This window comes from Eschrichtius robustus, chromosome 4 (assembly GCF_028021215.1).
Source record: "Eschrichtius robustus isolate mEscRob2 chromosome 4, mEscRob2.pri, whole genome shotgun sequence".
NCBI classification, from domain to species: Eukaryota; Metazoa; Chordata; class Mammalia; order Artiodactyla; family Eschrichtiidae; genus Eschrichtius; species Eschrichtius robustus.
Window position 1 is genome coordinate 143,739,742 of NC_090827.1, and position 72,089 is coordinate 143,811,830.

Here is a 72,089-nt window from a genome sequence, read left to right on the forward strand (position 1 = left end):
CCCACGGCTTTGAGATATATAGATATATATAGATATATATATAGATATATATTTGGTTATGAGACCCTTATCTTAACATCGCTGACAAGACGTCTGCTATGGTACTTTCATATTTTATGACTTATTGAACTATGATTTTAAATTTGTTCAGCACATCAACATGTTAAGTGAAGAGGCTGGAATTATTTTTCATTACATTTCACTGAGCAGTGCATCGTTTCAGAACGGCTTCATGTACGCAGGAATGAAAAGAGTTCTGGCTTTAAATCTGCACTCATCAGACCAGAAGAAAAAACAATTAAAATTAAATTATTCCCCCGGTGCCTTAAAACTAAGGAGGTGATTAAAAATAGCTGTTTGTGAGGCAAGCGAATATAGGGAAATCTGTTTACTGCACTAAGAGAACCTCAAAGGAATTCTTGCTTGCGGTGTGCCCGAGGTGATGTGTTTGAGGGACTCATTTTCATTCTCTTTCGTTTAGATTAGCAAACAAAAATTGTTATAAAAAGAGGTTCAACAAACACAGGTACTCAGGTGTATTTACAGTTAGCAAAGAGCTCAAAAAACTTAGTTGATTTTTTACCATTCATCCTGAATGTTTTTGTGGTTTACTTAATGTATAGCCCATAAAAATGGTGATTGCTAATGATGACAGTAGACAATCCACACTTGTTCTACTATTTGACCTACACTTACGCAGTTGCAGAACTTCATTGGTATGGATGTAACCTGTAAAACTCCTTTTGACTCAGTATCCAAAATATGATACCTGTATCCTTAAGGATACCATTCCTTGGGAAGAAACCATGAGAACGTCTAGTCTTATATTATTATTTTCAATCCAGAAAATACACATATTAGCTGTGCGATCTTTACTCAGTGTGTATATATTAGAATTATGTTATTTAGTATTACCTGAATTAACTGTTATAATTTCTCCAAAGGTCTTAATAGGGCTCTGGAAAGAAAAATGCATATCAAGTATAACAAAATACTGCAAACACAAACAAGTGCACAATAAAGAAAATAGTAGAACTGAATCCTCTACTCCTAGGGTCCTGATCTAAAATCTTATCATATAAGTCATAGTAAGACGTTACAGTTATGATCAGTGAATCATATCTGATAAGATATGTGAAGCAAAGTTATGTCTACTTCTCATATTCCCTGAGACCATTTTTACTACCATAGGCCACACAGTTTTATTTTATTCATAGCTTTATTTATGTGCATGTTTTACTATATAAAATGCTGTATCTCTCTTTTGAAACATTTTATGTTAAGTAGAACTTGCATAGATAAGAATCTATTGCAGGAAAACAATACCTACTAAACATGTTAACAAGAAAGAAATGTTTTTAAAGCCTAAATTTTTTATTTCTGTTAGTTTGAAGTAGAGAAGTAGGATCAAAGAATATGTCCACGGTATGTAGCCAGAAAGGCTCCGCTATTGAAGGAAAGGATACGTATATAAATTTATAAATGTTTAAAGTTTCATACTGTTACTCTTTTTGTAAGATCTGTTCAGATCTTACAACAGAATTACTGAATTCTGTCCTTTGTGTCACTTAGTAACCCCATTAAAAGATAGGTACCCTTTACTTTTCCAGAGAAATGATAGAAATTCTAAAAATAATTATATGGACAATATTTTCCTATCAGATTCCTTCCTTCTAGCTCAATCTTTCTTTTCTTCTTGCAACTCCATGCTCCCTAGCCCTGCACTACATTAAAAAATGAAGCTATTACTTGAATCCAAGACACGTGAAATGAATATCCTTTCTTGGCTTAGAAGGAAAGGAGGAAAGCACATCTCTTCCTGTGAATTTTTAGCTATAACAGTTTCTACTACTGCGGTTTCATCGGCTGCATAGCAGCTAACTGTGAAATAAGAATATTAATGAGAAGGGAGATGGCAACAAGTCCCACAGCATCTTTATGCTGTATTCCCTAGGCATTTAATTTAGCTACTAGAAACTTATTTCATTGCCAGTGGGCACTCTCTACTGGCAAGCCACAAATAGTATGTAGCTCCATTATTCACTGGTAATTAATGCCTTTATATTCTTTAGGATATTTAATATTGTATTCCAATCCTACCTGTTTTAGGATGTTCTAAAGATACTTGTTCAAAAATTTGATTAATATCCATTGGCCAAATAGAGATCAGACTGGCAGAGATGGAATTAGTTTAAGGCATTAGACACAGAGTCAGAATTATTCTGTTTAATAATTCTTTTAATGCTTTTAGAAAAAGTTTAGTAAGGAATTTGTGACCGTATTTGTATATTTTTTTCACAAGCCATTTGTATAATTCTCACATGATGTCTACTCTGATCACACTAGTTAAGGTTTCTTATCATTTTCTTATCCTATCCTTCTTTTCTTTTTAATAAGTACCACCATCAAAACTTCTCGATTAGATTATGTTATAAATTATTATGTGTCTTCATTTCTCAGCTTGAGTGCAAGCTCTGAGAGGACATTGATCTTTGTTCTGTCACTGATTTAAGCCAAGGGCCTAAAAGAGGGCCTTGCACTTATTATGAGGTACTCAATAAATACTTGTAGAATGCATCCAAGTTTGCTTGAGTTAGTTTTTCTAGATAAGAGTGCTTATATAGAGCTTACTGTACATGTCACTATGCTACACCTTTCAAAATATCAATGTATGAGGTACAATATAGCCTTTAACTTTTGACATTTAAATTATGATATATCTTGTATATCTGTTTGGGTTCGTTTTGTTTGGGACACTCTGTGCTTCCTGTACCTGGATATCTGTTTCCTTCCTCAGGTTTGGGAACTTTTCAGCCATAATTTCATCAGATACATTTTGGACTCCTTCCTCTCTCTCTTCCTCTGGGAATCCTATAAGGTGAATGTTGGTGCACTTTCTGTTGTCTCCAAGGTCCCCTAAACTATTCTCATTTTTAAAATTTGTTTTTCTCTTTGCAGTTCTGATTGGGTGACTTCCATCATAGCCAATATTTTATAACCTTAAATAAAGTATAATCTATAAAAATATTGAATCACTGTGTTATACACCTGAAACTAATATAATATGGTAACTCAACTATACCTCAATGAAAAATCAATTTGTGTAATTAAAATTTTTAAATGTTGGAGGTAGATACAGTTATTCACATTTTAGAATTACAAAAACCAAGGTATAGAGAGAGTTGTATGCTGCTAAATGTTTAACAACAAGTATGTTGAACAGAAAGGCCCTATTTGTAGTATCTACCAATTTTTATGGTACAAAATTCCTGCCACAGCTGCTTTCGAGCTACAACTGTGACATCAACTGGCTCACAAATTTCCAAATGTTTTACAGTCAACTCACCCAGTCTGATATTAGCCATTGCCAGCACCCTGCTATAAAAAAAGGTACACTTTAATGACCTAGGATTACCTAGCTAAAAGTGATAGGTCAAGGCTACAAAGTCAGGCAAACTGTCCATGCTTGATTGGTCCAGATTCTGGTGATGATTTTGAGTACCATTCTCAAATTGTAGCAATTAACAAAATTCATATTTAATTATTTATTGTGGATATTTCCCTTTAAGATACTTACTCCTTTGCAGCCAGTTGTCATCCCTGATTACTACACTTACTAAAGTAGTATTCTTATTTTAATTATTAATCTTTTATTGGATTGCATTTGTCCATAAATTATAACAATGTTTGATTAGCAAAGTCATTCAGTTATACATTTTCTTTTCCTTTGAAAGTACTGCTCTAATTAACACTAGTATTTAAGGGTTGGGAGAACTATCTTGAAGGACGTATTAGATTCATCCATTTCAAATCCCTTAGTACATATTGTAGCAGAATAAAGTAGGCATTTGAAAATTTGATTCAAAATATAAATAGCAGATAGTCAAACTAAATCTCAGGGGTGAGAAGATGGAGGACATTTGAATCATATTACCATATGTTCAGCCTCTACTGTGAATTCAAAAACAAAAACAAAAATTGTTAATTGGAAAAATTGAGGTCATCATACATTGTAAAAATACAAGTCAGAATTTCATCTCATAAGCAAATGCAGCTCTGAAATTTTAAAATGTATTAAACCTAAAACACTGTAAGAAAAAAATAGAAATAGCTTGATTTTCTCAACTTACAGAAGAATTTCACCTTATGAAATTGACTTTTTATTCTCTTTGATTTTATTTTTTTATTGTTTTAACATCTTTATTGGAGTATAATTGCTTTACAATGGTGTGTTAGTTTCTGCTTTATAACAAAGTGAATCAGCTATACATATACATATATCCCCATATCTCCTCCCTCTTGCATCTCTCTCCCACCCTCCCTATCCCACCCCTCTAGGTGGTCACAAAGCACCGAGCTGATCTCCCTGTGCTATGCGGCTGCTTCCCACTAGCTATCTATTTTACATTTGGTAGTGTATATATGTCCATGCCACTCTCTCACTTCGTCCCAGCTTAGGCAGGTTTCCATTACTTAGTATTTCAACTATAGCCACAATAACCAATCCAGGTATCAAAAATCTAATCATGCCATTTTATAATGCTGTGACCCCTACAATCCAATGCATTAACGGTTAGATGGAGAGAGGGCTCAATATCAAATCCTTCTTTTTGAATCAGTTTCAGATGGTTCTGTTTCTAAAACTGTTGAAGCAACGGCATTAATTATACAGTTCCATTATGACAAAGCTGAAAACAGCAGTCACTATGGCATGATTTCTTTAAGAAGCAATGCAACCTGTTCTCTGATCAGATTTTGTTTCCCACAGGGAGGCATCAGTCTTAAATTACATAGCAGGTAGTCAAAAAAAGGAAGCAAACAATAAGCACTTCCCATGGGGAGAGAGAATGAGGATCAAACTCAGGGTATCCTATTAAATAAATAAAATCCTATATTTCTGTCAGTTATTTCCATTCACACACACTTACATGTACACATATACAGAGATAATATATTCAGGATATTTATGTGTTTGATTTTATTCCCATTTATTATTTTACTTTAGACAATACATTTTTACTTGTCATTTCAGGCTCATAAAGTTTTCTTTTTATTTCCTCTGAAAAACAAAAGGTGGAGTAAGGTGACTATTACCTGACAAGGATAATTTTTTTTCTCATTAAGCAAACAGTTGTTTAATGAAAGTAAGTGAAACAACAGACTGTTTTGTCTTACCCCCAAATTTTCTGTATTTTGCTTCATTAATTAATAATTTAACATAGCAAAAAAATAGCTCTGTTAATTCATCAGACTAATGAAGAGAAAAGAACATGATAAACTCCTAGAAATAACATAGGAGAAAATTGAGATGACCTTGGGTATGGGGATGACGTTTTAGATACAACACCAAGCGCATGATTTGTGAAAGAAATAATTAATCAGCTGGACTTCATTAAAATTAAAAACTTCTGCTCTACAAAAGACACTGCTCAGAAAATGAAAAATCAAGCCACAGACTGGGAGAAAATGTTTGCAAAAGACATAAACAGCTCTTATCCAAAATACGCAAAGAACAGAATACAGATATATGAAACAAAAAAAACCCCACAAAAACTCTCAGCAAGACAGTAAACAACTTGGTCAAAAATGGACAAAAGACTTGAACAGACACCTCACCAAAGGAGCTATGTAGATAGCAAAGAAGCACATGAAAGGATGTTCCACATCATATGTCATAAGGGAAATGCAAATTCAAACGATAATGAGATACCACTACACACCTATTAGAGTGGCCAAAATGACAACACCAAATGTTGGTGAGGAGATGAAGCAACAGAAACTGCCATTACCGTATTATTCAGCAATCATGCTCCTTGGTATTTACCCAAATGAGTGGAAAACTTAGGTCTACCAAAACAGCCTGCACACAGATACTTATAGCAGCTTTATTCGTAATTGCCAAAACTTGGAAGCAGCAAAGATGTTCTTCAGTAGAAGAATGGCTAAATAACTGTGGTAAATCCAGACAATGGAATATTATTCAGCACTAAAAAGAAATTAACAACAAAAAAATAATAAGTTAAAAAAAGAAATGTATCAAGCCATGAAAGACATGGAGCACATTAAAAATATATTACTAAATGAAGGAAACCAATCAGAAATGGCTACATACTGTATGATGCCAACTCTATAACATTCTGGAAAAGGCAAAACTGGAGATGGTTAAAACATCAGTGGTTTACAGGTGTTAGGAAAGAAGGAAGGATGAATAGACAGGACACAGAGGATTTTTAGGATAGTGACTCTACTATGTGTGATACTATAAAGGTAGAAACATGTCATTATACATTTGTCCAAAAACCACAGAATGTATAACAGCAAGAGTGAACCCTAGTGTAAACTATGGACTTTGGGTGTTTATGATGTGTTGATGTAGGTTCATCAGTTATAACAAATGCACCACTCTGGGGATGTTGATAGAGAGGCTATATGTGTGTATGTGTATATGTGTGTGTGTTCACATGGGCATGCATGTACATGCATGCATGCTCACACACAAACAGAGGGTATATGGGAGTGCTGTGTACTTTATTCTCAATTTTGTTTTACTATTGTAAAAACCAAAATCTATTTAATAGAAGAAAAAAAAAGTGCAAGGTAGAATTTGCTCTAATAAGCCACCACAGCACTGCCGTGACTACTGAGAAGAAAGCTAATTGGAAGCCCTATTTGAAGCATCAGCAAATGAAAGCAGAAAAGGCATCTTAACACAATAAATTGATACAGATACAACAACTTAATTGATATGGATACTTTACCTATATAAAAAATATTAAGCCCTCTACCCTAGTCCATTTACTCTAATATTCAGTTGAAGATGTGGACTTCTGGCCTCTAAGCCCAAAGTAAATGCTAATGTACAACAAACTTTTCTTAAAACAAGAAAAGAAAGTCTTAAATTTTATCTGATATGGAATTCTGGATGTTTTCCTTCTGTAGGACATCTCCTTGTGCCACCTTTGTAAACATGGCGCTTTCAGCAGTAAAGCCTTCCTTGCTGGTGACTTTAGGTCTGGGAAGTTGAATAAATAATTCACTGGGAGCCTTAACCATTCATTGCACTCATCAACAAATGGTCAGAGAAGATATAAAACTATAAAATATGAACATAAGGATTCAAGTGGCAGGACATTTTAAGAGAGCATTTCAAAGCTGATTTGTGTGCTAGACCATGAGTCTCAATATAAACTTACTTCCACTTGGCACTGTCCAAACCTACAGACCAAGAGAAATAGCAAATCTCTACTGCCAGCATGAAATTATTTTAAAAATGAGGAAAAGGAGCACTCCCTATCCATGACAACATTGCACCACTGTACCATCAGGACCTGGTTGGTAGGTTATACTACAGAGCAAACCAAAGAAACACCCAAAATATCAGTGACTCCAAACCAAAAGAGATTATTTGTACCCACATTTCACGTCCCTGTGCAAAGCTATTGACAGAGAGGACTCTGATAATCCTAGTTATTCAAATATCCAGATTAGTTCTACAGGAACTGTTCTACAGGAAAAGGGAAGGTGTGTAAGGTTTGTACTCTCTTACCATTTCTGCTCAGTTGTGGGCATAGGCGCTTTGTGCCCACATTTCATTGCCTAAAGCAAATCACGTGGGCATGCACAACGTCCAAGGGGTGGGCAACTGCAAATCTGCCAAGTACCCAGAAGGCAAGGGACTGAAAGTATTTGATAAATAGCACTAATGGCTGCCACGGAGACCCTCAGTCTGAAGAAACTTTGGAAACTGAAGCTGGCTAAACTCAGTTTATCTGTTCTTTTATCAATACTGTGCTTTCTCTGCCCTGGGTTTATATTCCCTCTTACCTTATCTCTACAGTTCTCCCCAAGATTCCTCCCTGACACCCTGATTATATGACTAATATACTCTTCTACAGCCTCAGCTTATCAGCATTGTCATTAAAAGTTTCCTTCTCTTCTTTCTTTCTCACCTTCCCTCTTGTCCTTATCTGAAACCTTGCTCTACTATACAGACACAATTTTCTCTGCAGGCCACAGAACAGGTAGCTAAGGGAGATTTAGGAGGATTGCAGTAGTGGTCCTTGCAGTGGATTAGAGATGATCATAAAGGGCTGGCCACTTCCCACGTGAAGTGGGAAGTATAGTCAAATTTCCTTTCCTTTGAATATGGGCTGCCTTTGATACTTACTTTGGTCAATACAGTGTGACAGAAATGATGTTTTGGAATTTTCAAGGCCAGATGTTCAAACAAACTGGCAGTTTTTATTTCCTCTCCAGGGAAGGCAACCTTCATACTATAAAGTAGCTTGGGTCACACTTATAAAATGTTTAGGCATAATGTGGAAGTGGAGAGGCCATGTAGAGATTCCCAAAGGCCTGGCTATGTGAATGAAACCTTCTTGGACCAGTCTCTTCTGTCTACTGAATTCAGCTGATGGGGAGACCTCAGCCAATGACATGTGGAGCAGAACAGCCTGGAAGAGCTTCCTTGACTTCACAAGGAATTGGTGAGAAGCAAGAAATCATTGCTGTTTTTAAGTCAATAAAATTTGGAGGTTTTTTTTTTTTTTTCCTTTAAAGAGTAATATACTAGAGAAATAGTTCTCTACTCTGGCTGAACATGTGAATCAGTTGGATTGTTATAAAAGTTTTAGGTGACCGGGAGCCACAGCAGGAAAATGAACATTTCTAGGAGTGGACCCCAGCCTCTTTGGTGATTCTAAAACACCGTCAATATTGAGAACTATGGAGTTAGCTTTGCTTTTTCTATAGTTCTGCTTCTAACTCATTTCTCCTGTAACGGTGAAAAAAAAAAAAAAAACCTTCATAGTTTAGCCTTATCCATATAGCTCGACTGCTTTCTATTCTTGAGTCTGAAAGTCTTATTCTTCAGGAACACTTAGACCCAAAGTGTTCTGAAAATGACGTTTCTGTTCGAAGTAGAATGCAGTTAATGGATCATTGATTCAATGTATTGGTTTTTTGTTTGTTTGCCTGTTTGTTTTTTTTTTAAAACAATCCCTTTTGTGTGTCTGCATATGTCTCAATGAGAAGGGCCTCAAGATATTAATATTTAACTCCTTTCTGACATATGAGTCACTGACCGTATATGTGAATCCTCAGCGATCATCTTTCCCAACCTTTTCAGGTGCTTTAGGATCTTACGTTGCTAATGTGAGAAGTTGTCATGAAATCATTCAGTGTTCCTACAAGCAGCTACTTTCTTTATATGCCTGGGAGAGACAGAAATCTTACCCGGATTTTAATTAAAGATACAAACACAATCAGATTTAATTAGAAGTTGCATAAAATAGCTTATCCATTTAGTAGAGCTACAGTGAATATCTGCTATACATTTTTTTAAAAATAAATTTATTTATTTATTTACTTATTTATTTTTGGCTGTGTTGGGTCTTCGTTTCTGTGCGAGGGCCTTCTCTAGTTGCGGCAAGCAGGGGCCACTCATCGCGGTGCGCGGGCCTCTCACTATCGCAGCCTCTCTTGTTGCAGAGCACAGGCTCCAGACGCGCAGGCTCAGTAGTTGTGGCTCACGGGCCCAGTTGCTCCGCGGCATGTGGGATCCTCCCAGACCAGGGCTCAAACCCGCATCCCTTGCATCGGCAGGCAGACTCTCAACCACTGCGCCACCAGGGAAGCCCCTCTGCTATACATTAAATTTGCTAATATTTTGACTTTTTAATCAAAATATAGCTTCTTCGAAATTTTAACACATTTTTGAGAACTAATGCTATTGGGTTCCTAAAAATATTAAGAATGAAAACAAATCTTGCCAGGTGCCACTTAGAATTGATTACTGAGGTGCTTACATTCAAGTACATTGGAAATGGACAAATAATCATTTGAATACAGGTTCCACTGATCACTGCTTGTGTGAACCTACTGAATCTACTTAGACCCTCTAAGCTCAGTTCCTCCTTTATCGCTATAATAGTATTTATATCTCTGAGCTACTTTGAAGCTTAAAATAATAAGGTTTCAATGACAGTTCTCAGAAGAAAGTAGGCACTAAGTAAATATTATCAATTTAAATTATTTGTCAGTATCATAATAATGAGCTCACATCAGCTAAGGAACACCTCCTACACTCCATCCTTCTCATCCTGCACTGTACAGAGAATTAAAGAAGCAACAAATGTTTGAGAAGAGATTCAAAGATGGCAATCTAGATTGACAGCCCACCCCTTAAAATGAACAACAAAATACGTAAAGATAAAAAAAAAGTGTGTGAATATTTGTTGAATGCCTACTGTACATCATGTCCACCAAAAAACTAATGACACCCTCAGAAAGAGAGACTATTGTCAGATCTTGCCAATTATAGAGAGGCCAGGACATTCTTGGGGTAACCCAAAACTCCTGCTGAATGCTTTTGGCTAGGAGAGTCATTTTCTTTGTGATCACCTCATTTATACTCACTTAGTATCTGAGAACCTAATTTACTTTCTAACTCTTTAGGCACAGAACCATGTACAGAATCCAAGACTGCCAGGTCCCAGTGAGGTGCACTTTCCATTACATTTCGCAGGTGTAAGAATAAAAGAGAACAGTAAATGCTACTTGAATTTCATGATTTCAAATATCCAGTAAAGATGAATTCACTTGCTGCACCTGCTTGTTGTTTCATCATTCCATTTCCTATCTCCCTTGTGAATTGGCCCACAGACACAACACCTATTTAAAATGATTGGATCTTGAAAAAATGTAAATTGATATTTCATACCCCATAGGTTCTTCTGCAGTGGTAATATCTGTGGTATATGCACACTGCAAATTAAATCATTTTTTAAGCTAGCATAGGGTCTGTCTAATAAAAACCCTTATGAAATCCCACTCTGCTCAGTAGCATCTTTTCACTGTGAAGCATTTAAGCTTTTAAAAAGCAACAGAACAAACGTGATTGATTATCAGTTCACTTCCCAGATTCTACATTGAAATTAAAGAAAGTAAATGCTCTTTTATGAGAGTGATATAACCACCTGCAATATTAAACCAATAAAAATCTGTGTTCAGCTGTCTGTGAACTATCTTGACCCAGATGTATAAAGGAGCCTTCCAGAGTGTAGAAGGCTTATATAGTAACTGATCAATCTTTCCTAACTGTGGCAAAGCAGTAAAAAGCATTCCAAATTGACTAAAAGGTCAAAACACTCTGAAAGAATCCCATCATTGAAGCAAATATAAAGTTAACCACACTTGTGATAAGCAAAACAAATGAAAAAATGTAGCCTATTAGTATGTACTTGGGAGACATTCTAAGAATTATTAACTCATTAAAAACAAGTTCCCACTCCTTGACAATAACAAAACTAGATTTGATTGAGCATGAGTTTGTTTTTCTGCTTATCTAAATATTAACCAATGGCAAGATGAGTCTGAATGAGCTGATACACTTTTCTGCAAATAGCTATTTTATCTATAAATATCCCACTTTTACTTAAAGTCTCCAAAGAATCCATTTTAAATGGCTACAGATAATACTTGTGTATACTCCTTTGTTTAAGAAACATAAACACAACCAAATAAATGCAGGGTTCTCTAATAGTTACCGTGGGATTCAGTTTACAGAGAAGCAAGTATGACCTTGGATGGACCTGTTCAGTAGATTTGTTCTCTTTGGCAAAAAAGGTTTCAGCAGCAGCAAATACAAGATAGTCCAGAATAGCAAGCGATTAACAATAGTTTTCTATCTATAGGTTACCATTTTTTCTCTGGGATGATGAAAAGTATTAAAAACAGCATGTAGCTGTGGGTTACTTACACCTGTATGAATGGGTGACAGTTAAAGGGCATGACTTCGTTAAGCAGTAGGACCAAGTTTTAAAAAGACAGCTTTGTCCTATACAGGGTGATCAGATAGGGGGCAAGATGGACAAACTGAAATGTGGGAAGAAGTCAAAAACAAGTTATTAAACCATGGGTGTATCTCAGAGAGTTGGTTACAAGGACGAAATATATTTCTTATTGTATGGGACTTACAGAACAACTTTAAATCAGTGGTAAGAACAGCAGACAAACAAATCCATTGATTCACTTGGTCCCTGGGGCTAGCTTAGGTTTGGACCTTTGATGTGGTTTATGCAGCCTCACTCATGTAGTGTATAGAGATTGTGTCAGGCAACAAGGTGAGCTTCTAGCACAGAAGGATTGTATTTATTTCATTTATGGTAGACCTCTTCACCTTTGTATGTGTGTGCAAAATTCAGTTCATTGATTGTTTGAATGTCCTAGATTAGGACAAAACTTTATTTCATGTAAATAAATTCAATTTTTGAAGCAAACAAATTCCATTAACAATGTGAATAATAAAACCAAGTAACTTTCATTGTGAGAAAATATAAAACAAGAATATTAGAGAAAGAGATAGGTGATGTGACAGAGAAAGCGAAATAAATGAAAAAAGGTAAGCTTAATATTCTGGGAATATTCATGAATTATTGCTTAGGGAAATTCCAAAACAAAAGTTCAAATATGTTTAATCAATGACTACGTGATCATAAAATATAGAGGCAGTCACCAAAATGGCAAATTTGCTTGAAAACAAATTCTGGTAACTATGATAAAACACTTCTGTGCTGTGTAATTGCACCATAAATATCCAGAAGTCTACCCAAAATTTGTAGCAAACAAGCTACAATTTTGTCTTCTACCTCCAAACTTGGTATGATCACAATGTAGGCATTCCATTAAATACTATCAAGAAAAATATGGCAAAAATGAATTTAATAAATTAAAATTAAAGTTGTCTTTCTTTAAGAATTATTTATTCATATGTGGAGTAAATATCCAAGAATAAATGCAGAATAATGATTCTTCTGATCGGCACATTTCAGTCATAGGTTCTGAGTTTTTCTTCAAACGTGTATTTCACAGAATTGGTACTTCTGGTGTGCCCTTTTCCCTATCAGATGATGTATGCGGCAGTAGCAGTGTTGCCCTATACATGAGCACCCCCTACTGACACATTCTGGTGACCCATTCCTATTACTGTAAGAAGGATTGATTTGAAATATCTGCTACTGTATTTTAGATCTATGCTTGCATATGTGATGTGTACTAACACAGTACACACATTTACAAACTGCAATAGCATCTCAAGAACTTAGCTCAAGGCACTCTGTTGATATTCATGTCATCTTTTAAAATAGCAAGTAAAATGACAAAACTAGGTATTTCCCTATGTTTAACGTTTAAAAAGTCAAGTAGATTAATTTATAACTGTATTAGTTTTCTGTTGATACTATAAAAAGTTGCTGAAAACTCAAAGGCTTCAAACACTTCAAATTTATTATCTTACAGTTCCGTAGGTCAGATGTCTGACAAGGGTCACACTGGGCTAAAATCAAAGTGTTGACAAGGCTGTACTCTTTTTTGGTAGCTCTGGGAGAGAATCTGTTTGTTTGTTTTGTTTTGTTTTGCCATTTCCAGCTCCTGGAGGATGCCCACATTCCTTGGATCAGAGCCTCCTTCCTCCATCTGCAAATCCAGCAAAGGTGCATCAGTCCATACCTTTCTCCCATAGTCGTCATATCTTCCATCTCTTCCTTCCACCTCCTCCTACCATTTTTAAGACATTATTTCTACCCAGATAATCCAGAAAAATCTTCCTATTCTAAGATAAACTAACTAGCAATCTTAATACTCTTTTGCCATGGACCCTAACGTATTCACAAATTCTGAGGATTAGGATATGGACATTATTGGGGGGATCATTATTATACTTACCACAACACCAAAAATTACTTTGTAAATATAAAAATAGCATCTGCTTAGAAATGTAGAAAACACATATCCTCACATTAATGTCTGAAAGAAAAATTTTGCCAAGTTTTCAGTATTTGTTCAAACAAATAATAGAATTCCAATTTCTTAATAGAAATGTTTGGCTCACATTAGAATATACAAAAATGAATATGGGATGGAGGAGAGATAGAGAAGTCTTAAAGGAAAGAAAAGTGGAATTAGAAACCTTATTACAACTAAATGTTCAGAATTTCTAAGTAAAAATGCAGTTTGGAATTTTACTTCACATGTTATACAAACCAAACATATTTTAAATAATTACATAAGTAAAACAATAACCTTATTTCTTTAACTTTTATTGCCTTTTGAAATTTTCTGGTTGGGGTAATATGGAAGCCTGGTAAAGAATAAACACTTATTAATCATACTGTTTCTTTTTAATCTCTGCTTTATAATATACCAGGGGTATTGTCTTAGGCAAGTTCTTAACCTCTCTTGGTGCTCAGATATAACATCTGTAAAATGGAGACAATAATAGTAATGCCTATTTCAAAGGATTGGCATGGTAATTAAATGATCCATCAAATGTAATTACTTTTGGGAGGAGCATCGAGTAAGAAATTAGTGATCACATGTAGAGAACAAATGTATGGACACCAAGGGGGGGAAAGCAGAGGGTGGGATGAACTGGGAGATTGGGATTGACATATATATACTAATATGTATAAAATAGATAGCTAATAAGAGCCTGCTGTATAGCACAGGGAACTCTACTTCACTTTGCTGTACAGTAGAAACTAAAACAACACTGTAAAACAACTATACCCCAATTAAAAAAAAAAGAAATTAGTGATCACAAAGATTATCGTTTTTAACCCTAAGCAACCTCTAGATAAAAGCAGTACTCATCTTTAATAATGCATCAGTTTAAAGTTTACAACATAAAAACCATGGATTCTTCCAATCTGTTTCAAAGAAGGAACATGTATTTTAAAGTTTTTAACGCATCAGTTGTGTTGGTAGACATCTACCAATCAATTTCATGAAGCTTTCATGGCTGTTAGCCTTTTTTCTTTCTTAAACCATTAAAGTGAAAAAATAAAAATACTTCACGGATCAAAGCCAATTAATTGTACTCTGGTATGCACACAGTTAAGGGCAGGGTCGTTTTAGCTGAATAGTCACACTCAGAAAACTTAATGTGAATTATTTTTGTCCCCAAAGAGGCATATCTTAAATGCAAAACCTTTTAGGAAACAACAGGAACACTCCTACAAGATAGTGATTGATTCATTTTCCTAAATGCTTTACTCTCCTTTTTATTTATTTGAAGGAAGTACACACAAGACAACATAATTTTGATATCTTTATGAAGACTTAATTGAATGCTTCTAACAGGCACTGTAAAAAAACATATACTTTTTTTTAAAAAAAGCAAACTACAGCTAACAAGAAATCCACTGACTCATCCTTAAAGTATTATTCTAAGGAAGTGGAAATACATTTACATAAGCAACTAAATAAATTTCAAATAAATATAAACATCTATGCTAAGTTTACTGGGGACCGGTACCAGTCCGTGGCCTGTTAGGAACCAGACCGCACAGCAGGAGGTGAGTGGTGGATGAGTGAGCAAAGCTTCATCTGCCGCTCCCCATCGCTCCCCATCACTCACAGTACCTCCTGAACCATGCCCCCACCCCCGGTCTGTGGAAAAATTGTCTTCCCCAAAACCGGTCCCTAGTGCCAGAGAGGTTGAGGACCACTGCAATGAGGCAATACAAGTCCAGCAGGGAGGACAGCAAGTGCTAAGACAGGGGAGAGTGGAAAATCATATTGTGTTCAAGAAAGGAAGAGTTAGTTAGAACTTTGATATGGACTGAATAGATGTGGTGAGTAGCACTGAGTAGGAACGAGGCAAGATTTGGAGCAAATCGATCTCAAGGACTTTGGTTTCCAGTTCAGCATGTCAGGAGCTGAGGAGTCATAACTCCCTCCTAACAACAAGTAAAAAGCTAAACAAACTGAAAAATCAGCAACTCTTCTTACATCTGCCAGAGAAATGAGGTGCCAGAGCAAACTGCTATGAAGTTTGGAAAGATAAACAGGTAAATACAGAGAATCCAACTTACCAGAGCAGAAACCCACTTGACTGGAACCAATACCCTGGTAAGAAAATCTGAGCTGCACTTGATAAGTAGCTGGAGGCTCAGTGTGAACGATTCTGAGAGATACACACTCCAGGGAGATTCACTTATATGAATTTTTCCTCCAGGAGCTCTTCCAAGTTCTCACAGTGAACATCAGAGAAAAATCTCTTTGGTCTTCCAGCAGAGGGAGGGGAAAAATAACCATTTTGAAATTCACCAGAATATTATGTTCTTCTTAACAAAGTCTGCTTTCAAGAGAAACTATTTTAACAGACTCTAACCTACTGCGGTTTTATCCGATCCTGACTGACCTGATGGAAAAGAAGTACCCAATTTCAGTCCACTTTAACTTTCCATGGGGGACAAAGGAAATACTTAGTTCTAGCCCCCTCTAGCCATCCTATACCATACATGAAGATGAAAAAAGGAAATACTTAGGAGTACTTGTGAAGTTCATAGCCCAGGAGCAGACTCACTAAAAGACTGAGACCTAAACTTAGGACCATAGAGCTCCTCCTCTTCTCCTACCCCACACCTCACCGCTACATTACTAAAGGACTATTTACAGCAGTTCCTTTTACCCAGAACATCAGGTCCACCTTTCAACAAAAAATTATCAGGTATTGTAAAAGGCAAAAAAACATAGTTTGAAGAGAGAGAGCAATCATCAGAACCAGATCCAGATATGGCAGTGATGTTGAAATTGTCAGACCATGAATTTAAAACAACTATGATCAGTATGCTAAGAACTTGTATTCATCTGGGTACTCCAGAGAAACAAAACTAATAGGATATATATTTTTTCACAAGAAGGATCAAAGAGGTTTATTGGCCCATGACAAGATACAAAATGATTAATGAAGATAACAACCATATTCTACCAGCTAAGTGCCACTTGGCACTATGGTACTATCCTGAGGACATCTCTGGGTTCACATTTTCTAATGGGCTGCCTGAAGAAATTAATCCCCTCAGATCAAGACCCAAACAGAAAGGATTCCAGAAACCACTGGGGAGGAGCGTGGCTTAGAAAGCCCTCTCTTATCAGTGTGTGTGTGTGTGTATGGTGTGTGGGCAAGGAAACTCTACAGGACAATTTGAGCTTCCAAACTAAATGAGAGGGAAACAAATGTGCAAGGCAGAGTCTCTTGCATCTGGAGCAGGGTGTGGGGAATAAGAGAGGCAAAATGGCAGTGGCCAGGACCGGACAGCTTTCTCTTTTCTACTTCTTCCTCCTCACTCTCTCCTTGAGAGCCAGGGGGATGATGGCACCATTGGAAATGTTGTTATAAGCCAGCACATTGGAATCCCTGATGCAGGTGCCCTCATACTGAAGTTTTCGTTTCCCTGCAGGCATGCCCATGACCTGTCTGTCTGTCTGTCTGTCTGTCTGTCTGTCTATCTATCTATCTATCTATCTATCTATCTATCTATCTATCTATCTATCTACCTATCTAGACAGAGGTTGATTTATTATAGAAACTGGCTTGCACAATTATGGAGGCCAGGAAGTCCCAAGATCTGCCTTTGGGAAGTTGGAGAACTAGGAGACCCAGTGGTGTAATTCAGTTCAAGTCTGAAGGCCTGAGAATCAGAGGATTCGATGGTGTTAAGTCCCAGTTTGAGTCCAAAGGCCTGAGAATTGGGAGTCCAATAATGTGTCTTGGTCTGAATCCAAAGGCTCTGGTTCCAAAGAACCAGGATATCTGAGGGCAGAAGAAGATGGGTGTCCCAGCTCAAGCATAAAGATTTCACCTCCTTTTTTTTCCATTCAAGCCCTCAACTGATTGGATGATACCTACTCCACCACATCTCATCGACAACACCTGTAAATAATGTTTTACCAGCTAACCAAGGATTCCCAGCCTAGTCAATTTGAAAATTAAACATCACAGAGCTCTAATGAAAGTAAACAACATGAAAGAACATGTGGAAAAATGTAAGCAGAGTGATGGATTAATTAATGTTAAGAAAGAATATAAAAGATGTGCTATAGGTAAAAAACACTAACAGAAATGAAGAATGTCTTGATGAATTCATTAGTAAACTGGATATGGCTGAGGAAAGATTCTCTGAGCTTGAGAATATGCTGTTAGAAAATTTCAAACTGAAGAGCAAAGAGAAAAAAGTTTGGAAAAAATGGAATAGAATGTATAATAACTATACATTTTGTAGTTGGAAAACTACAAAAGGTGTAACATACGCAGAATGGTAATACCAGAATGAGAAGAAAGGAAGAAACAGAAAAAATATTTGAAATAATAAAGACTGAGAATTTTCCTAAATTAACGTCAGGCATAAACCCACAGATTTAGGAACCTCAGAGAACACCAAGTGGGATAAATGCCAAAATGAAAAACCCAGAAAAACAAAAAAGAAGAAAGAAAAAATATAAAAAACCCAACAACACATAGGCACATCATAGTCAAACTGCAGGAAAAAAAAAATTTGACAAAAGCCAGAGGAAAAAACACCTTACCTATAGAGGAGCAAAGATAAGAACTACATCTAACTTCTCCTCAGAAACCAAGCAAATGAGAAGAGAGTGGAGTGAAATATTTAAAGTATTGAGAGAAGAAACCACCAACCTGGAATTCTGTATCATGCAAATTATTTCTCAAAAGTGAAGAAGAAATGAAAGCATCCTCAGACAAACAAAAGTTGAGAAAATGTGTTGCTAGTAAACCTATCTTGCAAGAAATGTTAAAATAGATTATTCAGAGATAAGAAAAATGATATGGGTCAGAAACTCAGATATACATAAAGAAAAATACGATGAAAGGAATAAAATTTCTTATTCATAATTGATATAATAACAGTTTGTTCAAAATAATAAAAATAATACATTCAATGATTATAGTTTATGTGTAAGTGAAATGAATGATAGCAATGATAGATGAGATATTAGGGAGGAATTAGGAATATTATATTATTATAAGGTACTTGCACTATCCATGAAGTAGTATAGTGTTTGAAAGTGGACCCAGATTGGTTGTAAATGTATATTGCCAACTCTAGGGAAACCACTAAAAAAAAGCAAAATAATAATAATTGGAATAGTAAGAAAGGTGATAAAGTGGAATCAAAGAAAATGCTCAGTTAAAACCAAAAAAGACAAAAAATAAAAGACAAAAGAACAAAAAATATAGGTAACAAACAAGAATCAGTAATAAATATGGTAGATAGTAATTCAACTATATAAATAATATAAAGTCATAGATTGTAAAGACTGTCAAAAAACAAGACTACTATGTTCTCTACAAAAACCCTCACTCTGAATGTAAAGACATACGTAGATTAAAAGTAAAGGGATGGAGCAATGCTAACGCTAATCAAAAGAAAGCAGGAGTAGCTATGTTAATTTCAGACAGAGCAGGCTTCAGAGCAAGGAAACGTCTCAGGGATAAAGAAGGACATTGCAAAATAATAAAAAGGTCAATTCTCCAAGAAGACATAACAATCCTTAATGTCTGCATCTAACAACAGAGTGCCAAAGCATATGAGACATAAACTGATGGAACTGGAAGGAGAAATAGATGAATCCACTATTATAGTTGGAGACTTCGGCAATTCTTTGTCAGAAATGGGCAGATCCAACAGGCAAAAAATCAATATGGACATGGTTGAGCTCAACAGCACTATCATCAATTGGATATAATTGACATTTATAGACTTCTCCATCCAACAACAGCATAATACACATTATTCTCAAGCATAATACATATTATTATGCATAATACACTTTATTCTCAAGCTCACATGGAAAATTCATCAAGATAGATCACATTCTGGGCTGTAAAGTACACTTTAAAATTAAAAAAAAAACTTTAAACTAGAATTTAACTAGAAATCAATAACAGAAAGATAACTGGAACATCCCAAAACACATAGAAATGAAAGAACACACTTTTAAATAACAATAGTCAGAGAAGAAATCTCAAGAGAAATTTAAAAATACTTTGAACAAAATGAAAATAAAAACACAACTTATTAAAATTTTGGTATTCAGTGAAAGCAGTGCTTAGAGAGAAATTTATAGCATTAAATGCATATATTAGGAAAGAAAAATTAAAGGTTGGGATCAAGATGGTGGAAGAGGAAAATCCTGAGCTCACCTCTTCCTGCAGGCACACCAAAATTATAACTACTTGCAGAGCAACTATCTCTGAGAATGACCTGAAGGCTAGCAGTAAAGATTTTCCACAACTGAAGGTACAAAGAGGGAGCCACAACAAGATGAGTAGGAGAGGCAGAGATGCAATCTAGTCAGAACCCACAACCCAGTCAGCGACCCACAAGTAGGAAGGTTATCAACCTCAGAGGTCTTTGTGAAGAGCGAGGGGTCCAAGCACCATATTGGGCTCCCCAGCCTGGCTGTCCTGCACCTGAAGTTCGGCCACCAAAACCTCTGGCTTTGAAAACCAGCAGACTTACATTCCAGAGAGCCAGAGGGCTATAGGAAACTGAGACTCCACTCTTAAAAGGTTCACACAAAATCTCACATGCACCAAGTCCCAGCACAGAGGCAGCTGATTGAAAGACATCTGGTCAGACTGACTGGTGATCTCAAAAATCACCTGGAGAAGAAAGAGGCAGCTGGGACTCCCCCTGGGGACTGAGATGCTGGCAACAGCCATTTTTGTGACCCTCGTTTTACTGTGCTGACACTGGTGCTGCCAGGTAGCATTTTGAAATCCTCCCTCCAGCCTAATAGCACCAGGGGCTGGCTCTGGCCACTGATATGCCTGCAGCAGTCACAAGACACAAGCCTTATAACCAGCCACACTGGGGGCCTGCCTTACCCAGCAGTGCACCTAAAGCAACTTCATGAGGCAAAGTTTTGCAGCAAGCCAGACCAGAGTCCAGGCCCACATACAAGTGGGCCTGCAGTAGTCAGCCCCAGCACAACAGAAGTGTGCACACACCCCACATAGAGGACACCTTTGGAGCATCTAATTCTGGTGGCTAGAGGTGAGCATGGTGCTGGGTCCCATAGGACATATCCTACAAATGCCCACTTCTCCAAGACTGAGAGAGGTAACACCCAACCTAACAATAGAAATAAACAACATGGAAGAGCAAATTAAATCCAAAGCAAGCAGAAGAAAGGAAATAATAAAAAGTAGAGATCAATGAGTTGAAAACAGTATTTTCTCCATAGAGAAAATCAACAAAATCAAAAGCTGTTTGAAAAGATAAATAAAAATTGGTAAGTGTCTAGCCAGGCTAACTAAGAAAAAAAGAGGGAAGATCTCAAGGACTTCAAAGGGATAATAAAAGAATACTCTGAACAGCTCTATTCCCATAAATTCAATAACCTAGATGAAATGGACCAATTCCTTAAAAGATACTATCTGCCGAAACTTACATAAGAAGAAATAGACAGTCTAAATGGGCCTATATCTGCTAAAGAAATTGTATCAATAATAAATAACCTTCCAAAGCAGAAAGCACCAGGCCCAGATGGGTTCACTGGTGAATCCCAATAAGTGTTTAAGAAAGAAATTATACCACTTCTCTATAATTTTTTTCCAGAAAATAAGAGATGAAGGGATACTTCCTAAATCACTCTATGAGGCCTGCATTATCCTAATGCCAAAATCAGACAAAGACATTACAAGAAAAGAAAACTATAGATCAATATCTCTCATGAACATAAATGGAAAAATTCTCAACAAAATATTAGTATATAAAAGTCAAAAAAGTATAAAAAGAATTATACACCATGATCAAGTGGGATTCATCCCAGAGGTATTCAATGCTGATTCAACATGTGAAAATCATTTAATGTAATCACATCAACAGGCTAAAGTAGAAAATCACATGATCGTATCAATGGAACCACAGACTGGGAGAAAATATTTGCAAAAGATATATCTGATAAACAACACATACCAAAATATAAAAATAACTCTTAAAACTCAGCAAGAAAATAAACTGATTAAAAAATGGGCAAAAGACCTGACTGAACACCTCACCGAAGAAGATATACACATAGCAAATAAATAAGCATATGAAAACATTTTCAGCATCATAGGTCATTAGAGAATTGCAACTCAAAACAATGTGAGTGGTATGTGACATACCACTACACATCTATTAGAATGACCAAAATTGTATGTCACTTTGGAAGATAGTTTGGGAATTTCTTTGTATACTTCCACCGTACAATCCAGTAATTGTGCTCCTTGGTACTAATCCGAAGGAACTGGAAGCTTATGCCCACACCAAAACCTGCATGTGGATGTTTACAACAGCTGTATTCATAATTCCCCAAACTTGGAAGCAAGTAGTATGTCCCTCAGTAGGTGAACAGGTAAATAAACTATGTTACATCCAAACAATGAAATATGACTCAGTACTAAAAATAAATGAGTTATCAAGCTGTGAGAAAACACGGCGAAATGTTAAATGCATGTTACTAAGTGAAAGAAGCCAATCTGAACAGGCTACATATTGTAAGATTCCAACTATATGACATTCTGTAAAAATTAAAACAACAGTGAGAATAAAAAGTTCAGTGGTTACTAAAGTGTAGGGGAGAGAGAGGTTAAGGAAAAGGGGTAGGCAAGAGGGAGAACAAGGATTTTTAGGGCAGTGAAACTCAGCTGTAAAATACTATGATGGTGGATACAAGTTATTATACATTTGTCAAAACACTGACAATATATAATTTCAAGAGTGAACCCTAATGTAGACTATGGACTCTGGGTGATAATATGTCAATGTAGGTCCATTTTTTACAAATGGTTATACCACTCTAGTCCAGGATGTGAGTAGTTGGGGAGGATGTGCATGCTTGGGAACAAGGGGTTTATGGTAACTCTCTGAATTTTCACTCAATTTTGCTCTAAACCTAAAACTGCTTAAAAATACAGTCTACTTTGAAAAAAACCTCTATGTCAAGGTGCATGTTTAATGTTCATATTGGGCAATGAGAAATCATTATTATTTATTTGTATATAAAGAACATGAATTCCTCCAAATCTACTGCAAAGAACATGTATTTTTAAACTTTTAACACACCAGATGGTCAATAGCCACCTACCAACCAATCTCATAAACATTCTTGGTTGTCTGCCTTTGTAACATTATAATAGTGAGGTATTATGTTACAAACATTCTTTCAATATAAAGAAAAGATCAGTGTCTTACTAGACACATAATTTATCTAATTTTTAGACCTATTAATCTTGTTCTATTTCTTGTCCACAGATTACCATGTAATCAAAGGCCATTGTTAAAATTATTAGATTAGTTGACAAGAGAGATTGTCAAGATAAGTGAGGCCATTGGGTATTAGTTCCAGAAACAGAGAAAATATATTTTTCTTCCTTTGCTTGGTTTTGTCACTTTTAAAGCCAAAGAATAGGTTTATCTCCTTGTTACTCATGCTAGTTTCTACTCTATTTTTGGCTATGAGAGAGGTCTGACAAAGTGGTAACCTTATAATTCTCCAGCTGTATTGAATCTTAGCTTTCAATGGAAAGAACAATTTAACATCATATATATGAACTCTCCTCTTTGCCATATCTCCAAATAGAAATTCTGTTCATTCATTTAATTCTTAAACATTTTTTAGCACTGAATGTAAGTACAGCACATTTCAAGTCCTACAGAAATTCCAAGACAAATATGGTCTATACCAAATGTGTGTAGTATATTATGGGCACTGAGTAATTAGAACAGATATTCAACCAATCAAAGCAAATTTTGACTGGTATCCTGTATGGTTCTTCCCATAAGCAGTTTACAGTGCAATAGGGGAAGAGAGAGATACATAAATGGATATAATACAAGGCAAAACCTTGCAATGTCCAAATAATGGCATATACAAAAATAAGCAGGCAGCAGAGAAGGTAGGAAATGTTTAGAGAAAAAGCAGCACTTGAGGTGAAAGTTAAAAAAAATAAAGAAAAGAAAACACTTTAGCAAAACATAACACAGATACAGACGTAGCCTCTTAAAGGAAGAGTATGAACATCACATTTTAAGAAGAGCATGTGGGAATTGGTTCAAGATGGTGGAGTAGAAGGACGTATGCTCACTCACTACTGCAAGAGCACCAAAATCACAACTAACTGCTGAACAATCATCCACAGGAAGTCACTGGAACTCACCAAAAGAGACACCCCACAACCAAAGACAAAGGAGAAGCGCAATGAGACGGTTGGAGGGGAGCAATCACAATAAAATCAAATCCCATAACCACTGGCTGGGTGGCTCACAAACTGGAGAACAATTGTACCACAGAAGTCCACCCACTGGAGTGAAGGTTCTGAGCCCCAAGTCAGGCTTCCCAACCTGGGCGTCTGGCAATGGGAGGAGGAATTCCCAGAGAATCAGACTTGGAAGGCTAGCAGGATTTAATTACAGGACTTCGACAGGACTGGGGGAAACAGAGACTCCACTCTTGGAAGGCACACAAAAAGTAGTATGCGCATCAGGACCCAGGGGGAAGGAGCAGTTACCTCATAGGACACTGAACCAGACCTACCTGCTAGTGTTGGAGGGTTTCCTGCAGAGGCAGGGGGCAGCTGTGGCTCACCGCAGGGACAAGACACTGGCAGTAGAAGTTCTGGGAAGTACTCCTTGGCCTGAACCCTCCCAGAGTCTGCCATTAGCCCCATCAAAGAGCCTGTGGGCTCCAGTGCTGGGTTGCCTCAGGCCAAACAACCAACAGGGAGGGAACTCAGCCCCACCCATCAGCAGACAAGCGGATTAAAGTTTTACTGAGCTCTGCCCACCAGAGTAACAGCCAGCTCTACCCACCACCAGTCCCTCCCATCAGGAAACTTGCACAAGCCTCTTAGATAGCCTCATCCATCAGAGGGCAGACAGCAGAAGCAAGAAGAACTACAATCCTGCAGCCTGTGGAAGGAAAACCACATTCACAGAAAGATAGACAAAATGAAAAGGCAGAAGACTTTGTACCAGATGAAGGAACAAGATAAAACCCCAGAAAAACAACTAAATGAAGTGGAGATAGGCAACCTTCTAGAATGTGGAAGTCCTAGCCACAGCAATCAGAGAAGAAAAAGAAATAAAAGGAATACAAATTGGAAAAGCAGTAAAACTCACTGTTTGCAGATGACATGATACTATACATAGAGAATCCTAAAAATGCCACCAGAAAACTACTAGAGCTAATCAATGAATTTGGTAAAGTTGCAGGATACAAAATTAATGCACAGAAATCTCTTGCATTCCTATACACTAACAACGAAAGATCAGAAAGAGAAATTAAGGAAACAATCCCATTCACCACTGCAAAAATAGAAAATACCTAGGAATAAACCTACCTAAGGAGGCAAAAGACCTGTACTCAGAAAACTCTAAGACACTGATGAAAGAAATCAAAGATGAAACAAACAGATGGAGAGATAGACCATGTTCTTGGATTGGAAGAATTAATACTGGGAAAATGACTATACTACCCAAAGCAATCTACAGATTCAATGCAATCCCTAACAAATTACCAATGACATTTTTTACAGAAATAGAACAAAAAATCTTAAAGTTTGTATGGAGATGCAAAAGACCCCGAACAGCCAAAGCAATCTTGAGGGAAAAAAAGGAGGTGGAGGAATCAGACTCCCTGACTTCAGACTATACTACAAAGCTACAGTAATCAAGACAATATGGTACTGGCACAAAAACAGAAGTACAGAACAATGGAACAAGATAGAAAGCCCAGAGATAAACCCACGCACCTATGGTCAACTAATCTATGGAAAAGGAGGCAAGGATATACAATGGAGAAAGACAGTCTCTTCAGTAAGTGATGTTGGGAAAACTGGACAGCTATATGTAAAACAATGAAATTAGAAACTCCCTAACACCATACACAAAAATAAACTCAAAATTGGTTAAAGACCTAAATGTAAGACCGGACACTATAAAACTCTTAGAGGAAAACATAGGAGGAACACTCTTTGACATAAATCACAGTAAGATCTTTTGTGACCCACCTTTTAGAGTAGTGGAAATAAAAACAAAAATAAACAAATGGGACCTAATGAAACTTAAAAGCTTTTGCACAGCAAAGGAAACTATAAACAAGATGAAAAGACCACCCTCAGAATGGGAGAAAATATTTGCAAATGAATCAACAGACAAAGGATTAATCTCAAAAATATATAAAGACCTCATGAAGCTCAATATTAAAAAAAAAAGACCCAATCCCAATGTGGGCAGAAGACCTAAATAGACATTTCTGCAAAGAAGACATACAGATGGCCAAGAGGCACATGAAAAGCTGCTCAACATGACTAATTATTAGAGAAATGCAAATCAGAACTACAATGAGGTATCACCTGACACTGGTTAGAATGGGCATCATCAGAAAATTTAGAAACTACGAATACTGGAGAGGGAGTGGAGAAAATGGAACCCTCTTGCACTGTTGGTGAATGTAAATTGATACAGCCACTATGGGGAACAGTATGGAGGTTCCTTAAAAAACTAAAAATAGAATTACCCTATGACCCAGCAATCCCACTACTGGGCATATACCTAGAGAAAACCATAATTCAAAAAGACACATGCACCCCAATGTTCTTTGCAGCACTATTTACAATAACCAGGTCATAGAAGCAACCTACATGCCCATCGACAGATAAATGGATAAAGAAGAATTGGTACATATATACAGTGGAATATTACTCAGCCATAAAAAGGAACGAAATTGGGTCATTTGTAGAGACGTGGATGGACCTAGAGACTGTCATAGAGAGTGAAGTAAGCCAGAAAGAGAAAAGCATATATTGTATATTAGCGTGTATATGTGGAATCTAGAAAAATGGTACAGATGAACTGGTTTGCAAGGCAGAAATAGAGACACAAATGTAGAGAACGCCAAGGGCACCAAGGCGGGAAAGCGGGGGCGGGGGTGGTGGTGGTGGTGGTGGGATGAATTGGGAGATTGGGATTGACATATATACACTAATATGTGTAAAAGAGATAAGTAATAAGAACCTGCTGTATGTAAATAAATAAGTAAAATTCAAATTAAAAAAAGGAAAACATAACACAAGTGTTAAACATGTGTGGCTTTTATATGTTAAGGACAGCAATAAACTTTTATACATAGCCCGAAAGAAGATTATTTATATACACACACAGAGTATATTCTAATAGTAAATATATTGATCAGGATTGATTAGATTATGCTACCATGATTAACACTGACATTTTCTATTTCACTCACTCAGAACCTGCTCTGATCCTGGTGGATCATCAGGACAGTTCAGTGATCCAGTTGGCTTCTATCATGTGGCCCATCATTTCAACAAATGTGTTACTGGAAGTGGTGACAGCAAAGAGAGGTGGAAAGCCATGCAGGGCTTGTATTCTCTGTGATCCTGAGGAAACACGTTCCACTTCTACTCACAATCCATTGGCCAGACCTAGTTACAAAAAGTAACATGATTGACTATGGCTTCAAAGGAGCTGGTAAGCTTCCCTAGGAAGGAGAGGGGAATGAGATATTGGTGATGATTAGTAATGTCTACCACAGAAATACATGCATCACATGGAGAGGGAGCATGTCTGTAATCAAATGTATGAAAGATTGGAGAGTTCATGACTGAACAAATCATTGACAGAAATGCACATATTCACCTAAAAGTATCTCTATCAGATTATGAAAGTGCCAGTTACACAGCAGTGGATTTCCTCAGGATATGAGTCCTTGAAGCGCACTTGAAGCTTATGGCTCTTTGGCATATAAATGGAGTCATATAGAGGACAAATATATTGTATTATGAGTGAGGAACTTTGTGTTCATATTTCTGGCTCTGCCATTAAGTCTTTTTGTGGTTCTGGAAAAAAAAATCATTTAATTTTTCTGGATCACATTTTTTTTTAGCTTAAAGATATCTTAATAAAATGGTCACCAGAGTTTTTCTATCTCAAACATATTCATTTTGCATGATATGATATATTTTATATTGTCTGACTCAATTTCTATTTAAGACACTATGCCAAATAAAAGTGGTGATTATAAGAATAAGTTTATTGGGGCAAATACTAAAAATTATTCTTCAAGCTTTCCTTCTGATCTTTCTTTATGTGACTTTTTTTTTTAATAGTGAAAACACTTTATAAAGAGATCCTTCTTGTACTGTGGAAATTAAGTCGAGCTAGAAGTGGAGCCTAGATGAAACAACTTTGTTCAAAATGAAGTTATTTGGTATAAAAAAATTACAACATAGGTGTTTCAATAGTTATTCTTAGGTATTTATATACATGGGGAAATCATTGGTAATCTTTAGAAAGTGTTTCTTTCAAATAACAGGCATGCTACTTTATTGTAGAGTTTATTGTAAGTTCTTAAAACATTTAAAACTCTTCATAAGAAATCTTTTTTTACACATGCTAAATAATATGTTGTTATTAATGTATCACCTACCAGTACATTTCTTCTCTATACAGCATTTTGGAATCAGATAGCTCATTTAACATACCGCATTTATTTTTTCAGACTAAGGGTAGAAAAGAAAAGACATGCTAAAAGATACAACCTTTTCATGTTAGGAGGAGAAACATGCCTTCGAACTTAAAATGATACCTAAGAAAGGATATTATTTATAGACGCTAGAATATGAGAGGAAATGGCAGGAAATGTCAAGATTGATTGAAACACTCAACCTTGACAGCTCTGAAATTTGCAGGTTGAATACCTGCCACAATTTGTGAATGATCCTCTGTATTCTTAAACTGCTTGGTTAGCTAGCATTGTGATAGAAATGGATGAGAAAAGCCAAGAAACTATCAGCCACATACTTGGTTCATTTCATTCCTAACACTTACCCTAATATGTATTATTCTGCAATTTAAAAAAGGCTGGAAAATTAGATATTGCTGTTGATCAGATTTTTCACCTTTAGTGACTATTCTTTATGTCACACTTTAAGAATTTCAACATGTAAACACTTTCAAGGAATTTCTTTTCGACTGAGGTGCTCACTTCTAACTTAAGTGATCTGTACATGAATATATATTATTTTATTAAATGTACTTATTTACCTGCTATGACACATCTACTTGGATATTGTGTGTGTGTCTCTGTGTGCGTGTGCATAATAGTTAAATATTCACACAATGTATGGTAGTGAGGAATTTGTGGCAGTTTTATTAAATAAAGTTGACTGAATTACAGAATGCTCTAAATAACCAGGCAAGAAAAAAATAAATGAATATTGCCAAAAGAAAATTCACGGAAAACAGTTAGTCTCTCTTGGCTAATAAAGGGTAACAAGGACTAATTATACCTTGCCAATGGGGATTTTGCAAGAGTCAATAAAATTAGAACAGAAATAAAATTATTTGATTTTAGTTAAATCAAGCTAAATAAATGGTAAGCCAGGGAGACTCTCCCACTGATGTAGAGAGATTCGTTTTAGTCTAGCAAAATCCAAATCCCTGTGTCCCTACACAACATTTATACTCTTTAACCATAAGCACACGCGTGTGCACACACACACACATAGTGTCTCGATTATAGAAATATCTAATTATAGTTATTTTAGTTAAAATACTGTTCTAGAGTATACAAGTCTACTAATATTAGAATTATTTAAATTCAGTTGTTTATTGTCTTATAAAATAACGCTAAAAAATGCAGACTTCAAGGGACTGAACATCTTAACTGTGTTCTTAAGATCACAATGATGACTTTGTAAAAACCAGACATTTTGTTGAAGAAAATTGATAAATTACAATAAGTTCCTAAACAATTTTTCCTAGAGAAACAATAGCTCTAAAGAAAATGAACAAAAGATTTAGTCTTTAACTGTGAACAACAAAGATCAATGTTCTCCATCTTTCTTCACAGTTGTTTACCAGAATGGGGGGAAAGTGAAATGTTGACTTAAAAATATAATTTCATGAAAATACATTGATTTTCTTATAACATTGGGACATAAAAAAATTTTTTTTCAATAAATGTTAGTAAATGGGTCAATGTCATGTAAACATCAAGTTTAACACTTCTGAGAAATAGGTTCTGATTATCCCACTACCACCACCACCACCAAATAAATGCCCTGATCTAATCCAACAATATAATTCACCTATTCTATTTAATAAGACACAGGGAGAAAAAAAACTAAGTTGATCAAGAAAAATGCTTAAGTACTTTTCTTTAGGGATAATGTACCCTTTCTATTTCCATGCACTATACATCCTTTCTTTGATATCTGTTCATCACTCCATCTTCATGTAACTGCAGTTCTGCCACCCCAATCACTCCCAACCCAGCCAAACCCAACTTGGGTAGACTTACTTGATTGTGATTTTGTCATTCTAGTCTATTCTTTATTACACTTCAGTGTCAGCACTCTTCTTGCACAGGGCATCAAGGTCCTATATAACTCAATGATTGCAACTTTAGAGCCAATTACAATATTTGCCAAATACCAAACTCTTGAAGGTCTTTTGAATAAATGGGAAAATAATGTATTAATGTGATTCCTCTGGATTGTATAGTATTTGCTGGAAACAATTTATGACTAATGTAAACTTTCTATATATAAATTATATTTAAATATTTCTGTGTAGTCTAAAAGATAGCCAAATTGCTGGTATAATCTATCAGAGAATTAAAAAAAAGATCACACGAGAGAAAGTTAGCCAAAAGTAAATATGCACAATATATCTAGAAATGTCTTTGTGAGAAGAGATGTATTAGTTTTTGTTTTACACGAGTTACGCTTCAGTGCATTTTTTAAAATGATCTAAATATGAAAGAATAATGGTATAGTAGAAAGAGCATGCTATTCGTAGCTAGTTGACCTGATTAGGTTTGCTATTTTGTTGCTGTGTGACCATGGGGAAGCTACATACACTCTGAGGCTGAATTCCTTGGTGGGCAAACTGGTGTCTAATTAGTAATGTTTTAAATGAGAAAGTGCCATAACACAGTGTTCACATTTGGAATGCACTTGTCAAGATTTGGTCTCCCTACTAAGTTGTCAAATCCTGCTTTCCCTCAGAAGATAATTCATTTATTTACTTAACTTCTGAAGTCAAATGTGACATGAAATCACAATCCAACCAAGGACTAAGCAAAAACGTGAGATTTAGTAACACCTCTTTCACTTGATGGGTGTGCACTACTCAGAAAATATGTTAAAGCTCTAGCCTCAATTTCATTTAAATTAAGGACAAAATATGCAACCTACCTACCTCACAAGGATGCCCTGAGGATCAAGTTGGAAAAAAGATGTGAGTGGCTTGTAAATTATATTAGTATTCAATACAAATTAGACTAATACTGAAGGCATGACAATATAAAATTAAATAAAGTTGACAGAGAAGTGGAAAATAAGACTTTACTGGGTGATCTTTCTGTTAAAATGTGTCATATTACTCATTTTATTAAACTAACATTTATTTGAAATAGCAAGCATCTTTTTAAACCTACCAAAATTGCAGAGAACTTAATCAGACAATTATAAGTTGAACATGCAGATTATTCTATAACTAGAAGAGTAGAGATATAAATGTTGTAGAAATCTGAGGCACAACAGTTGTGAAGATTTCTACATTAGCAAAGATTTCTACATTTGTCTCAAAATCAAGACAAAGACTTAAAGTAACAGAGGAATAAGTTGGAGTGAGGTGTAGAAACTAGAAACTCTCAAAAAGCTTTTAGTCCCAGACCCACAAAGAGTAGTTGACTTGTAAGTCCTTGGCAGAAGGGGCAAGATTTGTATCTAATACAGGAAGTGTTCTAAACATAAGTGACACTGGAGTATTGGGTTTGGGGGCAGAAATGCAACAGGTGCAACAAAGCATTGGTGATGAGAGATAAGTCTTGAGACAGGAATGAGTTGGTGAGCAATGCCTCTCTGTGAGAGGCCCTTCATTAATGGAGAGGAATAGGAGAAGCAGAATGTAGCTTCAAGGAAGAAGAAACGGTAGAAAGCATCACCTTATGGGTGAACCGCAGGGAAATTGTGGAGCTATATGTATATATAGCTAGCTTTTCACAGGCAAGGGGTGTTGGTTTCATATGCATGGAGATGTTCCTATGAAAAGGAAAAGTATCACTAAGTATAGAAGGAATATGCCACTTTTTATTAAAAACTATTAAAATATGGAATGATCGGGATATTCTCATTATAATAATTTTCATCACAGATTATGGCATTTCTAACAAGCATCTATAGAATTTGCTCATCTTTTCATCGTCTTGTTTTGTTGCAGTTGTTCTTTTATTGTGAAATTGTATTACAGCAAATTATTCAGAAGATAGTAACTTTATTACAACTGTATCAAGGCAATTAGCCATATACCTGAGATGAAGTTTGTCATGGAGATAGAAGCTGTCTTAATCTCTAAACATATAAAATCTCTCATTTATTTAATCCTTTCACTGATTACTAAGTTATTACTTATTGATTCATTTTATTAAAGACACTGAAACTTTAAAATTTCTCAAGACTTTAAGACCATTGAAATCCCAATTTATTAGTAATGATAGAAAGAATGAGGAAAGATTTTGTCATTTTCTCCAAAAATATTTATTTTGTGACATCATTCTTTTATTTTCCTTGAATAAACTTCCAGTTCCTTGAAGAACTCTTAATCATAAAGTTTCATGCAAGTTTTAAACGCAGATATTTTCATACAACATAACAAAAAGAATGTACAAATTATTTATATTCACATATGCACATCTAGAAATGCCTACAGTTATTTTTTATGAAGGTGATTTTTAAAATATTAATGACTTTAAAAATAAAGTATAGATGCTTACATAAATAGGTACTCATCTAAGAAAATCATTAACATCTTTAACCAAAATGAAAACAAAAATTGATAATTTGTGGCTTAAGGAATAAATTTTTATCACTGTTATTGTAGTAGGGATTAATCAGAATAATAGGCAGCAAAAATAACTCATCTTTACACAAAGTAATAATTGCTTCTCAATTATCTTCATTGTTCTTTATAAATGCCAGATTTCTCCATAGACTAGTAAAGCTGTACTGCAAATGACTGACATACTGAATATAGTGCTTATTTAAGTTATTTAAGTCTTGCAAAGATACATTTTATTGAGTTATTTTAAATCATATTAATCCAAAAGACTAAAATTAATAATCTTCTATATTATGTGTTACCCTTAAAAGTCAAACCCTGAAAAGAAAAACAGTTAACTGTAGAAATATAAAGGACAAGTAGCTTTCATCTTAATGCCTTCTGTATCTGGTGGCAAGTAGAAAATTTAATTATCCTGTCTGTATTCCTAAGATTTTACAAACATTCATTGAGGAGTCTCACTCCATTTTTGATGTCTGACTCCTGAAAGCTTTAAGCCTCACCCCTCCCTCTTCTTCTTGTGTCCCACATCAGATCAAGCTGATAAAAAAGCCTGGGTGCTATTTCTCTAGCATAAGTCATGTATTCAAATTGTACAAGCCCCTTCCCGTAAGAGCCTTTATCCTGGCCCTATCCTCAGAAAAATCTAGGCCACTGTCCTTTGCTTGCTCTTTCAGACCATTTTGGACCTGCTTGAGAGACTTGTGTTCTGCCAGAGACCGCAATTATATTTATCACATTAATTTATTTTTAGGACATGAATTGTGGTAGAAACTGGAGATTGAAAAGGTAGTTAAGAATGGTCTTGGGCTTCCCTGGTGGCGCAGTGGTTGAGAATCTGCCTGCCAATGCAGGGGACACGGGTTCGAGCCCTGGTCTGGGAAGATCCCACATGCCGCGGAGCAACTGGGCCCGTGAGCCACAACTACTGAGCCTGCGCGTCTGGAGCCTGTGCTCCGCAACAAGAGAGGCCGCGGCAGTGAGAGGCCCGCGCACCGCAATGAAGAGTGGCCCCCGCTTGCCGCAACTGGAGAAAGCCCTCGCACAGAAACGAAGACCCAACACAGCCATAAATAAATAAAATTTTAAAAAAAAGAAAAAGAAAAAGAATGGTCTTAATTCTCAAATAATCAGTGGTCTGGTGAGGTCTGTTGAGGTCGCTGGTAGGTGATCATATAATTAAAATAGAGATCAAAATTCTACAGTAGGGATAAACACAAAGGAAGCTCCTAAATGTGAGAAAAAAAAAAAGTAGAAATACTTAATAAGCCTTTGAAATTAGAGAAGCCTTCCTGGATGAATGACTTAAGTTTTAAAGGATAAATAAGAGTCAGCCATGTAAAGAATTACTGTAGCATTATTGCAGGAAAATTGAATATTAAGGAAAAAAATATGGAGGCTTTGTTTGGAGAAGCAAATTCTAGACTCTGTTCATTGCAAGTAATTTATCATGGCTAAAAAGTCTATTTTAAGGTAAAGAATGGTGATAGATGACACCATTTAATAGGGGCCAGAATGAGTAATCTTGTAAGGTTTTCTTTAGAGTTTAGATATTATGACTATTCTTATTTTCAATATTATTCCATAAATTACATAATAATGACTCCATCACACTCTCTATGTTATTTACAGTACCCAAAACATTTCTAAAGGTTATGTTGCCTATATTTCAGAAAAAAATGTATAACTAGCTAATTTTGTACTCAGTGTGTTATAATACAACTAAAAATAACAAGAATAATTATCAGGCAGTTAATTAGACCAATTCTGATAAGATTTATGGTTGTGCACATTAAAATGTGTTTTGTTGCTATTTATAACAGCTATCTTAATTGATAAAACGGATCCAGCATTATCTCTCCTGTTCTTTATTCAGAAGAAACAAAAAAAATTTGTGGTCTAAACTTCATTTACTTACCCATGTCTGGTCCTCTTCTCCTTTTAGTTGTATACCCCTTTGCAGTTAATTACAGCCATGTCACTTGCTATGTTCCATGATATAGAGGTAGGTGTGATGTGTACCTTTTACAACATGTGCCTTTTCCTGATAAGCAGACCTAGGTGGTTATAAGTTCTCAACAGTGTAGCTAATGGGTGTTGTAGCCTCTTCCAGACTACTTGCTAAATTGTTGCTATATGGATGATTGACCAGAAGATCCACAGAAGGCTTACAATGAATTAGAAAAACTCATCAAACCACTGAGATCTCAGTTTGTTATATTAGCATAACTTGCAATGATTAATCAATATAATTTGTGAAAATATCTAAATACTTAAATGGATTAAATTATACAACTAGCAATAAGAAAAACAAATAATAATGAAGGCATGATACTGGTGATAATATCTGAAACTTATGCAAATGACCACTTCATTAATTTATTCACAATTTCAAGAAACATTTTCTTCATTTCTACTATATTTAAGTACTGTATTCAGACTATTTCACTTGTTGAGGTCACTGTGGTAAAGAGTAAAGAAAAATTTTTCCCTCTTGGTTGCTATAGTCTATTTAATGAAGGACTCATAAGAGAGATTTTTTAAAATGCTGCAGAATTTAAAAAAACAGGAAATATTTATAGTCACACTGTCAGGTAAAATTCATGAATGGAATGACATTTGGTCTATGTTAGGTTAATTAATTAATTAATTAATTTATTTAACATCTTTATTGGAGTATAATTGCTTTATAATGGTGTGTTAGCTTCTGCTGTATCACAAAGTGAATCAGCTACATGTATACATATATCCCCATATCCCCTCCCTCTTGCATCTCCCTCCCACCGCTATGTTAGGTTTTTAATATTATCTACACATACCAAACTTCTGAACCTATCCCTTTAGAAATGATTAATCATAGAAAACAGGTCTAACTATTGGAAACCTCTCTCTCCGGTCATCCTCCTGGGCATCCTTCTGACTATATGTAACCTTTTGATGCAAATTTTATTAAAATTAGATGGTAATATATAAAACGTTGTTATTCATTTTTCCTAAATATTTGCTTACATAAATTGCTCACTTCAGGTACCAGCTTAAATGGCACTTTGTCATAAAGACCTACTTTTAGCACCTTTCTTTTCTTTTTTTTTTTTAACAACTCTATTGGAGTATAATTGCTTTACAATGGTGTGTTAGTTTCTGCTGTATAACAAAGTGAATCAGCTATATGTATACATATATCCCCATACCTCCTCCCTCTTGCGTCTCCCTCCCACCCTCCCTATCCCACCCCTCTAGCCTTTTCAAACGTAAGAATAAATCGGAAGTGAAATCTATGAAGATTTTGGTGGCTAACATATCTCAATAAGTATCACAAAATGTTTCTTTTCAATGTTCTTCTGTATTTCAGGTGAGTGGCAAGACATAGATGGGTAAATTGGGTGTTTTTTTCCCATGGAGAACTTTGCAACCCTAAATCAAATAAAAGCAGTCTATTTCTGTGTAGTTTTAAAACACAGCTGGAACTGTTTACTCCCTAGAGAAGTTTTGATTACAGATAGACTTCGCTTCTCCTTTCCAATCTCCTAAATAAAGCAGAGGAATGACATTTATGAAGCGAGTCAGGGAAATGAGTAGGAGCAGAGAAAAATAATAGCGCTGATGTTACATTGTTTAACTTGCTATAAGTCTAAATATAATATAAATTAATAGGATGAACTTGAATAAGATAAAAATTGAATATTTAATCATTTCTTCTGCTTCAGTTTTCTATTAGGTGCATATACAATAATAATGTGACTTAGGGGGAAAATGAATTCTCTATCATTTAAGCCCTTTAGCTTGAATGCAATAGCAGTATATTTAGGTTATCTAATATCTAATATGTCCACTTTACAGATACTCAAGGAACTAGAAAAAATATTCTCTCAGCAGGTTTCATGGAGAATTAGGAAATCTAGACACAAGGTAACTCTAGTAGACCCAGAGTAGCTCTAGTATAACATATGGAATAGTCAGTCTTTCCCTCATCAGGTATTCATCTTGCCTAGAACTCCCTAACCTAATGAATCATGATCTCTATTTGTCTTGATACTTATTTCCTTCCTACTCCCTTAATCATTAATTATAATTTATTTCTTCTGTCCAGAACTTTTACTTACTCATGGCTTCTCATTTTATGCACTGACAACACCATATGCTGGAGAAGATGAGAAGCAACAGCAATTCTCATTCATTGCTGTGGGAATGTAAAGTGGTACACTTTGGAAGACAGTTAGCAGTATTTTACAAAACTAAACATACTCTTACTATATGATCTAGAAATCACATTCCTTGATATTTGCCCAAAGGAGTTGAAAATTTATTTCCACACAAAAAAATGCACATGGTTGTTTATAACAGCTTTCTTCCTAATTGCCAAAATTTGGAAGCAACCAAGATACTCTTCAGTAGGTGAATTGATAAATACATTGTAGCATATCCAGAAAATAGAATATTATTCAGTACTGAAAAAAATGAGCTATTAAGCCATAAAAAGACATGGAAGAAACTTACATGCATATGACTAAGTGAAAGAAGCCCATCTGAATAGGATTCCTACTATATATTTCCAACTATTTGACATTCTGGAAAAGGTAAAACTATGATATTATAGATGGTAAAAAAGAGCAATGGTTGTTAAGAGTTTCTGGGGGGCGAGGGATGAATAGGTGGACCACAGAGGATATTTAGGGCAGTGAAAATACTCGGTATATACTGTAATGATAGGTATATGTCATTGCATATGCATCCAAACCCAGAGAATGTACTACATCCAAAGTGAATTCAAAAGTAAACTATGGGCTCTGGATGTTTATAACTTAGTATAAGTTCATCAATTGTAAGAAATGTATCCTCTGGTGAGGAATGTTGGTAATGAGGGAGACCAGCATGTGTAATGGCATGGAATATATGGATAATTCACTCAATTTTGCTGTAAATCTAAAACTCCTCTAAAAATCAAAATTAAAAATAAAATAAATCATCTAGAATAATGCAAATAAAATAATAATAATTTTCTTATGAATGCCTAAGTAATCAGAAGGTAAACATGGATAGATGCAATCTTTATTTTGCAAAATTACCATAAAGTCCATTACATTTTCTCTTGAGGGTAACATTTCCACAGCTAAAGTGAATCTCAAGCAGGCATTTATTTTGGGTTAGCTAGAATTTTCAGAGGCTGTATATTATTGTATTGGAAATAAATGTGTATATTGTAAGTTGAGTGAAGGAGAATTTATTTATAATGTAAAATGATGCATTGAGAACAATTTGAACTTCAAATATCTTGTTTTTTGCTTTAGAAAAGTGCTACACAATTTTTACATAAATGGCTGACATCATTAGAATGAAACTCTATATAGAATGTAAAGTTGTTTTGTTCTACATTAGATATCATTTGTCCTGATTACTTTCTTCTTTTTTTTTTCTATACATCACAAACTTTTATTTCACTTTCTGTTGGTGTGACCATAGGCAAGTTGCAAAACTTATCTCAGCTTTGGATTCCTCATCTATAAAATTAGGAGTTAATGATTGCAAAGCTCTTAGAAGAGAATCTGACAAATATTAGGATCTTAGTCAATGTTAGTATTATTAGTGACTTATTATTATTATTATGGTCTTTGCTTCTGGATTATGGTAAAACTGGAATCTGTGTTTAAAAAATGCCTAAATCACACACATAAAATATTCAAAATTCAAATAAATAATGAAAAAAGTAAGAAAATTTCAAAAAGTCTGTTAGAATCTCTGCATGAAATATAGGATGCTTAGACTGGGTTATTTCAGAAGAGTTAATGGAGAGAATGTTGACACAGGAGCAGGCAATGTGTAGAGAACCCCTAGTAACAGGTTTCTACATGTAGGCCTAAAGAGTCAAAGGAAAAAGTAGTTACTGGAGCTTAGGGAAAGAGAGAGCTATGTGGAGAGGCGGTTCAACAGGAACTGTAATTTTACTCATATGAAATAGTACATGAAGTCCACAGGAAGATGGGGAATAAATAATCAGACTCATTCACATCCCTCCCTCTAATTTCCTGCTAGTATTCCTTAGTGATTGAATCCAAATTTTACCCAAAATACAATGGAAACTTCAGTTTTCTGGAACCAGCAACAGGAGGAGGAAAGTATTGAGCTGATCTTAAGAGACTAATAGATATTATCCAGTACCTATATTTTAAAGTAATTATCTGATTAATACAGTTCGGAAATGTCATCTTTTATTATATAAAATACTAGTTAAATACTAACGGCTAAAATTGAGTACGTTTTATAATTTAGACAGAACCAGGTAAATGTGTTATATGTTGCTATTATAGAAGGAAAAAATGATAGGTGTTTTAGATTGGGGCAAATGGTGTTTTAATGAAATCTATGCATAAATGTTGACAGATGTGTTTGCTTATATTAATGAAAGCTTTTATGGCTTTGAATAGCTTCATATTATTTCTCTTTTTAAAGTTTATCTTTTTTGAGGTGAAAAAACTGTTATGTTTAGAAAATTAATTCTTTCAATATTCACTAGATAACAATGCTTACTCTCATTATTGAAATGCATGGTAACTAGTATTTCAATAGTTATTCATCAATATTATTTTACACTATTATTTAGATTTCAAAGACTTATTCTTCTGTTTAAAAACAATATTTTGCTTTCTGCACATTTCTAATTATTATTAATTAAAATATCAAATTTTAAAATTCATATTCATTCTTCAAATAATGATACTTAGTTGAAATAAAAATTTTCTACATGAAAAAAAGGAAGCTTACGATATTAAATGTTATTAATGAAACTGATCAAACTAACAATCAATGCAGGTAAATAAGGTAAATATAGCACAATTGGTTAATATGAAATTTAATTATAAAATAATGTTTAAAGTAAGTCAACTGAATTATTTTCACTTCCTCAACCACTTTCTTTCTGCCACACCTACCGTGTACAATCTGAACCACTGATTGTCTTAAAATGTAAATTTTTTCTTTACTGAGAGTTGTGGCTGAACATTGTGGAAGAAAAAATTGAACTGGTTCTTCCAGAAATCATTAGTTCCAAACTCAAATAGGCCAATGAATATGGTTCACAATATATTTACTTGTTTTTCTGCTTCTAACTCCCAGTAATCTTAGCAGCCATACCAAACTTGCTTCCAGATATTCAAGCCCACTTCAGAATCCTTTTCTTCTCAATCTCAGTAGATGGCTTTAAGTATAATCTATTCTTAGAGAATATAAATATCATCAGGTCTAAAGACCTTCCAAGTCCATTCCCTCTCCACTCACCATATAAAAATTAGTACTTTACCCCCAAGAAGAAACTCCAAAATCTTTAGAAATAAAACTTCTTCAATACATTGAAAACAATACTGTAGACTATTCAAAAATCATGGCTATCACTTAGAACTCCTGTAGTACATGAAACAACAAACCTCTTTTTAAATGTTTTCAAGGAAGTAAAGAAAATCCTTTGGGCACTAAACAAAGTAGGGGCTGCTGTATAAGTAAGCTATCATTCCAATTGACTTTTTTTTTAATATAGATTTATTTATTTATTTATTGGCTGCGTTGGGTCTTCTGTTGCTGTGCGCGGGCTTTCTTTAGTTGCAGCGAGCAGGGGCTACTCTTCGTTACGGTGCTAGGGCTTCTCATTGCGGTGGCTTCTCTTGTTGCAGAGCACAGGCTGTAGGCGCTCAGGCTTCAGTAGTTGTGGCACATGGGCTTCAGTAGTTGTGGCTCGTGGGCTCTAGAGCACAGGCTCAGTAGTTGTAGCGCACAGGCTTAGTTGATCCGTGGCATGTGGGATCTTCCCAGACCAGAGCTCAAATCCGTATCCCCTGCATTGGCAGGTGGATTCTTAACCACTGTACCACCAGGGAAGCCCCCGCAATTGACTTTTAAAATGTGTTTTCAACCTAAAATTATATGATGGTTTGGATTCTAATGAGCAAATTGTGGACAGGAGATAAAGCCTTTAGCCAAATTAAATTGGGTAGTTAGAACTCAGATTCACACGTAAAGCCAGGGTATCAAAGGGCTACAAAATGAGATGGCTAGAAGATCTCTTTCCATCAGCAAAGGGAAAGTTAAAAAATTTTTTTGTTTGGACTTTAGGAAGAAAAACCACAGCTCCCTTTTAATTTTAATTTTGATAATTCAAAATTTATGTTCTGTCCTCTGCTAGGTTGTAGTTTCAAATGGATACTACTAACTGATCCAGATAACTCAAAGTTGAGAAATAAGTTTAATTGGTCCCAGGTTGATAGAGAATCAGTACATCCAAAAGAAGCAAATGTGATTACTTTAAAGGAACATATTCTCAAACCAGGCCTTCCAGCATGAGCACCACATAGCCTCAGACGAACATGAGTCTAATCTAAAACATCACACATGGGACCCTAGGAGCAAGAGTCAGTGGAAATTATACACAGCAGAATTCAAACTTCTAAGGACCTTGTATATTACAATTGTCATACTGGATATAAAAATGTAATTAAAACTTTTACAATATTAAAAAAGGGGAATTTAATACCTGAGCAAAGAAGAAGGTACGATAAATAATGACACAGTGGATTTGAAAATAAACGTATAAAACTAGAAATAAGATATTTTGATTAAAATTAAACCAAGATTGGTTAACAATAGACTAAATGTAGTTTGAGTGAACTAAAAGATAGATGAAGAGGTTAGAAAAGATAAAACTCAAAAGGCAAAGAGATGGAAAATATTTATATGGTTTTGAATCACTGATGGAGAAGAATAGGATGGCAAGATCTATCCTAAGTATTATCAAAATTCTAAAAGAAGAAACCTCAATAGGGGAAAGGGAATTGATGATTGTATAATGGATGAAGATTTTTTTCAGAATTTATTAGTGATAATTATCTCAGATTCAGTAAAGTACAAGGAAACCCAATAAATGTAGTTAAAAAAAACTCATATAGAAATATTATAGTGAAACTGTTTATCACCAGTAACAGTGGGAGGATTTCATAAACATCCAGAGTAAACAGGTTGCCAATAGACAAATCTCAATTAGAATGACTGCAAACTTATCAAGAGCAAAAACGAAACAAAAAATAATCAGTAAAGCCTAGGGTTGGTCTCTAAGTAGAGAAGCATAAATTTACCTAAACTGACTTAAAAAAAAAAAAAGTCTGAATATATTTATAACGAACAAAATAAATCAGGAATGCATATGTTTGCCAAAGATATCTGAAAATTTTCAGGAGATCCTATTTGTTACTTTCAACATTTATCTAATGTGTAGAAGTTGTACTGTATTCAACTTGAATAGTCAAGCAAAGCCCTTCAACAAATATCTATCTTTTCCTAAATGCTAAGGAAAGAATACATAGAAAACAACAGTTAAGATGTGAACTCTGTAATTTAAAACTACTAAGTGATCTTTGGTAACAGATTATTTGTTGAAACCATGTGTGCGTGTATGTGTGTGTGTGTGTTTGTGCACCTACATCGTGTGTGCGCATGCACAAGTGTGCACATGAATGTGTAGGTAGGCTTCTTAAATACTGGCAGCCTAACCAAACGAAGGAGGATTTTATGCCATTTTGGGTACCTTAGTGAAATTCAAATATTTTTTTATTGGGCAGTTTTACTTATAAGAATTTATTTATTGACTTATTTATTTATTTATAAAAAGGAAAACAATGCTCAGAGTATTGATTACTTTAAATTCATTGTTCATTTTGAAATATTAATTTATGTGTGTGTGTGAATTTTTGCTGGTGTTTCTGAGTTTTCTTGGTACTTCATCCTCATGTATTTCCATTCTTCTTTTCACTTTCTTTTTTTTTTTTTTTAACATCTTTATTGGAGTATAATTGCTTTACAATGGTGTGTTAGTTTCTGCTTTATAACAAAGTGAATCAGTTATACATATACATATGTTCCCATATCTCTTCCCTCTTGCATCTCCCTCCCTCCCACCCTCGCTATCCCACCCCTCTAGGTGGTCACAAAGCACCGAGCTGATCTCCCTGTGCTATGCGGCTGCTTCCCACTAGCTATCTATTTTACGTTTGGTAGTGTATATATGTCCATGCCACTCTCTCACTTTGTCACAGCTTACCCTTCCCCCTCCCCATATCCTCAAGTCCATTCTCTAGTAGGTCTGTGTCTTTATTCCCATCTTGCCCCTAGGTTCTTCATGACCTTTTTTTTTTTTCTTAGATTCCATGTATATGTGTTAGCATATGGTATTTGTTTTTCTCTTTCTGACTTACTTCACTCTGTATGACAGACTCTAGGTCCATCCACCTCACTACAAATAACTCAATTTCGTTTTTTTTTATGGCTGAGTGATATTCCATTGTATATATGTGCCACATCTTCTTTATCCATTCATCTGTTGATGGACACATAGGTTGCTTCCATGTCCTGGCTATTGTAAATAGAGCTGCAATGAACATTTTGGTACATGACTCTTTTTGAATTATGGTTGAAATATTAATTTTTAAAAGCATTTTCAGCACCCTGTTTTGCACAGTGGAGTTAATTACTGCTGATTAAATCCCCTAAACAGGATGTTATTTTGTAAGTGCTATTCAATTTATGTGATTATCATAAATTATTTTGTTATATCAGTCTGAATATGAATATACACTACTGATTGGTCAGGGGACAGGAAAGGGAATCTTTAACTACACCTATACATGGAAATATTTTAGGACATTTTATAAGACATTATGAAGTGATACACTTTTTTACTTATTTACAAACGGCTAAACTTAGATGTTATCATGTATTTAATTTAAATGACCACAACATGCATAGATAGCAAAATACTGACCTAAACCAGATTTGATCCTTGACTGAAGGATCCCATGAGATTAGCCCACTGAATGTAGACATTCATCTCCTGGGAAGAATAAAGAAAAAATTGTAACTAGTGTTAAAACTCAATAATACTGAAGAGCATTTATAGTTCAACAGTACATTTTTAGCTATTAAAACCAATGAACCAATGTATTAGTCATCATTGAGCATGAAATTTTTGGATTTTAATTTTTTCATTCATTGGATTTTAAATAACGCTTACTATATAATAAATAAATTTATAGTAGTAAAACCCCAGTACTTGTGAGGGTAGGTATGGAATAGTAGAAAGAGCAGTGAAGAAAGAATAAAAAAAAAATCATATTTCTACCACTTATTAGCTATGGGTAATAAGACTAAGTCAGTTTCTTAATCATACTGAGTATACTTACCTATAAAATTTGTGAAGTAAACTGTTCTGCTTCCTAGAATTGTGTTTGTTTAAAGTGATAAAGCAACTGTTTAAAGCAAGTGTAGATTATTACAAATGTGGATGAAACTCTTCTTCACTCTAATAGTTCACAATCTAATAGTAGACACTACCGGTCAAAAGAATATCAAAATCAAATGTGATGAAAATATAATTAAGGCCTACACCACACTAGAGAGAGTAATTGAGGGAACCTCAAGGCTTTGGGGATGATTGATGGATGACTGCAGAAACAACTTAACATTTGTTGCAGACTGTATATTGTGAATTCAGCATAGAACGCTATCAGTCAATGAAACAGAAAAATCAATTTTTAACAGAGGAAATAATGTGCACATGCAAATGGACAAGAAAAGTATGGCAGGCAGGTTAGGAACAGCAAACTTCTTACCACAGTTGGAATACAGAATGTATTTCCAGCTGGGTGGGGTGTGGGGGAAAGGGGGTGGGTAATAGACAAGAAAAGTATAATGACCTGAGATGTTGAAGTGCTTTGTATTCCACAATGAAAAGTGTGGGATTTTTCTACTGGCTTTAGTAAGCCAGTTCAGATTTTCAGACAGAGAAATGACAAGACCAATATTATGTATTTAGAGGAATATATGGATATAGTAGCATTACGGTTGGAAAGCTGTGCAAGAGAGACTCTAGGCTATTGTAGTAATCCAAGCAAGCATTGAGGAAAAGTGAACTAAGGAGATACAGTAAGGACCAGAAGGTTACACTTTGGAGATGAGGAAGGTAATTTTGGATGGGATACCAAAGCCAAGGAGGATACTGAACAATTCAGTCATTTTATACAAAGCTAGTTCTGAGGTCAGTCAATTTGGGTTGACGATAAAAATCACAGCTGTACACAACTTCAGAAAAGGAGTAGAGGACATCAACATCACAGGTCTGGAAAGAAGATCATGCCAACACTCTTTCATTTCTACTTTGACTAAATTAAATGATGGAGGGCTGAAGGAATTCTAATATATTTTAATTTCAGTGGAGTATTAGTGTCTTACAAAATAACTCTTGAATATTAATTGAAACTGGTTTGCCTATGAACACTATTACATAAAATATAATTGTGGTGAAGAACCACAAATTAAACATAACTGATAAATTGTTACATATCTAATTCCCGGAGATCGTGTTAGTTTTGTTTAAACGTCAGCTGAAAAGAAGGAAATGATTAATCTTAACTAATCCTTAGAAATTCCCAAATTAAATAATATTTTTTTCCAAGAGATGATGGAGATAATGAAAAGAATAATGCATACCTTGGAATGATGATATATTGAATTTGTTTTAAGCATCAAAACTTGCAAATGTGTAAATTAAACATGTAAAATACAGCATTTCTCTTGTATCATTCATATTTGTTGCATAGTAATCCCAGAACCCCATTTCTAAAAAATCTTCCACTTTTTATAGATTGTTCAAATAAGGACCACATACAAATTTATGAAAAACATTTCATATCTAAATATATTTATAAATTCAAAAACTGAGGGGTTTTAAATATAAAAAGGATTAGCTTAGAAATGATTGGGACCAAATGGCAAATGGTTGGAATATCAGATTTCCAAGTGCTAGAAGATCCCTGGTGACTGACAGAGAATAAAATGCAAACAAAAGTGCAAAGCACAGTTACAAGACGCAGGTAACCCCTTTATTGATTTTTTTCTTTATGCCGCAGCTCAGAATGCATGAAGCCAGATGAATGATTCTAGATATTTTGATATTTCAGTGACCAATCCCAGAGGGTGCTAAAGTGAGAAGAATAGAAAAGGAGAAAAAGGGAAAAAATACTTTTTGAGTTGATGGTTTCCATCCCTATATCAAACCATACAATACAATTTTGAATCCAGTTTAAAATTTCTGGCTCTTATCTTCAAGGTCTGGAAAGGTTAGGCTCTTCCCATGTCAGCAACCACGTGACTGCATTCACCCCTGCCTTCTGATGCACTGACTCATAATGTAGTCTATCCCAAGGTTATTCTTAAAGGAACAAAGTGAAGGAAATTCCTTTATTGCAGTTAAAGGACAAAACCTGTAAGACAGACTTTTCTTCTCCATTTCCAAATATTCCTTTGAAATTCACTTAAGTGTGGATCCAGTATTTTTTTTTTTTTGAGAAAAAAGTAGATTCACTGTTCTTAGGCATTCAGTTAATATGTGCAATGATTCAAGATTCCCTTTCACTTCAGAATTCTTCTCAACCTCATCTATATTTTCTTAATGGATATTTCTCTAAATTATCATTTGTTCACCAATTCAATAAGCTTTTTTTGTTTGTTTTTAAATCTTCTATAAGTATCCAAGGCTTAGAGATAAAGAGGTCAAAAAGAGTCCAGTCCTGCCCTAGCGGTAGCCACATATTAGCACTATTAAAATGAATAGTACTGGGATTACTGTTTGCCAATATGTTATCTTGTGTATAGATGCCGTCTTGTGATATTGTAAGGTTTATTCTGAAATTGTAATTTGGAGCAGTGATTAGAAGGTTGAAAGTCTGAAACCAAAACTGCATTTTGTTTGATTAATTTTAGCCACATCATTTGTTAATTTGGCTCCTCTGAGTAGCAGATACCAAATGTGATTAACCTTGCAAAATATTTGTATAAGTTTTAAGTGGTATTAATAATTTATTTTTATTAAATATGTCTAGGAAGACACATAAAATAGAAAGAAATTGTGAAACCATCAGGGAGATATAAAGAAAAAGTATAAACAATACACACTAAAACAAATCCATAAGGTGATTTATCAAAACAGCCTAAAAAATTTGAATTTGAGACTAATATGCATGTATTACATAAACAGGGCTTCAGACTGGTGAATAATAGATCTCACTGCAAACCACAGTTGCAACATGCCGATGAGATGAAAGAGTGAAGGAAAATAAAAACAATAAAAATTGGCAAATTACTCCCAAGTCATGCTTATCATCGCTTATTTTTAGTACTTTCTATTAATATCACCAAATATTCCCATTCATCAACATTCCAAGAATTGGAATTACGCAGAATGACTGGAGATGGTGTAAGGTCAAGTATTCTCTGCGACAGAAATATTTTTATAAATGTTGAGAGGTATATGATCCATGATAGCCATTAGAATCTGCCTCTCCAATCTCTGATTGCAGTGAACATAATTGAGCAAAGGCTCCAGCCATACAGCTATGACATCTATCAGATTTCCTATGAGATCCACCCTTGTCACTAGCTGTTCCCAGACAGGGACTGAGCATGGCAGGGACACTAAGGCATAGCCATTCCTAGAAGACACTGGAATCCTCTGACACTTGGGTGACTTTGACTCAGAGTCTCCTCAAAAACCATGCTGAACTATTAGGACTGCATTGCAATACAGTACTGTTAACTGTAGCCACCATACTGTATATTAGTATACTTGAAAGTTGCTGAGATGTAGATACTAAATGTTCTCACCACATACACACATACACAAAGTTAAGGATGTGAAGTAATAGATGTGTTGACTAAGCCTATTGTGATAATAATCATCTCACAATGTATATGTATATCAAATCATCACATTATATACCTGAAAATTACACAATGTTATATGTCAATTATATCTCAGTAAAGCTGGGGGAAAAAAGAACTGGATTGCAGTCTAAGATGCTTCTGCCCAACCTTCCTTCTCTCCCCTTCTCCCTCTTTGCTTTAACCTGAGTCAAAGCTGCATCAGGGTCTGATGGCTCTCTTGCCTTTCCCTGATTCCTTTATCTTCCTGTACAGTCTTTGTCCCTACTAAATCTCTTGCAGAGTTAATTGTACTTTGGATTCTGCTTTTCAGAAAACCCAGGCAAGCTCTTGATGTGACTAAAGCTTATCAAAATACTGTTTATTTTTTCAGAGTTATAACCTTCAAATCACTGTTTTGAATTACCATTTCAGAATAACAGCATGTGGAAAAAGAGCTGCTACTTAAGAAATGTGTCAGCTTTGTGACTGTTACAAAGAAATTTGTTAGCTTTGTGTCACTACTGCTATTTTTGTGCTTCTTTGTGGTTCTTCGTGTCTTTGTATTTGGGTGCAGTTACAGAAAATGAAAGCTAAGAAAACAGGTTATTACTTAGTCTATAGGTGTTGAGAGGGAAAAAAAAACAAAACAAGGAAATAGAGTCATATATAAATAGTTTGCAAGGAGAGCAAAGAAGGATAAACCCTGCAGAAGGAAGAAAGGCGGGCACAGTGAGTACAACAGCTCCTGAGAAGGATCCCTAGGCTGAGAATTCCAAGAAAGATTTTGCCAGCACTACCTGAAAAACAGAATAGCATACACACATTTTGCCAAAACACTGCGTACCGATTATCAAATACATATTTACATGCATGTATACCCAAATGTTCTTACTAAAACATTAATTTCAGTGAAAGTCAGTAAGATTAAAATTTCACCTAAAAGTTGAAAAACTTGAAGAGTAACATTTTCACAAGTCCTTCTTTCAAATTATTACACAATAACATAAATAATTTTAAGCTTTGTTGTTACAGATGGAAGTTGCTATACATAATCTCCACAGTTCCTATGGGATGCTTTTTTAATATAATAATTATTATCATTTCTATTTATTTGTCTATAAACAAAGTATTAACAATTAAGTAATTGATATAAAAATAATTATTGAAGATAAACTAAAGATGTAGCTACTTATTAATTAACTCACTGACATGTAATGGATGAAGAATTAAGCAGAAAATTAATCATGTACAATAAAAATACTGAAACAGGAAAAATTTAAAATAATACAGTAACTTTATATATTGTCATTTCTAAGGATAAATATATTGTTGACATAAAAAAATAATGTGAGAAGGAAAACTGAGACAGTTTAGAGCAGATATCCACAGTTTTGTTCCACTGAATATACTCTTGTGAATTTTTCTTCAAAAAGTGTTGTCCTTAGTCAAGTTACTTTCTTTCATTAACTCTGAATTGTTTGTCCCCCATTGGAGACTATGTAACACACTGACATAGAAAAAGCCTTCTGCACTGGCACATGCGCAACATGCACATGGGCACATTTGAACCTGTTATACTTGTTTTTTTAACTCCTTGCTCCTAAATTTATTTGCCCAACAAACTTTTTTTTTATTATGGCACTTAATATAATAATATACTATTAAATAGGGCCCCACTTTTCTATACTTTATTCATATATATCCTTTTATCAATTATAATGATAAATTATCAAATATTTAATATCAAAATATTTAAGATTAGTAAAACTTAAACCCACTATTTAGTCATATCTTAGAATATTTTGTGTTAGGTTGATAAGCTTGAAAATCCTACACTAAGGAATAATTCAGATTAAAATGCCCTACATCTGATAAACATATACAAGGGGAAAAAGGGCAGGGAAAAATTCATAGCATCCTGTAAATACGTATAAAGAAAGGGAGGAATTTTAAAACATGGAAGACCAGCCAGGAGGCTGAGGCTTATCCAGAAGGAGGGGCCACTGAGGGGCTGCATGGAAAGCCAGAGATGTATCACTTGTCTAAACTTCAGGTGTACAGAGAAGCGAGGGCGAAAAAAGGAAGAAAAAAAGCCACCTTACGCAGTTCTCTCAATGATCTGTGGTTCCGAAGAATGGAGGCATTTTCTCTCTCTGTCCAGCGTGGGTGGAGGGAAGTGTGGGTGCTCAGCTCTGCCCGAGAAGCGTAGGATTTACCCACAGCTGGCTGGCTGGCTGGAGTTGGCCTGAGCTTGGGGCCCCACTCTTGGCGAACAAAGTGAAGACCAGCATTCCCTGACTGACTTTCACGCCTTCTAGGTTAAATCTCTTTAGAAAAATGTCAAGGTTATCCAAATAGAATAAAAATGTCCTCTCTTATTTTTGGAAAAGATTTACACCGACATCTAAAACAACCCCATTTAAGCTTTGGAAATGGTGTATAGTAGAACTTCGGTGTCTCTCCAGAGATCAATACCTGTGCTGTCATCATAGGGTAAAAAAGTATTCAGTATGTAAATAAAACAGGGGAAAAAAAAAAAAAAAAGATGAACTGCTTTCTCAGTTGCCTGCAAAGCATAGGCAGAGTTCTTTAGCAGGCCTGCTTGCACAAGTGCAAATATTGAGATGACTTTTCATAATGTATAAAGGCAAACTCGGCCAGGCATTGATCATGAAATGAACTCGCAAATGACTGTACTTGCTGGTATAAATCAGTGCCACCCGGCAAAACAGAGGAGCCAGGTCAGGGCTTGGTTGTTGCTTTTCTTAAATTCTTTCTTAATATATGTTTTGTTTTTTTTTTTTAAATGATTCTGACTGTCAACTGGGATTATTAGACTGCATAATATTTTTTAGGTCCAAACATATGAATGAAATTACTTCCTCACCATGTAGTAAAAAAAAAAAAGTGGAAGAAAAGTAAATAATTCTGAAGTCAGAAGATGGAATCGTTACACGTGGCAGGACTTGCCGAGTTTGTGAGTGCTTCCAAATAGATGGTAGGCAGTTGCCTCCTGGGAGCTCTTGCCCCTCCTCTAGCCTAATGATGGCAGGCTCCTCAGTGCACTCTTACATTTAGATGGGCTTCCCGTGGAACAAAGAGGCATTTGGGAGCTGCATTAGGTCATATCGTCGTCATCCTTTATCCTTTGAATGGTCTGTATGCTGGCTGGATGGAAAATCAAATACAAACAACCTTCAACCTGGTCCTCATTCTCACCAGTCTTTTACTTGGGGCTGCTGTGTGTGACGTGGCCTGGCTCCTGTGGTAGAGTTAGCAGGACTCATAAGGGTTCTTGGTAAAGAGGTCAAGTGTAATATCTTACTTCCTGTTTTCTGGGGTTGACTGATGCAACCTTTGTGCATTTGGGTTCTGTTTCCCAAGGGAAGGGAGACGGAATAGTCACCTATGCGGGGGAGGCAGGCAGCCCTGCAACCAGACTTGGGTTCAGTATATGAGGTCTGAAGAGGATGTGTATTGACAACAGCTAAACTCACCCTGCTAGTCTCAAAAAAGCCCAAGTCTTGAGAAGCGGTACCAGTTTTACATCTCTTTTGGAGGTTTTCCAGCAGATAATGATTGAAACTTAGTGAGGCACTAAGGTGGCCACACTGGCCTCAAAGAGTCAGTGAAAGTGATAGGACATTAGCTACAAGGCCTGATAAGAGGTTTCTACGTGTAATATAACAACGGAACAAAGTACCTGTGGTATTAGATCCCTCCAGTGTGGTAGGCAGAATAATGCCTCCCAAAGATGTCCACATCCTAATCCATGGAACCTCTGAATATGTTAGGTTACGTAGCAAAGGGAATTAAGTTTGCAGATGGAATTCAGGTTGCTAATCAGTTGACTTAAGAGAGCCCGCAGCATCTTGGTTATCCAGGTGGGCCCAATTTAATTACAGTTTCCTTAAATGTGGAAGAGAGAGGCAGAAGGGGCAGAGTGAGAGCGAGAGAGTGAGAGAGATGCTGGAGGGTCCAAGAGCCAGAGAATGTGACCAGCCTTTAGAAAATGGAAATAGAAAGAAAGTGGATTTTCCTGTAGAGGCACAAGAATGAAACACAGTCCTGCTACCCCTTGATTTTTACCTGGTGAGACTCACTGGAATTTCTTAACCACAGAATTGCAAGCAAATAATTTTTTGTGGGTTTTTTTAAAGCCTCTAGGTTTGTAGTAATTTGTTACAGCAGCCATAGAAAACTAGTATGTTCTTGTAGAGCAGACTTGGGCAATGCTAAGCAAATGATTCATTTCTTATACACATAAAGGGAGTTTTTTTTTTTTTTTGTGATTAACAACACCTCCAATTCCAACAAGATATGAGGCTAGACATCAAACTATGCATAATCTCTAGAGATCTATTATTATTATTTTTATTCTAAACACCTTCACTATTGGTCTTTGCTGTCCTGTTTGTAAGAATGACTGTGAACATATGACAGGCACCCCTTAAATTCAAATCACCTTATTCTTTTTTGAATGGTTTAAATAAATATCCTCATTGTTTAGTCTTTCCAGGAGAGAAATGTGGCAATAAAGAAAATGATGTAATCAGAATATGGGACGAGGACATGCAGGACCTCTTAGGGTTCTTCTAAGAAAAGGGTGATAACTTTGAGTTTCTAGGCAATAGTTTATCAAGGGAAAACTCTGTGGTTTATTCAGAGTGCTTCATAGAATAAAAGGCATCCTGGCAGAATATCACTCACCACAGCCCTAAATATAGCACATACTAAAATCTACCAGTGACTATATGTTCTAAACAAGAATGAAGAGTGGGTGTGCATTTAGCGCCTACTACCTCCACTCTCCTACTCTCCTACCAGGATTATAACCTCTTCAAGGCTACTGACTATGTCACCTATTTCTTTGAACGAGTGTATACCTAAGTTGCTCCACACTAAAAATGTTAAAATGCCTTCATAATTTGCTAAGTGCTTAGCATCTAGGAGGCTTTCTTAAAGGATGTGTTCTGAAGTCTGTTTATTTAAATGTATAACATGCAAGGGCATAATGTTGCTTCTTGTAGGGTTTTTGGCATCCTTATGCTGAATTTGTGGATGAGAATTGTTCTTCATACAACGAAAGACTTCTTGCAGTATACATGACAGACAGGAGTGACATCTGTTAGGATTCTAAATCTTGCAGAGACTAATAATAGATGACAGATTAAGAATAATTGACAGTGTCATTGTGAAGTGTTTATAATAACAGCAAAAGGGACCTCGATTGATATCTGGGGGAGAAGGCAAGGGACTATCAAAGGGAAATAAATGATTTCACAGGTACTAGACTTCAAACCTAGCTTCATAAGCCTCCAATTCATATGGTAAGTGAAAATAGTCTGTGGTTTTCATACTAGACTTTTCTCTTCCCATTTTCTCACATCACAAGCCACATGATATGCTTTAATAAAATTCAGAAGAGCAGGTAGTTTCTATGTAGAATATGAATAAAAGAGGTCAGCAATCTATTTATGTTATATAGTTATCACTAGTTTATAAGTTATGCAATTATTAGGCATAGACTGAGCTAGGGTCAAATACTTTTAAAGTCACCCGCCTTATTTTAGCCATTAGTATGAAACATTTTATTTTTACAAATGACATTATTGTAATTAACACCCCTTATAATGATTTTAGGGAGGTGTTAATTAGTTTAATTGTATTAGCTTTTAAATGGAAAGCATTAATGCAAAAATTCATATTAATAGGTACTTGGAATTTGGGACTTGACCATAAAAAATTATAGCTTATGTCAAGGATAGGCATGCCATGAAGAAAAATAGTCAAGGTATTTCACAAGAATTTTATTAAGTTAAACATCTGCTATAGAAAGGAAACACTATATATTGTGGGTTAGAATGACTAAAATTTAGTCCTAACCCTACTCTTTACTAAATTTCTAACCCTCTAAATCAGCTTCAGGCTTATTTTAAGTATCAAATAAAATAACATATGTGAAACTATCTTATACACAATAAAACACTCTATCATTGTCCCAGAGATGACCAGCCATCCACAAAGATTCATATTTTCTCTTTCATAGAACAGAATGCCAGGCATTGCATCTCTTTGTTTCTTGTATATCTAGAGGGTCTAATTCTCAGCACTGGCTAGTCAAGTGTGTCACATTTCTACATCTTAGAACTTACAAAACAAGAATGTCTTCGCCATGATTTCTGTTCATCTGCTTAACTGAACACAGAGGACTTGGAAAATCAGAAGGAGCCCAGCTAGTCCCTGAGTCATCACATGGAAGGCGTATTCTTGCCATGAATATGTTCATTGGGCTGTAATGTGAGCAAGAAATAATTGTGTGAAAATAGTTGACATTTGGGGTTTTGCTTGTTCCAGAATCTAGAATTGTTACAGAATCATGCATTCATGCAAGCATTTTGAATTAGCCTTCAGGTAGCAACATAGTAATATATTCATCTGCATTAAGCATGTATATTCTTCAAAATACTTTTGTGATAAAGAGATGCCAAAATTTCTGTATAACACACAGAGTATCCTTTTGGAAGATTTCCTACATATTTCAATTTCATAATCTGTGAAACAAAGAAGTGTGGAAGTTTAAAGGAACATATTTCAAATGAATAAGGAGGCTTTAGGCAAACGTGAGTATAAATATGGTCACATTAATAGGACTCCCTAATTTCACCTCTTGTCCCCTACCTATTGACTCTATATTAGGCATGCACCAAGCTTCCATTTCCATGTAGCACTGGGGCTACCCAAGGAATAATTTACTCCTGTCCACACTACTTTGGTGGATTCCCATTTCCCACTCCTGCTGCCTTTTATTTTCCACTACCATGCATCAGGCATGAATCTGTAGACATCTCTGGTAGCTTAACTTGGACTCTCCAATGGCAGCCTTTAGAGTACCAAGATCTGCAACTGCAAACTGAGTTGCGTTTCAGACTACAGACAAGCTGAACTTCAGTACCCTGATGCCTTGCTTAAAAACACTCTTACAGAGTGAGAACAGGTTCCTTTCCTTCTGTGTTATATTCAATAAAATGATAAAAGAATGTCTACCTAAGGGCCCATAGAAGTTGTGCTTAGAACCTGCCATAATACAGAAATAAAAAATTGCTGCATAATGCATATCAACACTTTTCTTTTTTCTTTTCTTTTCTTTTCTTTTCTTTTCTTTTCTTTTCTTTCTTTCTTTCTTTCTTTTTTTTTTAAAGATCCACATGTATTTCCAACCTGGTTGGGTCTCTAAACATCCAAGGAACAGCCACATGCAGAGTGCCCCTCTTCAGACCGTCTAGCAGTGTTGCTAATACTGGTTTTCATTCCATTCATTTCTTTTACCTAAGAGGTCTCATTGTCTGTTAATGAAAAGCCTTCATTTCCTTCTACCAGATCTTTATACGTCTGAATCTTATACGTGAAATAGAATGCACGTGACTTTCCTTCTCCCACCCACCAAGGAGACTTTATGGAAAACTACCTTCACAGATAGTTAGCGTAAGGAACCTGCGTATCTTCACTTGACAGATGAATCCAGTCTTTGTCTCTGGCACAAACTGTATGATGTGTTGCAAAAATATTTCTGCATTTATTTGTCTGTTTCTTCTGAAAATATTTTAAGATTTTATTGCCTTTTTTGGAAGAAAGCTTAGTTTTCTTGAAAGTAGCTCACCCATCCCTAATGTTAGCTCTAATTTCATGCAGGGTGAGGATAAAATATGCACATCTCATGTGGAAATAATCTTTTTCAGGAGTGAAACCAAATTAAAAGAAAAAAATGTTTAAGTAACTACCCATGAGGGATAATCCTTTAATGCATTAACTAGCTGACAATCACTCATGAAACACTAAATTCTGCAAGTTTTTGAAAGAGAGTTTTTCCTTATTTCTATATTTTACTTTTATCTTCATCCTAAATTTCAGTCTGTAGAAATTGATTTTAACAGGTACAAAGTGATACCTGAAGTCTAGAAGTTCCATATTAGAAAGGGTATTTTCTAATTATTAATGAACTGTGGTGCCTCTGAATACACAGATATAGAATTAAAATGGCAAAGAAGCAGGAAAGGAAAATTCATTCAATTCTTAGGAGTGTAATCATTTCAAACATATTGACATGCAGAAAAAATTTCTCAGAACATTGCAGAAAAAAGCTTTTAGATAGTTCATTGAAAGGCCAGTTTTAGTTATTCAATTTCACTTTTCCAAAAACTCTTGACATTTATATATTGCCATAGTGGCAGCACAGTGAACATCTCCAAAGGAGATAGTGGGTCTTGTGATGCACTAAGTGTTATAAAGGACAGTCATTTTGCAATTGCAGATTAAGTCAATAAGTGTATTACCATGTAAGCGGTTTTCATGACAGAAACTCAATAATCACTTGTTTCACCCGGATTGCAGGCCGTGGAATTGTCCAAACCATATAACCTGTCTAGTAGGATGAGTAAGTTAGGATACATATCTATTAACCTTGTTTTTTTTTATGGGAATAATTCAATTAGGAAATAATCCATATTTTATATATGTATATATGAGAAAATATCTAGTAACCTTTTTATGAGAAATAACACAGATAAAATTTATTCTGATTACCTACACACAAGTAGATATTAAGGAAAATGGTAACTTTGTCAATAGCTAGCTGCAGAGAAATAGTCAAGAAGGAAGAATACTTTTGTCCTATTACCTATAAATTGGATCTCCGAGAAGTAAGCTTTCCATACAAGATATCCTTATCTTTTATAAATTTTATTGTCTTTTAGGTACACAGCTGTATCTATTATCTCATTTGGTTCTCACAGAAACCCTGTGAGTTATTTTTGAAACAACTTTATGGGGGAGACTGCCAGGTCAAACGGCTGGGAAGTGGAATACTGTTCCCCAGGACTCTTGTTTTCCTCTGAAAGTAGAGGTTTCTGCTGATAAGATGTTGTGCCGAAATGAATACACACTCTAAATGTGGTCTGACAGGTACATTAAAGAAAGGTAAGGGTTTCTATCTTGTATTAGATTAAATTAAAACGTTCTGTGATTGCCTAACATATATGGAAATGAGGTTTTTCAATGATAAATAAAACATTTCAATCTAGACCAAATATCCTCTAAACACAGCAGTTGTTATTACTGGAACATTATTATTTGTTAAAAAGAGGATATTTTCTCAAAATAAAAAGTATATGTTGGAGAATATTAAACATATTTAATATTTGATATTTTTCCAAGGGGTATGAGGCTATTTTGATTAAAAAAATATTTTAAAAGGAATGTTGTAAAAATATTTTGAAACTGGGTATTAGAATTAATATCTAGCTTATTTCTACATTTTATTTTGGTTGTTTAGAACCAAGAAAACACTGTTTCAAGCACATAATAATATAAAATAATAGTTATTTTTAATAACTCAAATTATCTGTAAAAATTTAATTAAATACTAATTAAAATATCTGAAAGCATGCTAGAACGTGTTTGATTTTAGATAAATTATTAATCTTATTTAATAACTACTTCCATTCCTTACATAAGCATTGAAGTAAGAAAACAAATCACCCAAATTATAAACAACTGTATAGCTATATGTAATGTGATGTCGCCATTATAGGAAATGCTGTTAACTAGACAATTGATAACTATTGTGATGATAGTACGGAAAAAGAGTTATATAAACTATTTTTATTTGATTGAAGTTACATATATGCTGTACTATTTAATTCACCTGTCAAAGCTTGGGCCTAAAACAAAACACGACCATTAAGTTTTAGATCAATGACATTTATATAAGTATTTAAAATATATACAGAGAAAGGAGAAGCCATACTCTAAGAAATGCAAAAAATGTAAATCTGATAGTACAGATTAATATATTTATGATATCCAGTGCAATGTATATCCAATGGAATATGGGTCATGTTAGTGTGTGTATATTATTCTCAATGGTACATTTCTCAATTGATACATTTAAGTATCAATAGTTAAATGTATTTAGATGTTTAAATTTGAATCAAATAACCTACAATAAAATATTAGCAAAAACACTCTTTTAATGTGTGAGGAAAATTTAATAACATTGTGGAAATAAAGGAGTTGGCATACTGCAAAATGCATTAATTCATCAAGGTCGCTACTAGGATATAGACTGAAAGAATTAAACACATCTCTAATCACATAATTTTTGAGTAAATAATGACTTAAGCACCAGGTGGAATAATGTCCACGATTAATTTTTTATTTCCTTCAAGCAAAATGTGGATATTTAAATGACATAAGTGCTGGTGATATTATTTTGGTGTCTTGTCCTGTAATAAAAATACAAAAATCAATACCTTTAAGATTGGGAGACCCCCATCTTAAAATTGTATTGCCCATTAACCACTAATGTTTGCTTGTCAGTACATTTTAACATCTTGCCCTTGGTCTCCTCTTTCATTTCTACCTATTTCCTTTCCTATACACTCTGCTGCACATAAGTCCACCTCTCTTGTGACCTCACTGCTTTTTCCTGCTTTTGCTCACAGCATTATTGTCCTCCGTGACTTTGCTCCCTTGAGAACATTTATTCAACCACCATAACTCTCTTTTGGGTTAATATGGTCTGCTAGTGATAAATAGATATGAATGAGTGACTCTCAACTATTGAGTTGGCCAAAATGTTCACTCGGGATGTTACAGAAAAACCCAAATGAACTTTTTGGCCAAACCCAATATTTTAACATACAGGGAAAACATGTTAAACCGTAAGCCCTGAAATCAAAATTTGTAAATATTATTATATTTATCATCTCACCACAAAAGTTAATATTTACAGCTATACACCAAGAAACCATCTAATTTTGTCATCATGACAATTACTAGAGTTATTAATTGATCTTTAAGTAATTTATTACAAAATTTAGTAATGAGTACAGAATCCAAAACATTTATAAATGAACAGTTTGGGTTCAATTAACTGGCATGAACCCAAAGTTTATTTTAGAAGAAGTATTTATAATTTTCCCTAAACCTTTAGATTTTAGATGCCTTTTAAAACCAATTTGAATTACAGTTATTTACTATGTCATCTTTCTTTCACAATTATATACTTTACTTTCACAATTATATATCTTACTTCCTAATGAGACAGGTTAATTGATATAAAGGAACCACTATTCTAAGGTTAAACACAACTCACTATGCTATTGGGCTGGCCAAAAAGTTCATTTGGGTTTCTCTGTAAGCTCTTATGGAAAAACCCAAACGAAACTGTTGGCCAACCCAATACTTAGAACACACACAGAGTAACTCTCATGGTGTTTTGAAGGGCTTTCTTTCCTTCTTAAATATTCTTTGTACTAGAAATTGGTTTCTATTTCAGTTTCCATTTTCATCGACATATATCCTTAAGGAATGCATTCTGCAAGATCTCTTCTCTACTATATATCAGTCAGCTACAATTACTCAAATTAAAATAAAGGGAGTTTTTTTAAAGTATAATTTAAAAAAATCAAACTTCTAAAGATTGCAGCCAGTTATTTTGTATATTACTGTGAACCCTATGTATCCTTGAAAATATTGCAGTAAAAAAATCAATCTCAGTTATTATGCTGTTAAAATTAATGGTGGTAGAAACCTAAAAATCAAGGGTTTTTTTTCTATAACCAACATTTATTCATTCAAGTTTGACAATTCTTAGATATATATTCTATATCTTTATTAAAATAATGTAAATCAGCTTAACTAATGCTATCAGCTTGTTTATATTCTACAAAATATCTCTCCTACTTGTAGGAGGACGCTTTAAAGTCATGGGACTTGAATTCTTATATTTTAAATTATAGTTATATGCACAGGTCAAGAAACCTTATCACTGGAAATTCTTCCTGCTGTCAGCAAAGCTCTCTTACATTATCTAAGACTTTTATAAAGAAAACCTATACTGACAAGATAAAGAAGCGCATTATGCTTTCTGGTTAGAGCTGCTGTACAGAGCTACAATCTGTTATCCACCTGAGAGCCATGAAAGTGCTGAAACAACTTTACCCTGCCATGTCTGATAATTATGTAATAAAAAAGCCACGTTATTTCAGCACATAAAATGGTTTAAAGTGATTAATTTTCTGAAAGCTTAAATTGAAAGTGCATGACAATCATTAAGGTCATGCCTGACCTGGGTTGTGAAAATCCATTACTGTCCTTCTCTGATACGTCTCTTAAAATCTAGCACTTTTGTGCATATTCTTTTTAATTATTAAGAACCATAGGTATGTCTATATATCCTTATGAATATCCAACTCATCACATGAAATATACCTTTTTGCACAAAAAATTTTGGTAAGTTCTCTTCTCTCTCTCAGAGCTACTCATACCTTTCTAAGTATTTCCTCATTAGAAAATAGAAAAAAAAAATGTTCTTCAATGGTATAATATTAAATCATCATGAATTATTTAACATTGCTGATATCTTTAGACACTGAGATATTGTTAGAATATAGCATTTGGGTTTTTTATTCTTGCTTTATAGTTAGGTGAAATGGTATGTTGAGCCTGGAAGGTGGGTACTTCTACCTGTTCCTCAACAGTTAACAGACTTTCAATCACTACCCTGAGCACTGATGTTAGGTCTCTACTCATACAGTTGCTGAACATTAATAAAATCTCCTGGTCCATGTTCTCTCATCCTTCATTGCCCAAAGCATCACTGAAAAGTATTGTTGTGTGTGATAAGTCATTACCAAATTTTGACTGTTAAAGAAAATTACGACGCCAGCAGGAAAAAAAAGAAAACTGAAAGCTGTGTATCATTGTTTCTAAAATCTCAGTTAGTCAGCCATGATGGAAAATGGAAGGAGGCTCAACTGTCCCCCAGTGTGGCTGCCTTCATCCTGCCCCGACCACATCCCCTGCCTGCTCCACCACGTCTTGGCCTTCTTCCCGTCCTTTCTCCAAGGAACCCTATTTAAAGCATCACCTGTCAAGCACAAAATCCCCTTACATCATTTTACAGAGAAATTTAATTCTTATTTATCTAAATATCTCCCATGTAGATAATAGCAAAGGTGCCTTGTGCCTTGTCTTTCATCACCAAAGAGGCCAATCAAGATTTTCTTTTTTCTCCAACAAAATCACTTTTCTTTCTATGAATGATGCTACCACCCTCTCAGTGCAAGTCATGTCAACTGCAAGCAAATTTTTAAAGTAACATTTTTCTTTTCCTTTTTTCACTAACCTGGTTGGCACGGAGCATTCAGTCAAAACCTGATATAGGGCTTCCCTGGTGGCGCAGTGGTTAAGAATCTGCCTGCCAAAGCAGGGGACACGGGTTCGAGCCCTGGTCCTGGAAGATCCCACGTGCCGCGGAGCAACTAAGCCCGTGCGCCACAACTACTGAGCCTGCGCTCGAGAGTCTGTGAGCCACAACTACTGAGCCCACGAGCCACAACTACTGAAGCCCGCACGCCTAGAGCCCGTGCTCTGCAACAAGAGAAGCCACCGCAATGAGAAGCCCACGAACCGCAACGAAGAGTAGCTCGCACTCGCTGCAACTAGAGAAAACCCACGCACAGCAACAAAGACCCAATGCAGCCAAAAATAAATAAAATAAAATAAATTTTTAAAAATACCTGATATATTCATTCATTAACACTGCATTGTCATGGCAGTGTGTATGTACCCTTTTCGTACAGTGAAAAGAGTGATCTCATATTAAAATGTCTGACTAGGTTTTTCTCAAAGAGACATTTAAATGCTTTTTTATATATTTTGGTAAAGGAACACAGTAAACCTAAATGAAGTACTTCCAACATTTAACCCTTTTAATGTATTCAGTGATATCACCATTTATATTTGTATTGACATAACTTACTTGAAATATATCTAGATCTATCAGTGAACTATAACTGACTATCTGTGTGTGTTTGGTTAATAATACGGACTTGCAGTGAAATGAGAATGTGAAATAACATATTTAACAACACCTTAATGACATTTATATATATACAGTTATTTTTACCAAAAAACAGGTGCTATAGCTGACTTTTAATATTTATCATAAAGTTCATATGGGGATTTTTATTTGTTAATTTAGTCACAAATGACAAGCACACTCTCCTTGTTTTTTCTCCAGCTGACCTATTAAAAAGTTTGCCAGAATAGGAGGGTGCTGGTAATGAAGATTCTGACAGGTGCATCGTAACATTACTCTCCCATTGTTGATTTTTGTCAATTTTTGTAGTTTTTTTTTTAGTCTAGTACATAAACCTTACTGATCGGCATCATTACATGCCAGGCATATCTGAATTAAGATAAAAAGAGAATTATTCACAAGAAATATCACAGAGATCATTAATTAATCCTGTTTTTAATAAACAAGGCAGACAAACAATCAAGGTCATGGAAGATTGTATTAGTGGAGAGGTGCTAATTGAAAGACCACTCGAGTGATAGCAAGTTTTAAACATCGAAAGTGAAAGAAACAAAAAGTGATAGAATTCCTGCAGAGAGTCATTATAGTTGAAGGGAAAAAGGGAAAAAGTATTTCATACATCAGAATCAAGTCAAATAAGTAGAAAGGACAAATAAGCAGAAATGAGTCATAAGAAAACACATTTTCACTAAGTTGCTACATAAAATTTTCCACATGGTAAAAATGTTTGATTGGAAGTATTCTAGTAAGCCCAACTTTTCACTCAGTGCTCAAACTTTATATTGACATCATAACTCTACACATACTAGCATAGAGTTTAGGCATAACTAATACTCACAATGAGTAAACTACATTACTTTTTTCTGAGTTCCCAGATAATTAAAATATACTAAAGAGTTATACCAATTCATTAAAACACAGTGTGTTTTCCACTGGTCTAAGAAAACTGTCATTGCCCAAGAAGAGCATCTAAACTTTTACCTTTAAAACACAACAAAAGAAATTTGTGGTACCAGTAAAGGCTCCATCCTTCATCTATTGATATAAAAAGTATTAGGCCTTCTAATTATGAAGCAAAGTTGAAAGGGAGAATTGCGCATATGTAGTGTGGCAAAGTTCCATGACTGTTTTTGAGTCCTTTGGTTTTCTTTTATAAGAAAAAGCAGAGAATTTCTAAATCTTGGAAACATCACTCTTGGAACAATAACCATATCTGGGGCAAAAACCTAGCATATATTTTAAATTTAAAAAGAGTATATTCATTCAAATCATATTGAGCCCTAGCAACTATAAAATATTGACACAGGCAGCATTATTTTACATGTGAAAGTTTTACTTTTTCCCAATAAATGAGGGCAGTTAATTAACATTCTACCAAGCTGGTTTCAGTGTTCTTCATTAGCTAACTTTCAAGCCTGTCTTTCTGCTAAAGGTCTCTGTCAGCTGAGTAATCCACTTAAAATAATTAGTATTCTGTTGGTATGAGAACAAAGTGTGTAAAACAGAGATACAACTAGAGACACATCACATGACTGGGACTCCTTAAAAGTCAGCGTACCCAGTGTGCTCTGTTCAATATATTTTGCAGTTCAAACATTTCAGGTTAAATATAGTCACAGAAAGCACAATATTATTTCTACATTGTCCCTAAATGACTGTATTTTTGTCTTGATCACGCCACACTTTTTCAAAAGTGCAGTTAAGAATCTCTCTTTTTTAAACTTCATAATCCTTAAAGGAAATTTCCCTATAATTATATCTAAAGGACAATTATTCTCATTTCCTCTACTCAGGAAAGAGAAGATTGTTGGATGCCAATTATGGATGAGATGCTGCTTTGTACCTTCACACATGGTCTCCTTTAACTGTGACAACAAATCCATGAGGTAGGTACTGTTTATCTTCTTATTTCAAATTTCAAACTACGCATGCACTGCGTCTCTTTTAGTAAGTGAAGCATTTATGATTTTGGATGATACTGTCTGTTTCATAATTCAGTGATCTAGCGACTATCATATATTATGTTTCTTTCTGTTATCTGATGATTTTTAATGAACGCTACACAAAGTCCCACTGAAGAAAGTGAAGGCACGGCCTTCAGGTTCTTTTGACTTGTTCAATATTACCTTCTAAGAGCCCAGAAAACTGAATCAGAAAGAAGCAATTCAGGATTTATTAATTCAACAAATATTTATTCAATTTCTATGTTTTACTCACTGTTGTTGACTGACTTTTGGGAAAATTAGTAACTAAAAGAGCAAAAATCCTGGGCCCCATGGGTCTTATAATCTAATGGAGGAGCCATCGTCCCTGTCTTTACTCCATCCGTCACCTGTACATTCAGTTGTATACATATCAGACATTGCTGGGAGTGCTAATGATCAAGTGAGAAACGGAGCAGACAAGGTTTCTTCTCTCAAATTATAATCTAGTCAGATGAGAGAACATAAACAAAAATAATCAAATTCCTGGGGCAGGAAATTGTTCTTCTTGTTCATCATTGTATAGTCAGGGCCTACTGCCATTGTTATTAGAGAACAAAAGAAGTAACCTACGGCAGAGGACAAATTAGAAAATTTAGAAACTCTTATTAGATATTTTTATTCTCACAAGTTTCTCTTCCACTGTCATATGTCAAGTCTTTCACCAAATAGATCCCTCACTCTTACTCTCTAATCATTTTTATTTCATATCACTAAGCTGGCATAATCATGTCTTAAAAAGTAAACTGTTAGATATTACCTATCATTTCCCAGGTATGACCCAGGTAAGAGGAGAGGCCACATGGTGACTTCAGCTTCCAAGACAAATGCCTAACAATTGTATTCACAATGAAACTCTTTTTGGGGATGAGTGTTGGTTGGGAAGAGGTATTGTTGTGGCTGAGAAATATTTTGCTTATTACTTCGAAAGGAAAAGAAAAAGAAATGGAATACTTATATCTGGCACCTAAATCTCTTTTGATTCAAAACCCAATCTACTGCAATCTCACATCAGTGTTCTCAAAATTTTTGACATCAGGACCCCTTTACAGTCTTAAAAAATTCTTAACCCCAAAGGTTTTATTTGGTTATACCTATTGACATTTATCAAATTAGAAATTAAGAGACTTTTAATACACAGGAATATGCAGACATATTTAATAGCCTTCTGAGCAATGACATTATTTCATGTCATGCAGAATCTAAACTCACTACTGTATACTTGTAAGATAAAAGGTTTAATTACTAAAATTAATCTAGAAATTTGATATTTCTTCCAGAATTAAATAAAAAGTCATCCTGCTTTGTACTCCTTCCAGATTTCCGTGGCTGTTATTGGCCTATTTTAATTCCATACACATTATTGAAGCACCTTATTAATTTCCACAGGAAAAAAAATTCTACTGGTTTAAAATTTAGTATGTTCAATCTATAAATAAATTGATCCTTAACAATACTGACTTCAAAGCCCTGAAAATGCTTTATCTATTTATTTAGGTTTTCCTTAGTTTTTCCTACTGATGCATTTTCAATGTAGAACCCTTGTACATATTCCATTAGATTTACCCCTAGTTTTTTACTGCTATAGTAAGTGGCAAGTTTTTAGTATAATTTCTATTTTGTTATCGATAATTGTTTAAAAATAACTGATTTGTATAAATTGATCTCGTATCTAGGAACTTTGCTAAATTCACTCATTAATTCTAATAGTTTGTATAATTCTTTTTATACCTTATATGTATACAGTCATGTTGTTTTCAGGTAATGACATTTTTATCTTCTCTTTAATCCTTTTTAGTTTTATCACTTTTTAAAAGTGCCCTTGCTATTTTCATCACGTTTTTGTCCTGTTCTTTTACACGCATCAATTTTCAACTTAAAAAAAAAAATGTGTTCACTAACACTATAGGTTTCTCTCTAAGCACATCTTAGGTACACGTCAGATGTTTAATATGTTCTATTTTCAACCATCCAGTGCTGTTGCAATCTTCTTCCTTTGAAACTAGTGTGTTCATATATTTAGCAGCATCAAATTTATGCAGAATTTCCTTTGATTTAATTTTCCTCCAATTTTTGACAATCTATTTTTAAGTATAAAATAGAGAATATTTATGCTTGTTTCAGTGCAAATATATTTGCATTACTTTTACCATCTTACTGAAGTGCTATTTACTCTGCTCATACTGTGCTTCTTTTTCGGCTTCATTCCTTCTTTGAAATCTGTTGAAGTTTTAGTTTCCCTTTTCCAGGACGGTCTATTCCCCTTAACAAAAATATAATACAAATCAATATATATATTCTCTTCCCCTAGAAATAACTCTCCTAAAGTTTTAACTTATCACACTCTCCCATCTTACATCTTTGCTATCCACTATTTTACTTCCTTGTTATTTTAAGCCCCATAATGTATTATTATTATTATTTTATGTGGTTGTTTAGGCAAACATATTTACATTTTCATTGATTTTCCGTTCTTCTTACTGCTTCTTTCTCATCTTCCTGAAACACATTCCTCAAAAGGCCCTTTGATGTGTCTGTCAGTAGCAAAATCTCTCCATTTTTACATATGAAGTATATTTTCATTTCTCCCTCATCCTTAAATCTAGTCTATTGGACTTAAAATTATAAACTCTATCACTTAGAAGCCATGATTCCATTGTCTTTGGCTTAGATTGTTGCTGTTGAAATCAAAGTAATTCATTTCTTTGAAGATAAACTGTCTATTCTCAATGTGTTTGGTGATTGAAAGGTTCACTATGGTATTACTTGATGTTGATTTATTTTTCTGTAGCCCCTGTGGGATTAGTTGTAATTCCTGAACCTGAAATTGTATGCTTTTCATGTTGTCTTTAAGTTCTCCAATGTTCTCAGCAAGTATATTTGAAATATTTCTTCTCCCATTCTCTCTATTCCTTCATTTGGAAAACTTTATTAGATACACATACAATGTCTTATTCCAATTGCCTTGTATCTCGACATTGTTTTCATTTACTTAAATTATACTACACATTTCATTTTTTAAACATCTTTATTGGAGTATAATTGCTTTACAATGTTGTGTTAGTTTCTGCTGTATAACAAAGTGAATCAGCTATACATATACCTATATCCCCATAACCCCTCCCTCTTGCATCTCCCTTCCACCCTCCCTATCCCACCCCTCTAGGTGGACACAAAGCACTGAGCTGATCTCCCTGTGCTATGTGGCTGCTTCCCACTAGCTAGCTATTTTACATTTGGTATTGTGTATATGTCAATGCTACTCTCTCACTTCGTCCCAGTTTACCCTTCCCCCTCCCCGTGTCCTCAAGTCCATTCTCTACGTCTGCATCTTTATTCTTGTCCTGCCCCTAGATTCTTCACACATTTCATTTTTTAAAATTGTGTTTTATTTTTGTAAGAACACAGTATGAGACTTACCCTGCATTTCTGCTGAAATCTTAATTGCCATCTTGATTCTTCCCTTTTTCTCCCGCACAACATAAAATCAACAATTAACTCTTTTCTATTTTGTCTCTTCTTACCACTCACTCATCACCAACATCTCTCACCTGAATATTACAGTAGTTTCCTGGTTGGGATCTCTATTAACATTCTTTATCCCCCGATCTGTTTTCATCATAACAAGTAAGATCATGCTACTCTCCTTCTTAAAAATCCCACAATACTATTCACTGGTTCCCAGAACACAGTTGAACAAACTCTATGTAATATGAGACCTCAAATGATAATACCTTCACCTACCTACCTCTTGGGTCTTTTCTGAGACTCTGGCTTTCTCTTGTTTCCTGGGATGTGACAAGTTCCTTCCTGCTCAGTGATTTTACAGCTTCTGTTTCTTCTGTCTGAATTATTTATTAAAAATGTTATTTGCCTGGTAAACTTCTGCTTTCATTTTTATTCCTCTAAATGTCATGTAATCTTTCTTGTTACACTCTGTTTAGTTAGCCAGTCCTTCCATCCCATAATACACATTGATTGCATCTTGTGATTTTGGCTTGTTTTACAATCATTGTAAATAATCAATTTGTACTTATTCGTTTAATGTTTGCCTGACCTACAAGATCATAAAGTTCCGTGAAGAAAGAAGTGAACTTCGTATAGCTCTCTGCTGAAATTCCAGGTCTCAGCTCAATGACTCTTTTTTTTGAATAAAGACATTCTTAACTGGATTTGGACTTCTACATTTTTATTATCAAGTATATGTTGAAGAAATGATTCTTAGAGATTCATAATCAAATATTTCAGTATGAGCTGGGAAACTAAAAATAGCCTATTTTATGAGCAAGTTAATCCTTTGAAAGATCAGCCTTCACTATAATTGTTTAACAAACTGATTTCAGCTATTCATTGTAACTTTTACTATATTTACAAATTGGTTGTTTCAGTATGCTCACATAAAGAAATATTAATATTTAGCCATTGTCATTCTTTGGAGATAAGCTTGAATTGGATCCTTATTTGACAGTATTAGTATTTTTTGGATTTTGTGGGGGGTTTTTTGGGCAGGAGAGGGCAAGTGCTATTCACTAGTATTTTTGTCATTGATTTTATTCTCTTTCAACAACCAAAAACTTGAGGGAAACAATTGTAAAACTCAAGCGAAAGAAATCAAGTCTAATTCTAAAGTATGAGTATACAGTATTTCTATGATTTTATTACTTGTAATAAAAAGATTTGGAATGTGTGCAGTGGGTAAAAGGTTTAGCTACAGAAAACAACTAGGAGAAAAAAATTGCTCAAAGCAGTTACATTTAAATGAATTTTCTCAAGAATAGCATGAGAATTTCTTCAGTAAAATAAGCTTTCTTTATTCTATTTCTCATTAGCAGTCACCAAATTTTAGGTTACATTATGTTGGGTATGCCTATGTCTATATCGTTTTGTTATTAAAGGAAATAGGTTTTATCATATTTATAAACTATTTTTTTTAACTGTGATGATTTGTTAACTTGGCGTACCATTTTGTAAAAATAAAACTAGAAATTTCCAATATAAGAAAAGGGAAAATGTTTTGATTTCTTTCCAGTAATATATTTACTCCAACATTTTCAAGAAATATGTTAATAGTATAAAGCAAGTGCTTACTCATCACAATGAAAATAAAAAACAAGCCAAAATTGCAATAGTAACTGTGCATCTTAGCCAAGGAATAATGGAATGGCAAATACACACAGAGACACATACACACACTTGAAAAAAAAAGATCATTTAAAAACATAAAATAACTTTGATATGACATACATTTTAGAGTGACAGACAATGAGCATAATAACATGGAGAAGAATTTTATTGGTACAAAAGCTCTATGATTTAAAAAACAAGCATACTTTACTGAACAGTGACAACTGAGGAAATGGTTGGGATTATAGTCTCATATATGACATCAAAAGACTAAAATCTTTCATCATTTGCATTCTATGTACTTAAATGACTTCAAGGAATAAATTGTTCCTTTCTTGGTGCCTAGGCAATAGCAGGGGGGTAAACTCATTTTTGGCCACTGCTCATTGTGAAAACCACAGAATACAAGTATCCCAGGTAGAAATGATTTGTGTTCAGGAATTTTGAACTAAATTTATATGAACATTTTATGAGAAAGTTAAGGAAGACCTAATTCAGTTACTTACACAAAAATATAATTGATATAGGTGAAACTTTTTTCTCTTTCTTGTTTAAATAAGTAGTTTAATACTTCGCAAATGTTTATCTAAATAATTTTACACTTGTATAAAGTTCACCATATTTATTTTCATGTGTCAGCACAATGTATTTTTTAATCATTTAACCATCCCAAGATTAGTTAAAAATTTAGAAGTGTAGAGTTTAGAAAGTATTTTAGGAAAGTATATTCTTCATGTAATTTCTTTTATTAAAATTGTATCAGAAGGACTTCTGAGCATTTCAAGCACATATTGAAAATACCATTTAAGACTTTGTAAACCTGTGAAAGCAAAATGAAATAAATTTGGGCAATGAAAAGTCATACAAATATATCCATTTCTAAATGATAATTATATTATAATAGTGCTAATATTTCCTACAGTCTGCTGAAACAGTACTATATATTCATTTATAATTATTAGGATGATTATTATTCATATGAGTAGCTAAAATGAAATCACAGGAGGAACTCAAAAAAGTATTTAGATGTGACTATTAGTAGGGTTTTTAAACTGTATCAGAAGGTGGCACTAAGGGGAAAAGTCATGCACAGACATACATATCTTGAGCAAATAAAATGTTATTTCAGCATCTCTCAAGTTCACCTTTCTCAACAGGCTGATCCTCCCAATTTCTTGGCAAAACCAGAGACTTCATGGTCCCATTAAACCTTGGATTATAGCCCTCAGGGTTTCACTATGTTTGGCCATGGCATCCCCTAGGCTTCTGATTTCCTTGGAGGAAAAAGTAGCATATACAATACAAAGAGAAAGAAAAAATAAAATTCCCCCAATAATCTGATCACTTGTATTGGCTTCAAAAACTATCACAGCAAGTAAGGTTTAGAACTGTTTGTTAAATTAGTAGAAACCACCTATGCCTTATTTTCTGCTTCATAGGATATGACAAATTTTAGAAATGATAATTTTACCCAATAATCTCTTTTCAACACAATCTAGGGAGTAAGATATACCATGAAAATTTGACATACTCTCATGGAGTGGCATATGTTAGAGGTACTGAGGGTTCAGTTCTGTACCACTGCAATAAAGGCAAAGTAGCAGTAAAGTAAGTCACCTGAATTTTTTTGTTTCCCAATGCATATAAAAGCTATGTCTACATTCGACTGTAGTCTATTAAATGTGCAATAGCATTATGTCTAAAAAGAGAATGTAACTCACCTTAATTAAAGAATACTTTATTGCTAAATAATGGTGACCATCATCTGAGCCTTGAGCGAGTCATAATCTTTTTGCTGGTGGAGGGTCTTGTTTTGATGTTGATGGCTGCTTACTAACTGGGGTGGTGGTTGCTGAAGGTTGGGATGGCCGTGGCAATTTTTAAAAATAAGATAATAATAAAGTTTGCCGCACTGATTGACTCTTCCTTTCACAAACAATTTTTCTGTAGCATGCACTGCTGTTTGATAGCGTTTTACCCACAGTAGAGCTTCTTTCCAAATTGGAGTCAATCCTCTCAAACCCTGCCACTGCTTTATTAACTAAGTTTATGTGATACTCTAAACCCTTTTTTGTCATTTCAACAATCTTCACAGCATCTTCACCAGGAGTAGATTCCATCTCAAGAAACCACTTCATTTGGTCATCCATATCTAAAATTCTAGCATAAATCGGTATTCTGATTTATTGCCCATGTTTTAAATCTTAGTACTAACCCTACATTTTCGACTGACATATAGTACAGAATAAATATTTTTGAATTAAACAGTGTCTTCAGATGTCATAAAGAAAATTCTAGATAGAGAGCATGAATTAATTATTCCAAACTGTCTTAAAAATCAGGCATATGTATTTATACTATGTTATATTAAAAAAACAATAAGTTTGGGTGAAATTTTGCAAATTTTAAAATATTTTTACAATATATTTGATAGATAACATAATTAAGAGACTAAAACACACAGTCTGTTGCAATAAAAAAGAAAATAGACAGCACTTTAATAAGTGAAAGTAAATTTTGAATCTCAATTAGAAAATATTTTGGTACATTTAAAATTACAATTTTGAAGAGCTAAAGCAACTAAAATAACAAATTTTCATACCTTAAACAATAATTTTCTTTCAAAATATCTACCTGGCATGATAGCAGGTGTTAATATTCTTTTGTTCATTCAATACTTATTTCAATAACTAATTATAGAGTCCCTCTTATGTTCAGATAGTGTTCTGGGGTCTGGGGATAAAGCAGTAGGGATAAAATAATCTCTTTAAGGTCTGGAGCCTTTGTTCTGGTGGATTTAGATATATCAGTGACTCTTCAACACATTTATTTATCTATCTATGTATGCAAAAGCAAGCATGGGTAGTTTTCAGATAGTTATATAACCTTGATGTTATTATGAATGAAGCAGGTGTTATTATGGATTTGTTCTCTAATTTATATTCTCTATAATATTTTGCTCTGTGGATATCTACATATTCAACTCTCATATTGGAGACATCATCTCAGACCCAGAGTTGGGTGTAGTTTTCATCATGACGATATTAGAGCATTTATCTTATGTGTTGAGATTGTCCCCAAAGTCTCACAATTGCAGAACTCACCTTTGTAATGCATATTTCTGAGGATCAGCACTACCATCACCTTTCACTCTCACTGTAGCTCATAGTTGATCTCGTTGCTCTAACCACGTCTCTACCCTATAGTAATTTATTCTCAACACAAAATCCAGGGATCCTTTAAAAATACAACGCTCATGCCCAAAGCTCTGCACAGGTACCCCATTTTATTCAGAGATAAAGTCTAAATAAATCCTTAGAAGAGCCTACAATGACCTACCTGTGTCAGGTTACATGGTAACCTGTTACACCCTTGTACTTTATCTCTGATCTCCTCTTCTATCCTCCCTCTCTCCCTACATTCCAGCCACACTGACCTCCTTGTTTTCCTTGAATTACAGGCAGTGTTTTTACTCTACCCTTTCCCATTGCTTGGAATGTTTTCCCAGATACAACTGGCTGAGTGTTTACCTTCAAGTCTTTGCTAAAACCATCCACCTTCTCATAAAGTCTGCACTGGCCATCTTATTGAGTATTGCAACCTCCCTTTCCAGCTCAAATGCCTAGATTCTCCTTACCCTCTTCT